Source organism: Anolis sagrei, chromosome 3 (genome assembly GCF_037176765.1).
Source record: "Anolis sagrei isolate rAnoSag1 chromosome 3, rAnoSag1.mat, whole genome shotgun sequence".
Lineage (NCBI taxonomy): Eukaryota > Metazoa > Chordata > Lepidosauria > Squamata > Dactyloidae > Anolis > Anolis sagrei.
The window spans coordinates 242485208-242557296 of NC_090023.1; the positions used below are offsets into that span (position 1 = coordinate 242485208).

Sequence of the window (72089 nt, forward strand, 5' to 3'; positions counted from 1 at the left end):
ATTCCAACTGTAAGCATAATACATAACTTCAAAAAAGCAAAATAATAAAAAAAAGCAGAGAGCAAAGGGTGAAGGGATGACTAGCAAAGGGTTGCCGCAGGCAAAGGGGTTGCCTTTCGGTCGACTGGAATTTTGATTCAATTTTAAAGTGGCATGTTACAGCATTAATGCTGGACAAATGCAATTCCCGTTCAGTGGGCATGATATTTCAGGCAAAGACATCCCCTGCAAATTGAGTAGAAATTGCACATTTATGTGCAATTGAGAACGTAAAGGAGGGTTGGCTCCAAAGAACCATGAATAGGGGGGGGAAAGTCACTATTATTGTCATTCAGTATTTATTAAACATTTTATCGCACTCTTCTGCTAGCCTTCTGGAGCTTACAATAAGTCAAAAGAGCACAGTAATATACATACCAACATAATGTCTTCAGATTGAATTTAATTTCACATACTATATGACCCCCACATCTGCAGGGCATGCATTCCCAGATGTTGCATAGATAAGTGAAATTGTGGGTATTAGCAAAATATGCACCAGCATGTTGCTTCATCCCCAAAGCTAACTTGTCCAAATGGGATGAATAGGAAAGGAATAGGATGAATAGGAAAGGAAAGTGCAGCTTGTAAAGATGGTCCTAAGTGAACAAATGAAACCATGGGAAGTGAAAACATGTTTTTCAGGCTTCACAGATACAGAGGCTATGCTGTATTTTGGGCCCCATCTGCACTGCCATAATGCAGTTTCAAACTGCATTATATGGTCAGCTTAGATTCATATAGTGCAGTTCAATGTAGTTAAACTGCATTTTATGAGTCTACACTGACCATATAATGCAGTTTGAAACTGCATTGTATGACAGTGTAGATGGGGACTTACTCAGTACTCTTCTCATGCATGACATGAAACAGACCTTCAGTGAATGTCGGAGTTCTTCTTTGTTCAACCCAACATTTCTTTCATTCACATCATTTCTTAAAAAGTAGGGTTGCAAAAAGAGATAAACCAGTGCTCTTAAACTCCCACAGTGAACATTATGCTATTATAGTCTAGATCTTGATTTAAGCTGAAGTTCAGAGGGAACCAGCCCTGACAACTATTATGAATGCCCATTGTGAAGTATACAAAGTAGTCTCTAAGTGCTGAGTCTTCTCCTCTGTTCATCACTGAAAAGAAATACCCTTATGCACTTGGGATGAGAGAGTTTTCCAGGCATTTTAAAATAAAAGAACTGCTCTTAGTGCCTGATTTGGGGACAACAAACTAAAAGGGGAAACTAGCAGCCAATACAACATTGTATAACACAGCATGCTAATTGCATGGTGTACAGAAACAGCATTTGTATCAAGTGAAAAATGCAAGATACTCCACTTACGCAGAAAAAAAATGATGCAAAGTTACAGAATGGGGAACGCGTGGCTCGAGAGCAGTACATGTGAAAAAGATCTTGGGGTCCTCGTGGAAAACAAGTCCACCAACAAGCCAACAATGTGATGCGGCAGCAAAAAAAGCCAATGGGATTTTGGCCTGCATCAATAGGAGTATAGTGTCTAGATCACTGGTTCTCAACCTGGGGTCCCCAGATGTTTTTGGCCTTCAACTCCCAGAAATCCTAACAGCTCGTAAACTGGCTGGGATTTCTGGGAGTTGTAGGCCAAAAACATCTATGGACCCCAGGTTGAGAACCACTGGTCTAGATCCATGGAAGTCATGCCACCCCCCTATTCTGCCTTGGTTAGAGCACACCTGGAATATTGTGTCCAATTCTGGGCATCACAATTGAAGAGCGATATTGACAAGTTGGAATGTGTCCAGAGGAGGGCGACTAAAATGATCAAGGGTCTGGAGAACAAACCCTATGAGAAGCAGCTTAAAGAGCTGGGCATGTTTAGCCTGAAGAAGAGAAGGCTGAGAGGAGACATGATATAGCCATGTGTAATGAATTGCCTACCTTTAGACCAGAATAAGCTCAGGAATTTTTTGGCATCCATTTTGTATGGAGCCTGGAGGCAGCCATCTTAGGTTAGTCATTTCCTAGTGGAGGCGGAGCTAAAAGCAGCCTGGGGGAAAATGTGGAGAACCCTTGTGATTGGCTGGGAGAAAGTGGGCAGAGCTTGTTTGAAGTGTATTTTTAAAAGGAGCTTGGAGCAGAGGTTTTTGAAAACTGACAGTCAGGTTCTGGGTGCTGAAGAAGTTAGTCAGAGTCTGGTGTTTGAAGGAGAGAGTTAGGGAAAAGGAAAGTGAAGTTAGTGAAGCCAAAGAAGTTAGTTAGAGAGTTCAGAGAGCTATTAGTGAAGAATAGCTAGTATAGTGATTACAAACAGATCCCAGAAAAAAGGACTGTTTTGAAGTATAAGGATTCTAGTCAGGAGGAAGTCTACTAGTTTCCTGAGGGAGTTAAGTGTTTTATTGGAAACCAAGTACTGAACTGATTTAAAGAAACCAAATAAGCTTCATCTCATTCTTGCAACTGTTACACTTGAGTGCCTGTTTTTGAAAACCACACAAATAAACATCTTTGTTCTTTGTTAATAAACATTTGCCTCGTTGTGCCTCTGTTTGAAGAAGTATCCATAACAAGTCAGGGAAACAGAGTTCCCAGATTTGTGGCAGCAACTACTTAGGAGAATCTCAATAATATCCACCTCAGTGATCTGCACCCTGAGTTCAAATTCAGCACAATCCAGCTTTCTTCCAACACACTGGTCAAATGATAGCTAAAAATCCTTTTTGTCTTTGTATTGTCGAAGGCTTTCATGGCCGGAATCACTCAGTTCTTGTGGGTTTTTTCGGGCTATATGGCCATGTTCTAGAGGCATTTCTCCTGACGTTTCGCCTGCATCTATGGCAAGCATCCTCAGAGGTCTGCTGGAGCTGGGATAAAGGGGTTTATATATCTGTGGAATGACCAGGGTGAGACAAAAGGCTTTTGTAAGTTGGGCTAGGTGTGAATCTTTCCAACTGACCACCTTGATTAGCATACAATGGGCTGACAGTGCCTGGAGCAAACTCTTCTTGAAAGGTGATTAGATGTCCCTGCCTGTTTTTCTCTCTGCTGTTTTAATTTTAGAATTTTTTAATACTGGTAGCCAGATTTTGTTCATTTTCATGGTTTCTTCCTTTCTGTTGAAATTGTCCACATGTTTGTGGATTTCAATGGCTTCTCTGTGTAGTCTGACATGGTGGTTGTGAGAGTGGTCCAGCATTTTTGTGTTCTCAAATAAAATGCTGTGTCCAGGTTGGTTCATCAGGTGCTCTGCTATGGCTGACTTCTCTGGTTGAAGTAGTCTGCAGTGCCTTTCATGTTCCTGGATTCTTGTTTGGGCGCTGCGTTTGGTGGTCCCTATGTAGACTTGTCCACAGCTGCATGGTATACGGTAGACTCCTGCAGAGGTGAGAGGATCCCTCTTGTCCTTTGCTGAACGTAGCATTTGTTGGATTTTCCTGGTGGGTTTGTAGATTGTTTGTATGTTGTGTTTCCTCATCAGCTTCCCTATGCGATCAGTGGTTCCCTTGATGTATGGCAGGAACACTTTTCCTCTGGGTGGATCTTCATCTTTACTCTTGTGGCTTGTTCTTGGTCTTGCAGCTCTTCTGATGTCTGAGGTGGAGTATCCATTGGCCTGTAGAGCCCAGTTGAGGTGGTTCAGTTCATCTTGGAGGAGGTGGGGTTCACAGATTCTTTTTGCACGGTCTGCCAAGGCTTTAATGGTGCTTCTTTTTTGACTTGGGTGATGGTTGGAGTTTTTATGTAGATATCTATCTGTGTGTGTGGGTTTTCTGTAAACGGTGTGACCCAATTGTTGATCAGGTTTGCGGATGACTAGGACATCTAGAAAAGGCAGTCTTCCTTCCTTTTCTTTTTCCATGGTGAACTGGATGTTAGGGTGGATGCTGTTAAGATGTTCCAGGAACCTGTTGAGTTCTTCATCTCCATGGCTCCAAATGGTGAAAGTGTCATCCACATATCTGAACCATATAGTGGGCTTTTTGGTTGCTGTTTCAAGAGCTTGTTTTTCAAATTGTTCCATGTAGAAGTTAGCTATGACTGGGCTGAGAGGGCTCCCCATAGCTACTCCATCTTTCTGTTCGTAGAATTCATTGTCCCACTGAAAATAGCTGGTGGTGAGGCAATGGTGAAACAGCGCCGTGATGTCTTCTGGGAACCTCTGGTTGATGAGTGCCATGGTGTCTGCAACTGGGACCATGGTAAATAGAGACACCACATCGAAGCTGATCAGTTTGTCATTTGGATTTAGCTTGAGATTGCTGATTTTTTCAATGAAGTGGGCTGAGTCCTTGATGTAGTGTGTTGTGAGCCCAATGTGGCTTTGTAACTGTGCAGCAAGAAATTTGGCTAAGTCATATGTGGGGGACCCAATGGCACTCACGATTGGTCTGAGTGGGGTGGAGTCCTTATGGATTTTGGGGAGTCCATAAAGCCTGGGTGGAAGGGCTTCCGATTTACATAGCTGCTGTCGTATGTCGAAGTTGATTGAGGAGTTTTTAATTAGTGTGGACCACTCTCACAACCACCATGTCAGACTACACAGAGAAGCCATTGAAATCCACAAACATGTGGACAATTTCAACAGAAAGGAAGAAACCATGAAAATGAACAAAATCTGGCTACCAGTATTAAAAAATTCTAAAATTAAAACAGCAGAGAGAAAAACAGGCAGGGACATCTAATCACCTTTCAAGAAGAGTTTGCTCCAGGCACTGTCAGCCCATTGTATGCTAATCAAGGTGGTCAGTTGGAAAGATTCACACCTAGCCCAACTTACAAAAGCCTTTTGTCTCACCCTGGTCATTCCACAGATATATAAACCCCTTTATCCCAGCTCCAGCAGACCTCTGAGGATGCTTGCCATAGATGCAGGCGAAACGTCAGGAGAAATGCCTCTAGAACATGGCCATATAGCCCGAAAAAACCCACAAGAACTGAGTGATTCCGGCCATGAAAGCCTTCGACAATACATTGAACATCTCTACGGGGAGAAACTGTTCCAAGACACACGGAAATTGGAGAAACTAAGGACCAGGAAAGCACATCTACTGTGCTCCCTGACTTTCCTTCTACGCTGCAGAGACACAGATACCATCCCACAATTCCTCGCAGCCAAAAGGACTTTCAAAACACCACAGGCTCACCGGATCTATAACCACCTGGAACGCAACCTCTTAAGAGAGAGAATCCACACCATCCGCAAAGAACTCGCAAACACAGACAAGGAACTGCTGCATCTCCATATCAATATCAGCCAGAAGATGAATTCCCAGGACTGGGACAAAATAGACAATCTCACTTACAGGAAAATGGAGAAAAACATGGTTGTCCACACCAACAGACAAAAACAAAAATTCCACAAACGACAAAAGCAACAGCCGAAACCAGAACTGGATACATCACGGACCATCATCAACCTGACAGACAGACAACTCTCTGAAGACCAAGTATCCATACTAGCGAAAGGAGGAAACTTTGCTGTAACCGCCACCAGGATCCCAGTAGAGAACATCATTGCCAATGTCGAATCAGCAATTTACCGCCTCCCAGAGGAGGAAGCAGAAGAAGTACGAGCGGAAGCAGCAAGGATCCTGAAAAAGGCAAAACTCCCCTCCAGTAACATTACTAGGAAGGAAAGAGAAGCCATTAGAGACCTAAATTCAGATCCTAATATCCTCATTCTGCCAGCGGACAAGGGGAATGCCACAGTCATCATGCATACAGAGCAATACAAGGAGAAGATCAGAAAACTCCTGGACCCTACTATATACAGAAAACTTAAGCAAGACCCAACCTCCAAAATAACCAGAAAAACCAACACACTAATTAAAAACTCCTCAATCAACTTCGACATACGACAGCAGCTATGTAAATCGGAAGCCCTTCCACCCAGGCTTTATGGACTCCCCAAAATCCATAAGGACTCCACCCCACTCAGACCAATCGTGAGTGCCATTGGGTCCCCCACATATGACTTAGCCAAATTTCTTGCTGCACAGTTACAAAGCCACATTGGGCTCACAACACACTACATCAAGGACTCAGCCCACTTCATTGAAAAAATCAGCAATCTCAAGCTAAATCCAAATGACAAACTGATCAGCTTCGATGTGGTGTCTCTATTTACCATGGTCCCAGTTGCAGACACCATGGCACTCATCAACCAGAGGTTCCCAGAAGACATCACGGCGCTGTTTCACCATTGCCTCACCACCAGCTATTTTCAGTGGGACAATGAATTCTACGAACAGAAAGATGGAGTAGCTATGGGGAGCCCTCTCAGCCCAGTCATAGCTAACTTCTACATGGAACAATTTGAAAAACAAGCTCTTGAAACAGCAACCAAAAAGCCCACTATATGGTTCAGATATGTGGATGACACTTTCACCATTTGGAGCCATGGAGATGAAGAACTCAACAGGTTCCTGGAACATCTTAACAGCATCCACCCTAACATCCAGTTCACCATGGAAAAAGAAAAGGAAGGAAGACTGCCTTTTCTAGATGTCCTAGTCATCCGCAAACCTGATCAACAATTGGGTCACACCGTTTACAGAAAACCCACACACACAGATAGATATCTACATAAAAACTCCAACCATCACCCAAGTCAAAAAAGAAGCACCATTAAAGCCTTGGCAGACCGTGCAAAAAGAATCTGTGAACCCCACCTCCTCCAAGATGAACTGAACCACCTCAACTGGGCTCTACAGGCCAATGGATACTCCACCTCAGACATCAGAAGAGCTGCAAGACCAAGAACAAGCCACAAGAGTAAAGATGAAGATCCACCCAGAGGAAAAGTGTTCCTGCCATACATCAAGGGAACCACTGATCGCATAGGGAAGCTGATGAGGAAACACAACATACAAACAATCTACAAACCCACCAGGAAAATCCAACAAATGCTACGTTCAGCAAAGGACAAGAGGGATCCTCTCACCTCTGCAGGAGTCTACCGTATACCATGCAGCTGTGGACAAGTCTACATAGGGACCACCAAACGCAGCGCCCAAACAAGAATCCAGGAACATGAAAGGCACTGCAGACTACTTCAACCAGAGAAGTCAGCCATAGCAGAGCACCTGATGAACCAACCTGGACACAGCATTTTATTTGAGAACACAAAAATGCTGGACCACTCTCACAACCACCATGTCAGACTACACAGAGAAGCCATTGAAATCCACAAACATGTGGACAATTTCAACAGAAAGGAAGAAACCATGAAAATGAACAAAATCTGGCTACCAGTATTAAAAAATTCTAAAATTAAAACAGCAGAGAGAAAAACAGGCAGGGACATCTAATCACCTTTCAAGAAGAGTTTGCTCCAGGCACTGTCAGCCCATTGTATGCTAATCAAGGTGGTCAGTTGGAAAGATTCACACCTAGCCCAACTTACAAAAGCCTTTTGTCTCACCCTGGTCATTCCACAGATATATAAACCCCTTTATCCCAGCTCCAGCAGACCTCTGAGGATGCTTGCCATAGATGCAGGCGAAACGTCAGGAGAAATGCCTCTAGAACATGGCCATATAGCCCGAAAAAACCCACAAGAACTTTTTGTCTTTGGTGGTAGCCTGATTCAATAGTACAAGCACATAAGAATATCATTAATAGGTGGCAGTGGCCTGAAGAATATTTTGCCTTTATCCAATCCAAGTTAATTGCCCTAAGTCTTTCCATATATTGGTGGCCAACATAGGGACTGTAAAGAAAAAAAGTCTTTACACCATGTATAAATATGTGAGAGGAAGTCATAGGGAGGAGGGAGCAAGCTTGTTTTCTGCTGCCCTGGAGACTAGGACATGGAACAGTGGCTTCAAACTACAAGAAAGGAGATTCCATCTGAACATTAGGAAGAACTTCCTGACTCTGAGAGCAGTGGCCCGGAGTGTGGTGGAGGCTCCTTCTTTGGAGGCTTTTAAACAGAGGCTGGATGGCCATCTGTCGGGGGTGCTTTGAATGCCATTTTCCTGCTTCTTGGCAAGGGGTTGGACTGGATGGCCCATGAGGTCTCTTCCAACTCTCTGATTCTATGATTCTAATAGTAATTATGAATTTGATGTGCAAAATTCAAAATCTTTATCCAAAGTAGGTCAGCTATTCCAGAACAATTTTCCCAGTATCGAGATCACAATATTTATTTTCTGGGCAAATGGGATTCTTTGTTCAGTAGTGCTGCCAATGTAATTATCACAGGCTTTGTTGATAACTTGAGCTTCATGTGTACTCAACTGCTAGTCCATGTGTCACAAGAGATCATGAAAAACCCATCTCCCATCTTCTTCTACTTGTGTCACATCTGTGAAGATGTTCAACAATCATTCTTATTTCTTCAATTCTTTGTGTCATGTGCACTGTCAAACTTTACTGCTCTCCTCTAAGCAGTAAAGAACTGATTCAGTTTGTAGCAGGCCAGATCTCCTAAGAGGCATCTGGCACAATCTTTTGCCAGTGCTCCTGCAATGACGAATTCAGGTAAAAACTCCCTCTCCATTCACACACATCACTATGTATAGGCTGTCCCCAAGTTATGAACCAGAGATGTTCTGTAAGTATTTTCTTAAATAGAATGTGTATGTAAGTTAGAACAGGTATTTTTAAGTGTAACTCCACATACACACACATGTAAGGGAGAGCCTTTGCACAATTAAGACTCATGCGCCAACTGAAGGTGGATGTGGCCAGGGTGGTCCATGCCTTGGTCACCTCCAGATTGGACTACTGTAATGCACTCTAAGTGGGGCTGCCCTTGAAAATGGCCCAGAAATTCCAATTGGTACAACGGGCGGCGGCCAGGTTGTTAACTGGTGCTCCTTACAGGGAGCGGTCAACCCTTCTCTTTAAGGAGCTCCACTGGCTGCCGTTCATTTTCTGGTCCCAATCCAAGGTGGTTCTTACCTACAAAGCCCTAAACAGTTTGGGACCCGCCTACCTGTGTGACCACATCTCTGTGTACGAACCCACACGATCTCTTCGATCATCCAGAGAGGTCCTGCTCGCACTCTCACCTCCGTTGCAGGCGTGATTGGTGGGGACGAGGTAGAGGGCTTTCTCGGTGGTGGCCCCTCAACTCTGGAACTCACTCCCCAAGGACATCAGGCATGCCCCAACTCTGGCAGTCGTTAGGAGGAGCCTGAAAACATGGTTGTTCCAGTGTGCCTTCCCGGAATCTCCCAGCAATATGTCCTTAAATGCACTTTACTAATGATCCAGGATTGTCTGCATGCCCCATCCCTCTCCAAAAACTCTATCCTAGTCATATTTCACCTGTTCATGCTCAGCATTATCTTTAAATTTTTAATTATTACATTTGGCCCAGCCATAGGTTTTTTAAATGTCGTTATGTTTTTGTTAATGTTCATTGCTTATTTTTATGAGTTTTACTTTATTGCTTTTTTATTGTTGTTATTGTTTGTATTACTGATGTATTGTGGGCTCAGCCTCATGTAAGCCACATCGAGTCCCTTGGGGAGATAGTAGCGGGGTATAAATAAGGTATTATTATTATTGTTGTTATTATTATTATTAGCTTTGGATAGCTGAGGGGAAGAGTTAACACGCTGTGAGGTTTGTTTTGCTATCTGTGCCCTTTTCAGAAAATTTCTGTTCATGTGACAATTGGATTTTGAAACATTTGGCTTATTGTGGAATCAAAGATTGGTGATAAAGCTTTAATGGAGATGCCTTTTCCCCATGATAACTCTCTCAGGAGTACGTCTCTTCCGAGAGCCAGATTTCTCTTACTTCCTGTTGTCTCACCCCTGTTCTTAACTATGAGTAATTTGTAAGTTGGAAGTTTGTAACTTGGGGACTGCCTGTACTGCCGACAGAGCTAAAATATAAATAACCTTTTCATTTCATTTCCCTTATTTTGGGTATGGAGGGATTGGTCACATATTACTGTGTGTATTGAGAACTTTGCAGATTTCAAATATGCAGAATCTAGCAAATCCATTAAAGCTCTGTAGGGTGTAGTAGGTTGGTTATGGGAATTCAAAGGCTTGTTGCCTACAATCAAATGGGAAACAATGCAAGGAGTCTCAAACATAGAATCATACTGTAGAACTAAAAGGGACCACAAAATCCAGGTGTTCATCAGGCCCCTGATTAGTTCTATGATTCCGACATACAGGAATGTACAACTAAAATACTCCCAAAATATCAAAACCCATTCAAAAGTAGGTCTACATAGAAAGAAAACCTAGGCATTTCCTAAAGCAGTTTATTCCACTGTCAAATCACAGTGACTGTCAGAACGTTCTTCCTGTAAATGGAATCTTTTGTGTGCTGGAATCTGAAACTTTCTGTAGCAGCACCTTGCACTTCTTGCATCGCCTGAATAAATGGAAGCTCTTTCTGCAGTCTATGTAACTTATTGTATATATTTTATGTTCAAATATTTTTGGGTTTGTTGTACCCCACCTTGAGTAATCAGGAGTAGCAGGTAATAAATTATTATTATTATTATTATTATTATTATTATTATTATTAACAGGAGTTTCCTATTTCTTGAAATACATAGTTTAATAATAAGTTGAAGACTGCTTTGAGATCAATTAACAATGACTTTGTTTGCAAACATTTCCTTTCATAGCTGGGGAGTCACTAAGGCATGCTACATGCCTCATTGGATAGTCTCCCCTATGGTAGGCTTCTGAGCCAAGCATAATCAAAATATAGGGTTGCTATTATCCATAGTTTAAGGTGTATATTTTTGAATTTGAAACCCCTGATATTGGGGGGGGGGGGGTTGGTGTTGCTGTATAATAAATTTAAATATTGCTGCTTGCTTATTTACTCAAAGCACTCACTTATAAGCACATGATAATAGTACCCCTGAAATTAAGTGCAAAGTGAGAGATGTAATTGTACATGTGGGTTTACAGAAAGGGGTTCTTTTGCTTGCAGAGATAAGAGCAGACTGGAGGCTCTTGAACACACTCTGTGCACCACTGATAGCCTCAAACAAAACAATAGGTGGATTTGCTAAAAATTCTTCTCCGCTTCCTCCAGAAATGCATAGTGATAAGAGGAATGCACAGGAAGAAGTAATTGTTTGTCTTTGCCTTTTGATATATAGTTGACAAGGACAACAAGATTTGGAAATGTCTGTGCCTCTGAGAGGCATAAGGTGCTAACACTCCCTTGAAATGCTTGAAAAATAAAATAAAAAGGTACTTTTTGGAGACTGCAACTGAAATAAGGAGAACAGTAGATGACTGTATTTATCTTTTACCAGATAACTATTTTTATTTTTTTATTTATAACTGACTCAGGTTCTTTTTTCCTTCATGGAGGAAAAGATTCAAACTCCTATTTCTGTTGTCAGTGGGAAGATAGTAGCTCTGAAAAGTCAGTTTTGAGTAGAAAAATAAGTGGAAGAAAATCAGCTAAGGATCTTTCTTCAAATATAGCCCATTTCATATTTCTCACAGCATTCTTATGACTGCAATATATTTACTTGCCCTGTCCTGCCAAATCAAATATTATTGGTGGAATTTTATCTACATTAATGTGTATTTGGTAACTTTGGCCTTGAACTACTTGTCATTCTAAACATTTGTCAAGAATGGTTCAGAACATGTGTTGCATTATACAGTGATACCTTGAGTTAAGAATTTAATTCATTCCATGACCAAGCTATTAACTCATATTGCTCTTATCTCAAAATAATTTTCATATTGAAATGCTAGTCATTAGGGCTGGTCAATTTGTTTCGTTAATTCGTAATTCGTTAAAAAATTCGTTATTTTTTGAATTACAAAACGATTACAAAACTTTTTTTTTAACCTGGAAGTGTTTTTAAATATCGAAACGGCAGGCGCCAAAAAATTTTGTATTTCCGTCCATTTCGGAAATACGTAAGATGGCCGCCTGCCGATGCTTGCTGGGAGCTCTCCTCTCTGAGTTGTAGGTTTTTTCAGGCTATATGGCCATGGCCTAGAGGCATTTTCTCCTGACTTTTCGCCTGCATCTATGGCGAGCGAGCGGGGCGAGCGAGAGGGGCGAGCGAGCGGCGAGCGAGAGGGGCGAGCGAGGCATTCTCTCCTGACGTTTTGCCTGCATCTATGGCAAGCATCCTCAGAGGTAGTGAGGTCTATATTTATAAGGGTTTATTTATATGTGGAATAATGACCAGGGTGGGACAAAGGACTCTTGTCTGCTGGAGTGAGGTGTGAATGTTTCAACTGACCACCTTGATTAGCATTTGATGGCCTGGCAGTGCCTGGAGCAATCTTTTGTTGAGAGGTGATTAGATGTCCCTGATTGGGTTGTTGTAGGTTTTTTCAGGCCATATGGCCATGGCCTAGAGGCATTTTCTCCTGACTTTTCGCCTGCATCTATGGCGAGTGAGAGGGGCGAGCGAGCGGCGAGCGAGAGGGGCGAGCGAGCGGCGAGCGAGAGGGGCGAGCGAGGCATTCTCTCCTGACGTTTTGCCTGCATCTATGGCAAGCATCCTCAGAGGTAGTGAGGTCTGTTGGAAGTAGGAAAAAGGGTTTATATTTATGTGGAATAATGACCAGGGTGGGACAAAGGACTCTTGTCTGCTGGAGCGAGGTGTGAATGTTTCAACTGACCACCTTGATTAGAGGGCCCGCCAGAGTGAGTGCCTGCCTTCCCTCCTTAATAATAATTTTAATTTCTCCTCCCTATTCTACTAAATTAATAATTAAATTTAAAAAATATTTTAAAAATATTGAAAAAAAGGGCGCCATCTTTACAAAATGTTTTGTAAATATTTACGAAATTTCGTAAATACCGAACTTTTTTTTTGGAAAATTTTGTAATTATTTTAAATATCGAAACAAAAAAAAAACCCCAATTACAAAACGATTTTAGAAACAAATTTTTGCGTTGTTACCCAGGCCTACTAGTCATCCATTCCACCCCTTTTGTAACATGTTTTTAAATAACAAAATGTACTTTATAAATAACAAATCATATTAAATGAACATTAACATGGAACAATAAAAAAAAACAAATCAACTTTAAAATGGTAGAAGCACAATGTTTTGGCAAGGAAGCAGAAAACACAAAATGAAGAGGCAAAGGCATCCTTTTCTTCATACTGTACTCATTTCAGTCTCCCTCCCTCTCTTGCTCTCTCTCTCTCTTCATGAAGCAAAACATATCAGAAATAAAAACCACACAAAATCTACTAACCCAAAGCTCCTCAAAGCAGACAAGAGCAAAGCATATAGCAATCTCCTAAAGCTGACAAGAGCATGAGGCACGGAGGCTGCTCCCTTGAAGCCCTAGTACTCATGTGCTAGTGCTCCCTCTGGCACTAGCGCTTTACTCAAAACTCTGTTCACATGTCAAAGAGAAACCAAGGCTGAGCAACTCAAAATGCTCTTAAGTTGGGATGCTCTTAAGTTGAGCTTCCACTGTATAAAAGTTTGTTTAAAGAATCTATAGACCACTTATATAGCATACATGAAAAAAATATGCGCTATATATTTATGACTGCAAATTAGCCTGGCCTAGAGGCAAATCTATACAGTAAAATTATTGCAGTTGGACATCATTTTGTCTCATGGGATATATAATTTTACAATGTCTTTAGCCTTCTCTTCCAAATAGTGCTGATGCTTCACCAAATTGACTCCCATGATTCAGTGGCATTAAGCCATGGCAGTGAAAGTGGTGTAAAAACTGCAATAATTCTACAGTATAGATGTACTCCATTTGTAAACTCCACAGAACTCATAAAGACTTACTTCAGAGTAGAGATGTATAGGAATAAACTAAGGGCCCTTCTACACATGCATTAAAATCCGAGAAGAAGCGGGTTAAAACGTGTGGTGGCAGCTAAATGATGTTTAGTCAAAGTGCAGGAGGAATCAGGAGAAATCGGGTTATGGGCTCGAAAACACATGTTTAAAAGGCGCCTTTTAAACCCAATTCTTCCCGAAAACACACACACCTTTCCATGCTTGTGTATTCCAGCAGTCATGGAAAACATGCCCCCCCCCCCCAATATGGACTCCTCCAGAGCACAAGCATATCTGAGAAGCCTGAAACAGCTAATCAGCTGTCAAATGGAGACACTGGTGGCTTAGGGAAGCACAGGTGGAAAGCAAATACAACTCTCTCACATTCTCTTTTACACTTTGTATTGTTAAACAGAGCTTGAATTAACAATTGGGAAAGACAGTGATTCAAGAGGGTTATATATATATATATATATATATATATATATATATATATATATATTCTGTTATGCGCTGGACCTCATATGCACATATGTGCATCTCTGGAGTGAATTTAAAAAAAACTTCTGCCTGTTCCCCCCCCCCTCCCCCCATCCACTCTCCATTCTAATCTGCTTTAAAAAAAACAGCTGTGAGGACAGTGGGGGGCTGTGCAGCATGATTGACAGGTCTGTGTTTGGACTCTCTTAGAGGTTCCATATTTTAAAAACCCACTTCTTTGTCCCATATTTTGGCGCTATCTGGAAGTGCCCTGTGAAAACATGAAAAGCAACAGAGATGAAAGTAAGACCAAAACAGTCACAATCCAAAACCGAAGCCATCACCATCTTATAACACACAGAAGATTATGATTCAGAAATATTTTAAGAGTCCTCACCTGTGGCAGACAAGCAAGAACAGATATTTTCAGTACAGGAAAACAAAACAGGAATCTCTGGACCAGATAATAAATAGTTTCTCAACATTGATTTTTTTTTCTGGGAAAGGGGAAACTGTCTGGTGTTATGTGACAGGAAATTGTGTGTGTATTACACACTGCAACACGCTTGAGTATGAACATATACACAGGTGTGGGCATATATTTAGTTGCATAGCATCATGTTCTGTGGCATTTAAAGCTCTGTGAGATGGAACAAATCTGGAGGTTTTGGTACTTCATGCTGTAGTTCCTGTAGATAGAGTTCTTTCATATAGAGGGGGGGAGGAGGAGGGAGGAGACAACATTTCTGTTGTCTTCTATTTCCCAGGAATTCCCAGCACCAGCTGTAGCATTTTATTCCAGCCTCCAGATGTCGTTTTCTCTGTTTTCAGACCTAGTGAAAAATACATTCCCCTTTCTTCCTTTCCTTTACTGTTTTTGTTATAGTGTGACATAAGCAAGGCAGTACCTTTGCATTACAACTTTGCGATATTTAAAAAAAAAAACATATGAGACCACCTCTGCCAAACATGTCCCAGATATCATTATAGAAAGACATCCAAAAAGAATGAAGTGAACGCAGAGATAAGAGCATCAAAACTGAAGAAGTTCTGTCATAAGAACTCCCACTTCTTTAGACCAATCTGGAAGAACTCATTTGGCCTTATCACAAAGGCCCATGGGTTCACCCCACATCAGGGTGAATCCTTGGGCTCCCGATGTGGGGTGAGGAAAAGCTGCAGCTCCATGCCCTGCATCGCCCATCTTACCTCCTTCTTCATCCCATGGGGAGAAGAGTCACCACCCAGCTTCCCCCCATTGAAGGCACGGCATGTTGGGAAGGCTCCCGTGTTGCTGCGCTGGGCAGGGGGCTCCGGTTCACTTTCTTTTTCAGCATGGAGCACAGCACAAAGTCCCTTTATGTAATGTGAAGGGCTCCATGCCGAAAAGGCAGGTGAACCAGCATAGAATGGAGAAAAAGCCCTGCCTGATCAAGTGGTTTGATATAAAAATAAGCAAAAATCCTGGGAATTTGACAACACTCATGCCAACATGGCGTGGTGGTCTGAATGTTGGACAAGAACACTAGGAGACCAGGGTGCTAATGTAGAGAGGTGTTCAAAGTTCTCTACCTGGTATGTATTGTCTTTTTTATGCCAACTCAACTATAGCAAAATAGCAGGCTGGTTAGATAAGGTCCCCTCCTTGTGTTAGCAAGACAATCAGATGGGTGCTGGTGCTGCTGAACTAAGTATGCTTCTTCTGCAAAATTTTACAAGCTTTGGATGCCTTCAAAAACAATAATATAAACACAACAGGCTATAATTTAGCATAAATGCAATCTTAGTTATGTTTTAAAATGGTTATACTTTGCTCTAGGAAGAGGGGCTATGCCTGAGAGACTGTAGGTAATGCCAGGCCTGCAAACTGTTATAAACCATGTTGTTAGTGTACCTTGTGACAACTGGTATGGTGGCTTTTGTAATGCAATACATAGTTTTGATGTTGAAGGTGATTGTCAAGGCAGAGCAATATAAGGGATATAATCAGTGAAGAAATTTAGAGGGAAAAAATGAGGGTGTTAATTGCAGGTGGAAAAACATGTTCCAGACTCCAGTTTATTCAGTGAGAAACATCAGAGAAGTAAAAGCTATTATAGATTTGAGAGCAGGGCTAAATATCTTCATGGACATGGTGAATGGGCCATCAGATGTAACAGAAGTGGCAGACATCATCATCATCATCATCATCATCATCATCATCATCATCATCTTGCTTATTTATTTATATCCTGCTTTTTCTCTCCATAAGGAGACTCAAATTATTATTATTATTATTATTATTATTATTATTATCTTTATTTGTACCCCGCAAACATCTCCCGAAGGACTCGATGCGGCTTACAAAGGCCAAGACCCTCAATAAAACAACAGCATAACAAATACAATTATCTAACTCAAAGCAAACCAAAAACATTAAAGAAGTAAAAGTAAAACAACAAAACAATACACCATGACCAAATGTAATGGGTACAGTTAAAAGTGCTGGACATGACAAGGTAAAATGTAAGGGTTCTAGGGTAGGTGCAATGTGCAGCCAATCTTAAATCTCTAATAAAGTGCATATGGGACATGATGCTGGGAGTTTCCTATTCTGGAAAGGCACACCGGAACAGCCAAGTCTTCAAGCTCTTCCTAAAGACCGCCAGCGTTGGGGCTTGTCTGATGTCCTTGGGGAGGGTGTTCCAGAGACGGGGGGCACCACAGAGAAGGCCCTGTCCCTCGTCCCCACCAAACGCGCTTGTGAAGCAGGTGGGATCACGAGCAGGGCCTCTCCAGATGAATGGAGGGAACGTGCGGGTTTGTATATGGAGATGCGGTCACGCAGGTAGGCAGGTCCCAAACCGTTTAGGGATTTGTAGGTAAGCACCTGCACCTTGAATTGGGACCGGAAAATGAACGGCAGCCAGTGGAGCTCCTTAAACAGGAGGGTTGACCTCTCTCTGTAAGGAGCACCAGTTAACAACCTGGCCGCCTCCCGTTGGACCAGCTGAAATTTCCGAGCCATTTTCAAGGGCAGCCCCACGTAGAGCACATTACAGTAGTCCAATCTAGAGGTGACTAAGGCATGGACCACCCCAGCCAGATCCGCCTTTATGAGGTACGGTCGCAGTTGGCACACGAGTCTTAATTGTGCAAAAGCCCTCCCGGTCACCGCCAACGCCTGAGCCTCAAGCGTAAGTGATGAATCCAAGAAGACATCCAAACTGCGGACCTGTGACTTCAGGGGGAATGTAACTCCATCCAGCACAGGTTGCCACCCTATACCCCAATCAGGTTTACAATTGACCAGGAGGACCTCTGTCTTGTCGGGATTGATCTTCAGCTTGTTCATCCTCATCCAGAGAGCCACAGTGGCCAGGCACTCATCCAGCACCCGAGGGGCTTCCTTGGAATTAGGTGGAAAGGAGTAGTAGAGTTGTGCATCATCTGCATAGAGATGGCACCCAACTCCAAAACTCAAAACGGCTAACATTTAAAACTTTACAATACACTTTAAAATATACAAATATTAAACAGTATTTATTTATTTATTTACTTATTTACTTTATTTATATTCTGCCTTTCTCTATCCCAAGGGGGACTCAAGGCAGCTTACAATTGCACCTCCATGGTGCCTTAAAACATACCACATCAGTTAAAACATAAGTTAAACATTAAAACATAATGAGCATAATAAAAATACATTTCAATGAATCATGTCATCTAGAGTCATAGTCTAAAGGTCAATCCTTAGTCAAATTGCACATATTCCATACTAACATTCCAGCACTGTTCTATTTTTCAAATGCCTGCTCCCAGAGCCAGGTTTTGGCTCTCTTTCTAAAAACTAAGAGGGGGCTGCCCTGATATCACTAGGGAGGGAATTCCACAACAGAGGGGCCACCACTGAGAAGGTCCTGTCTCTTGTCCCCACCAACCGTGCCTCAGTAGAAAGCAGGGCCTCCCCAGACAATCTTAATCTGTGAGATGGTTCATAGGGAGAGATATGTTCGGACAAGTAAGCTGGGCCGGAACTTTTTAGGGCTTTATAGGTTAAAGCCAGCAATTTGAATTGTGCCCCATAGCAGATTGGCAGCCAGTGGAGCTGATGCAACAGGGGGGGGGGGGTATGTTCCCTGTACGCCGCTCTGGTGAGCTACCTGGCTGCTGCCTGTTGGACCAATTGTAGCTTCTGAGTAGTCTTCAAAGGCAACCCCACATAGAGCATGTTGCAGTAATCTATATGGGATGTAACCAGAGCATGGACCACCGTGGCCAAGTAAGACTTCCCAAGATATGGGTGCAGCTGGCGCACAAGTTTTAATTGTGGAAAAGCTCCCCTCACCACTGCCGAGATCTGGGGTTCCAGGCTCAGTGATGAGCCCAGGATCACTCCCAAACTGCAAACCTGTGCCTTTAGGGGGAGTGTAACCCCATACAGCACAGTCTGTAACCCTATACCCTGTTCAGCCTTTTGACTGACCAGGAGGACCTCTGTCTTGTCTGGAATCAATTTCAATTTGTTCACTCTCATCCAGACCATCACAGATGTCAAGCACCAGTTCAGGACCTGAAAAGCCTCCTTAGTAGCAGGTGGGAATGAGTAATAGAGTCAAACATCATCTGCGTACAGGTGACATCAAACTCCAAAACTCCAAATGATCTCCCCAATGGCTTCAAGTAGATGTTAAACAACATGGGAGACAGTATTGAGCCCTGAGGGACCGCATAAAGTAATGGCTGTGGGGCCAAGCAGGAGTCTTCTGAGAACAACCCTCTAGGAATAACTAAAGCCACTGCAGAACAGTATCTCCTAGGCCCATCCCTGTGAGGTGCCCCAGAAGGATACCGTGCTCTACAGTATCGAAGGCCGATGAAAAGTATAGCAGAACCAACAGGGACACACTTCCCCTGTCCAGTTCCTGGCGTAGATCATCCACTAAGGCGACCAGTGCTGCTTTGGTTCAGTGTCCCGGCCTAAAGCCAGACTGTACCAGATCTAGATAATCTGTGTCTTCCAAGATTTTGTACAAAAATCAGCATGTCGTTTTGTTGTGGAAAATGACTGTTTTCTGTGCAAGATATTTGTTGTACAAGATTCTGTTTCTTGTGTATAGAAAACAGCAATCTTTTTCCAAAAAGCACACATGTCTAACCTGGCAACACTGGGTTTTTTTTCTCATAAGCTCATGCAAACCAGTATGCATTTCTGCACAACACAATTTCCTAAAACATTGAGTGGAAACTGCCCAATAGTAGATGAGAACTGCACCTTTTTTTTCTGCAACAAGGAGAAACTGAAAATTACTCAACTTCATTTTCAAGAAAGAAACAGTTTAAAGTTAGCCTCCTTATTACATTGATCATTGACATTCAGAGACAGGAAATTCCAGAGTATAGTAGCTTCCCACTCCTCTTTTCTCCCACACTGATCACTTCATACAAGCCTCAATACTTCTTCACTTCCATAAGCCCACCCATAGAAAAATATCAGTGGACGCATTTCAACTTTGCATGGCTTATCAGAAAAATTGTCCTCAGGTTCTATTATCTTCATCTAAAAAACATACTGTAGTGACTAGCACAGGAATTTACAGAGAGTGCCTTTGGTAGGTGGAAAAGAAATGGATATGTCAGGTCTACAGTTCTAGATGAATCAGAACGTACATTATCTAATAATGCGTTACTCGCATTTTGAACTGTGAAAATATTCCTTTGGAGGTGAACATTTTACAACTCATTTCATATTTCTAATAGTGTCAAAGAACAGATCTACTAATTTTAGTAATTTAGTGACAAGATCTGGATATCAAGCCTACCACTACTAATGCCGCAATCCCTTAATACAATTCCTCATGTTGTGGTGATCCTTAACCATAAAATTATTTTTGTTGCTATTTCATAACTGTAATGCAAGATGTATTTGCACTCAATGGACCACATTTGGCACAAATACCCGATACACCCAAATTTGGATACTGGAGGAGTTGGGGGAGGGGATTGATTTTGTCATTAGGGAGTTGTAGTTGCCGGGATTTATACTTAGTCTACACTTAAAGAGCACTCTGAATTCCATCAATAATGAAATTGAACCAAACTTGGCACAGAGAACTCCCATGACCAACAGAAAATATAAGAAGGGTTTGGTGGGCATTGACCTTGAGTTTTGGAGTTGTAGTTCACCTACATCTACTGACGACTCAAACAATGATGGATCTGGACCAAACTTGGCACAAATACTCAATTTGCCAAAATTTGAACACTGATAGAATTTGGGGAAAATAGACCTTGACATTTGGGGGTTGTAGTTGCTGGGATTGATAGTTCACCTACAATCAAAGAGCATTCTGAACCCCACCAATAATAGAACTGGGCCAAACTTTCCACACAGAACCCCCATGGCCAACAAAAAATATTGTATTTTCTGATGGTCTTTGGCAACTCCTCTGACACCCCCTCAACCCGACCCCCAGGTTGCAAAATGCTGATCTAAACAACCCAGATTAGGTTCTGCCAGGTAATATCATAATTTCACATTATCCTAGGACTATACCTATGACTGCCAGCATTTTTTAAAATGGTTCATCTTTTGCTTTTGACAACATACAATCGAAATCATTCCCATCTTTAAATGAACTTGATATGCTTGTTGGGTGTTTTATAAAGGCCTGCAGCATCTACAGCAATTATTGCCAGTAAGTAATGGAGACAACCAGTAACTTAAAAATGATTCACTTTTAAATAGCTTTGCAGAGAATCAAGCTGTTATGTGGAACTGATCAGTTTCTATGCTTCATGCAAATAATTCTAAATTGGTAAGAATGATCTTTTTCTTTTTAGCTGTGGCCACCTGGTTCTTCATCTCCCCTCCTTGCTGTCACAAGGCCTATGTATGAGATCCTTTTTAAACCAGAATTTCAGCCCTGGCCCATAAAAGTTTTCCTACCACATCACAGAAGCTCCATGTCCCAATTTGTTCTTGTGTAGAGTGTTTCAGAAAGTTCAATGCTTTCCACCATACGGTTGTGTCATTTGACAGTGTTAAATTTTGTCTCAACAAAAACCAAATTATATTCCTCCCACTGTACTCATCATGAATAGTTGTGGGCCTCCTAAACCATCAGTTTGGCACATACACATGCACACCCCAATGTTGAAAAATAGTGAATAACTTGTGGCTTCAGGCTGATTTTAATAACAAGTGAAAGGTTTGGTTTGACAGGCATAGTTAAAATTAGCTCAAACTAAATAGAACTCACATAAATTTCTTCCCACATCAAAATATACCCATTCTTTTTGTCTTTTCAGTAGCAATCACATGCCAATAATCTGAGAGGTGCATGGGACTTGTGGGCTGCAACAGAGATGTTTGGGGAACAAAAGAAACTCCTATCTTCCTATTTGTGTTCTTCTCTCAGATGTAATGTTTTTATATAAACTGAGCTTGCTCAATATTCTGTTGCTTGAGGCATAGGGCAAGTTGGAATTGCCATTCCACCCCATGTCCAGAAACCAAACTGGTCTGACAGAATATTTATCTATTTTGTATACTCTTAGCTGATTCATATTTTCAGTCATTTCAACACAAGATCATCTGATATACCCAAGGGCAGAAATACAAGTCAAGCCTCAAAGAGAGGGAAATGGTTCAAGAGGGAAAAGTGGCTGCCCCTCAATATTTTCTGCCTGATATGACTGCTTCACTTTGCCTAATGTGCTCTCACCACGGTACTACCTTTCCATAGTGGTGGGACTATGTGCTTCTATGAGACAAGAGGCTATGGTGATGGTAGCAGTACTACTGGATGGGTCTCCCATGTCAGACAGCCTTTTACTGAAGTGACAGAATAAGTCCCCATCAACACTGACTATTTAGAGCAGTTCAAAGCTTACTTTAAACAGCAGTAGCCAGACAAAACTTTCCTGTAAAAGTGTGTGAAAGAAGTCCTTAATGTGCACCAGTACTCGATGGTTTTAATCACTTTCTGGGCTTCAAACTAGTTTAGGATTTCCTATGTAATCACTGTGAAATCACTTTTTTTAATACTGGTTTGAAACAGCATTAAATGGTCAGTGTAGATGGGACCTTAATGTGGCAAACAGCTACTGAGCAAGAGCAACAGTGGGGGAGTTGCACTGGATTGAAATCAGGGGGGGATGCAAAACACAAACAAAAAAGAAAGAGAAGACTCAGTGTTTGACAAGATGAAATTTTGAATATAGTTATGGATAGATGAGAAGCAAAAGTAAAAGGGATCAAAAATTAAGGTCAGAATCCTGGATGCAAGTTTAGCAACATGTATGTGCTAGGACAAAGATAACTATAATAATCAATGTAAACAAAGAACAAGATGTCTCTTCCACATGAACCAAAAAACAAAAGGGGAATTTAGTGGGGACACTAAACATATTAAATGACCAAGCAGAAATAAAAGGACTAGATGGAGACTGTCTTACATTGGACATAGCATGAGAAGACATGACTCACTAGAAAAGACAACAATGATTAGTAAAGTAGAAGACAGTGGGAAATGAAGAATGTATTATGGATGGATGTACTCAGTCAAGGAAACTACATGTCCCAGCTCACTCCTGGACAACTCACAGCCTCATCAGACAGAGCAATTTCTTCCCTTTCCTCAAGGAGCCCATTACACGGTGCATATCTACTTCCAGTGGTGGTCTGTGGTGAAAGGGCAGAGCAAGCAACGTATGCCACTGTAGTGCCAACACAGGGAGCTTTCCATGTTGCTTTTGAAACAATGGGGGAAAGCTGGGCAGGGGGCACTTCCACCCATGGTGTGAAGGCAGTTGTAAGTTGGGCAATGTGGGGCATGGGGTGATGGATTCTCCATGTCCCCATTGAGATCCCACAAATTTTCCACAATGTGTGGTGAATCCATATGCCAATGTTATAGTGCCTTTAGACAAGGATAGAATCATAGAGTTGGAAAAGACCTCAGGCCATCCAGTCCAACCTACTATACCTTTGCAGGAGCAAAGAAGCAGAAAAATTGCATTCCAAATGCTCCCAACAGATAGCCACCCAGCCATTGTTTAAAAGCCTCCAAAGAAGGAGCCTCCACCACAGGAGGCTGATTGTCAAAAAGCTGCAAGCCACAAGAGTGAAACTTTCTCTGAATCTGATGATATGGAGACAACGGGATACTTTGCTCTTCAGTAGGAGCTGGCAAAGGCTGCAGGTGCTGAAGACAACAAGCCCTCATCCTTCATTGAGCAGAGGAGGGAGAAATGCCAGTCCAGCTCTATTTAAATAATAGATGCAGAGCTAACAATTAGCACCTATGACCTTTATGGAGCTGCACATAAATATCCCAGCAGTTCTCTTGCAGCCAGCCCGAGTGTTGATAACTGTCCTTATTTAGTTGCTTGGTGGTACTTTCTCTTGGTGATTTCTTCTTGACCTTGGACTGGCTATCCTTCTTCCTCATGCACCTTTTAATCTTAACCACCACTGTGCTTCTCCCTGCATTTTGCTCAGATAATCCATGACAGGCCTGGACTGGACTGATTATTCTCCTGCTACTAAACACCAATCATCTCCTTTCTTGGGCACTTGTTGACTCATGTTGAAGACACCACTTCCTGATAAGGAAACTTGTAGATATTTGCTGAGTCATCATAAATTGAAATTAATTTGATGGCATTAAACATCAAGTGTCAGGTCTACCTGTAAAGGAACAGTCACCCAAAGAACAGGATGCCATCTGAAGCTAATGGTGTAGGTTTGCCACAGCACAGAGAGCTCAAGTTCTGGAATGGTCAGATTACTAGAAATGATGATGTTATTTGCCCTTGAGCTTCCCTTTTCCTTCTGAGTTTACTTGTAATCTTCACATCTTCATAGTAGTTTTTAGCAGAAATATATTTTCATAGTCAGAATACAATGAATTTCCAGTGGTTTAAAAATGAAATTCAAATAGTTTGAACTCTACAAATTGTATTTTAAAAAATAACATTTATAGTTATAATTGGTGTTTTTGTATCGTTTTATTTGTACTGCTTTTAATAATCAACAAAACCCACTATGTTCCATTATTGAGTAGAAAGGCAAGATATAAATGAATAAAATAATAACAGTTGTAATAGCTATGGTCAGATTTCAGAATCAAATGTACAGGTACATAACCTAGAGTTATACTAGCATAGCAAATCTGTATTCACATAGTCACAAGTGTAGTACGACAGACTGGGTATTCCTTATTCAAAATATCAAAATACTCCAGAATCCAAAATTATTTGCATGGTTGGCTGAGATGGTGACAACTTTGCTTTCCAATGGTTCAGTGTACACAAATTTTGTTTCATGCATAAAACTATTTAAGTTATTGTTATAATATTATCGTTAGTCTATGTGTGTAAGGTGTATATGAAATACAAATGAATTTCCTGTTTAGATTTGGGTCCTGTCTCCAAGATGTCCCATTTTTATATGCAATCATTCCAAAATCAGGGAGGGGAGTGATGTCCCAAATATTAAATATCCTGGAACAAGTTCCCATCAGATACCAAAGGATAAGATCAGCCTCCTCACTGATGGTATTCCGAAAAAGACTAAAAACTTGGATGTTCAAGCAGGCATTTGGTTAATTCGGTGCAATGAATGTGTCGACTACGGATTGGTAATATGGATGATGCAATTGGACCACGATTTTAGTTAGGAGATGTATTGGATTGTGATTTATGTGAAATATTGTGTATTATGTTTTTACGGTTTTAATTGTATACTGTGTACTGTATATTCTGTTGTAAACCGCGTTGAGTCGCCAGTTAGGCTGAGAAACGGCGGTATACAAGGACAGTAAATAAAATAAAATAAATAAATAAATATAGATAAAGGTATAGATATATAGACCTGTACAGCTGCCTACATTTTAGCTTTCACGTACTGGTGCTTCAGATACTGTCATTATACGGGATTGCATTTCAAAATTTATCACTATACCACTGGGGCTAATGAGCTGTTTCAGCTTAACTCCATAGCTCCCCTTTAGTCCTGGTGCTGCTTTGATTTCTTTGAGCCAAGGAAGGATTTTAACCAGGAATGATTTCAGGTAATACAATAAGACCAGTGCTTTAGTCATTAAACTGCACCAGCTTCCAAGACACTGCATACCAGTGATATGGCAGACAAACAGGCTTGCTTTCAGTAGATTGTAGGAGGGACTGTAGCTCAGCGACAGAAGATGTGCCTTGCATGCAGAAGGTCTCGGATTCAATGCCTGGCATCTTTTGGCTCTTGGAGAACAAGAACAACAAAACATCATAGAGGAAACACCATTAGAACATAAAAGAGACTCAAGAACACAAAGCTGTTATAAAAAATAAGACAGCTTCATATGTCAATAATTTTCATAATTCATTTTTTTAAAAATTCCAGAAGCCTTTGAGAAATGAAAAATTGGAACATGACAGTATTCAATCAGTGTAGTCACGGTTTAACCATACAATCAGTAGTAAGTTTTAATTGCTTGACAAATGTGAAACTTCTGATAGTTTTATGACTTCCCCTGTTTTTAATCTGTTTTCCAGAGTTCTGTAATCTGTTTGTAATGGTGTTAGGTTCCCAAAGCTTTGTTTTCCAGTAAAGTTGATAAAGAAATGTAATAAATCAGGCATTTCTAGTTATTCAAACAATAACAACAACACCCAACAGCAGCAAAACAAATAGCAGACTAAGTCAGCGTTTCTCAACCTGGGGGTTGGGATCCCTGGGAGAGTTGTGAGGGGGTGTCAGAGGGGTCACCAAGGACCACCTGAAAACACAATATTTTCTGTTGGTCATGAGGTTTCTGTATGGGAAGTTTGGCCCAATTCTATCATTTGTGGGGTTCAGAATGCTCTTTTGTAGTGAACTATCAATCCCAGTAATTACAACTCCAAAATGTCAAGATCTATTTTCCTCAAACTTTACCGGTGCTCACATTTGGGCATATTGAGTGTTTCTCCAAGTTTGGTCCAGATCCATCATTGTTTGAGTCCACAATGGATGTAGGTGAACCATAACTCCAAAACTCAAGGTCAATGTCCATCGGACCCTTCCTGTATTTTCTGTTGGTCATGGGAGATCTGTGTGCCAAGATGGGATCAATTCCATCATTGGTGGAGTTCAGAATGCTCTTTGATTGTAGGTTAACTATAAATGACAGCAACTACAACTCCCAAATGACAAAATCAATCCCCCACTTCAACCCCACCAGTATTCAAATTTGGGTGTATTGGGTATTTGTGCCAAATTTGGTCCAGTGAATGAAAATACATCATGTATATCAGATATTTACATTACGATTCATAACAGTAGCAACATTACAGTTAGGAAGTAGCAACAAAAATAATTTTATGGTTGGGTGTGAACACAACATGAGGAACTATATTACAGGGTCACAGCATTAGAAAGGTTGAGAACTGGACTAATCCATATCTAGGTAAAAACTCTATTAAGGACAATGGGACATTTGCCTAACTAAGCAAACATATTTTTTCAGCAATTTGAAAAGTTTGTTTCTTGAATTATTTTGTATATCAAAACATATTTCTAAAATACATTCTTCTCCAATCACAGTGCTAACCAGGCTTCTCCAGCTACAATGCTGAATGCCATGTCCTTACAAAACAAAATATATGCAGAATGCTTGTTGTTTTTGCTATGTGCATTCCAGTCATATGCAACCTGAAGGCAAGCTTATCCAAGCATTTCTAGCATTTTTTAAAGACTATGTTTTTAAAATTCCATAGTTTTGATGTATGAAAAGCATATATAAAGAAGTCTGATTTCTCTTAATGCAGACAACACGAAAATATATTTCAAGATATGAAGTGTCTACAGTCTGCTATCTTCCACATTGCTGACTGTATAGGCACCAGAGCAAGGCTAGGGAAAAGGCCGCCTGTAGCAACTAGTTGCACTTGTGGCTGTTCTTCACAATAAAAACAGCCAATTTTTGGGTATTCTTGTGTGGTTTACATCCTTTGTTGTTTGGTCCCAAACAGTGCAGAACACCGAGGTTCTCTGCATACAATTTTAAAATGCCTATACTTTTAAAGATAGTTTTCTTTTTGATGCTAGTTTCAGGGTTGTTTACATTCGCACAGCCAAGAACAAAAGAAAAGCCATGCTGATTCAGCCGAAAGTCTACCACTCTATTCACAGCATGGCCAAGCAGGTGCCAGTGGTAAGCCCACCGGCATGACCTGAATACAATAACTCCATCTGGCATTCCCCAGCATCTGCCTCTAAGCAAATCTATTCATGAGTCATCATGATGCCACCAGTATGTCCTCCATGAACACCCCCGTCTATGTTTCTGCCTTTAAGTTCCCTGTCGGCTTATGGTGACCACATGAATTTCATGGGATTTTCTTGGACAAGGATTACTTTGAGGTAGTTTTGCCAGTTCTTTCTTCTGAAATGTAGCTTACAGTCCCTGGTCCCCCAAACAAGTACCAATGAGGGCTGATCCTGTTTAGTTTCCAAGATAAGACAGGATTTGGTTTCTTGGGGGTATTTAAAGCCATCCAGGTTGGCAGCCATCATTACAGTGAATTACATGACTGAAGGATGCCTATAAAGAAACACTTTCATTTATTTGTCGCCATTCAGTTTCAAAGGAGAAAGGCAGGTTCTAGCATCCATTATTCTGAAATCCAAAATGCTCCAAAATCCAAAACTCTCTACATGGATCACTGAGATAGTGACATCTTTGTTTTCTGATGGTTGAATATATACAAACTTTGCTTCATATGTAATATTATTAACAATACTGTGTATAAAATGACCTCAAGTTTATGTGTGTATGGTATCTGAGAAACATAAATGAAATCAAGAATGGTATTGACAAGCTGGGATGTGTACAGATAAGAGTGACTAAAATTGTCAAAGGTATGGAAGGAGCTGCTTAGAATATGTTCAGCTTGGAGAAGGCTGAGCAGGGATATTTTTTTCGTGTCAGGAGTGATTTGAGAAACTGCAAGTTGCTTCTGGTGTGAGAGAATTGGCTGCCTGCAAGGACGTTGCCTAGGAGATGCTGGGATGTTTTGATGTTTTACCATCCTTGTGGGAGGCTTCTCTCATGCCCCCGCATAGAGAGCCGGAGCTGACAGAGGGAGCTCATCCACACTCTCCCCAGATTCGAACATGCAACCTGTTGGTTTTCAGTCCTGCCGGCACAAGGGTTTAACCCACTGCAGGGGCTCCACATAGAGGGGACATGATAGGCATGGTTGAATGTCTGAAGGAGTCTCACACTGAGGAGTGGGCAAGGTTGTTTTCTATTAGAGAGGAGAACATGTAGCAACAGAATCAAATTGCTGGAAAAGAGATTCCACCTAAACATTAGGAAGAACTTCCCGGTAGTTAAACAGTGGAATGTGCTGTTCTAGGAGTGTGTTGGAGTCTCTTTCTCCCAGGCTTTTAAACAGAGGCCATGTGTCCCTGCTTGGTAGAATGGGGTTAGATTAGATGGCGCTTGGGATCTCCTCCAACTCTAGGATTCCATGATTCAATGAAGTCCTTGTTTAGACATGGACTCTATCCCCAAGATATCTCATGCTCTATATGCAAGTCTTCCAAAAGGCAAAAAGAATTTGAATTAAGGAATGTTTTTGTTCCCAAAAATTTTGGACCAACATCTATTAGTAGAAGCAGAAAAAAAGAGATGCTTTTCCTTATCGCCTTTCTCCAGACCATGCATAAGCCTATGTATCCTTGTCTGAGCTCTCCTTATCCCTCTTTCCCCCCTAAGCCAAACAACAGCGGAGGTGCAGCTTCATCAGGTTGGCTACACTCTCTCCCTCCCTCTCTTTCTCTCTCTCTCTCTCCACACACACACACACATGCTCATGCACACACACACATTCCCATAGAGTGCTGCTTTCAGTTCTCTCATTATTTGCAGTGATCCTTCCTCACTGTGGTTATCTTCTCTTGCCCTCTCTCTTTCTGTCTGTTTCTTCTATCTATCTTGGTCACATTGGTTAGCTCCTTTCTCTCTCTTCCCCCTTCTCTCTCCCCCAACCCTCTTTCTAAATCTCTCATATACATACTCTCATATACTCTCATATACACAGAGTGCTGCCTTCTGATCTCTCTCTCTTTTTTTTTTCTTTTTTGCCTTTGCCCCTGAACTAAAAAATGGAGATGTTCCTTGGTCACATTGGTTAGTTTCTTTCTCTCTCTCTTTCCTTCTCACTCTCCTCCCTTCTTTCTCTCTTAATCTTTCTCTCTCACACACATACACATTCCTGCAGTTTTGCCTTCAGTACTCTCCTTATTCCTTCCTTTAAGGCAGTTCAAAACAACAGTGGAAGTGGGTTGCTGTGAGTATTCCAGGTTGTACGGCCATGTTCCAGAAGCATTCTCTCCTGACGTTTTGCCCACATCTATGACAGGCATCCTCAGGGGTTGACCATAGATGTGGGCAAAATGTCAGGAGAGAATGCCTCTGGGACATAGTCATACAGCCAGGAAAATTCACAGCAACCCATTGATTCCAGCCATGAGAGCCTTCAAGAAAACAGTAGAAGTGTTCCTTGGTCAACTGGTTACCTTCTCCCTTTCCATCTCTCTCTCTCTTTCACACAGACACACATACCTTCCCTCAGAGTTCTGCCTTCAGGTCTTTCCTTACTACCTTCCACTCCTTAAAGTAAATCAAGTCTCCTTGGTCAGGTTGGTTACCTTCTCCCTCCCCTTCTTTCTATCTCTTTCTTTCTTTTACTTTTTTCTATCTCCCTCTCTTGATTCCCCCTTCTCCTCCTTTCTCTGTTTTCTCCCTTCTCTCTTCCCCCACCCTCTTTCTAAATCTTTCATATACACATATTCCCACAGAGTGATGCCTTCAGGTCTCTCTTTCTTTTCCTTTGCCCCCTGAGCTAAACAATGGTCACATTGGTTAGCTTCTTTTTCTCTTTTCTTTCCTTCTCTCTTAATCTTTCTTTCACACACACACATTCCTACAGAGTGCTGCCTTCAGGTCTCTCCCTATTCACCTTTCCTTCCTATAAGGCAGCTCAAAACAATAGTCGAGGTGTTCCTTGGTCAACTAATTACTTTCTCCCTTTCCATCTCTCTCTCTCTCTCTCACACACACACACACAATCCCTCAGACTGCTGCCTTCACCTTTTCTTATTCACCTTATTCTCCTTATTCACCTTTTCTTCCTTTAAGGCAGCTCAAAGCAACAGTGGAAGTGTTACTTGGTCAACTAGTGACCTCCCCTTCCATTTGTCTTTCTCTCTCTCTCTCTCTCTCTCTCTCTCACACACACACACACACACACACACACACACACATTCCCTCAGAGTGCTGCCTTCAGGTCTCCTTATTCACCTTTTCTTCCTTTAAGGCAGCTCAAAGCAACAGTGGAAGTGTTACTTGGTCAACTAGTGACCTTCTCCCTTTCCATCTCTCTCTCACACACACACAAACATTCCCTCAGAGTGCTGCCTTCAAGTCTCCTTATTCACCTTTCCTTCCTTAAGGCAGCTCCAAACAACAGTGGAAGTTTTCCTTGGTCAGTTGGTGACCCTTTCCATCTCTCTCTCTCTCTCACCCACTCACACACACACACACACACACATTCCCTCAGAGTGCTACCTCCAGGTCTTTCCTTACTCGCCTTTCCCTCCCTAAAGTAAAACAAGACTTCTTGGTAGCGTTGGTTACCTTCTCCCTTCCTCTCCTTCCTCGCCTTCCTTCCTTCCTTCCTTTTCTTCCCCCCTTCCTCCTTCTTCCATCCTCTCTCTCCTTCCTTTTCTTCCTTCCTGCTTCCTTCCTTCCTCCTCCTTCCTTTTCTTCTTCCTTCCTCTCCTTCCTTTTCTTCCTTCCTCCTCCTTCCTTCCTCACCTTCCTTTTCTTTCTTCCTTCCTCCATCTACTTCCATCCTCCTTTTCTTTCCTTCCTTCCTCCTCCCTTCCTTCCTTCCTTTCCTCCGTCTCCTTTCCTTCCTTCCTCCTTCTTCCTCCCTCCCTCTCCTTCCTTTTCTTCCCCCTTCCTCCTTCTTCCATCCTCTCTCTCCTTCCTTTTCTTCCTTCCTGCTTCCTTGCTTCCTCCTCCTTCCTTTTCTTCCTTCTTTCCTCCTCCTTCTTTCCTCACCTTCCTTTTCTTCCTTCCTCCATCTCCTTCCATCCTCCTTTTCTTTCCTTCCTTCCTCCTCCCTTCCTTCCTTCCTTTCCTCCGTCTCCTTTCCTTCCTTCCTTCCTTCCTTCCTTCCTTCCTTCCTTCCTTCCTTCCTTCCTTCCTCTGCCTCTCTCCTTCTCCTTTTTCTATCTCCCTCTCTCTATTCCCCTTTTCTCTTCCCTTGTCTCTCCCCCCCCCCCCCCTCTCTCAGAGACACTTCCACAGGAACACGCGCGCCTTCCCTCCAGCCAACTTTGCCCTCCCTCCGACCAATCCCAAGGCGCAGAGCCACAGGCACCGCACGGGTCCGGACTCGCGCGCCTTGACCGGCTGCCTTGAGCCGGGTTTGGAGGGCTTTGGAGGGGCGGGCGCGAGGGGAGAGGCTTCTTTCCTCGGGGAGGCTGTTGCTTCGCCTCCCCAGTCAACCCCGCCTCCTCCTCCTCCTCCTCCCCCTTGCCGTCCTTCCCTCTCTCTCTCTCTCAGTCTCTCCCTCTCGCCTCACTTGCACTTCCCCGTCCGCCCTCCTCCTCCGCCGCCGCCGCTGCTGCTGGAGGTGTTGTCGGTGGTGTTGAAGCGTGCGAGGGGCCCCGGGCGGCTTGGATGGGCCCCTGCGCGGCGCTCCCCGCTCCGCCCGTGTCTCCAAGCGCCGGGCCCCGAAGAGGAAGAGCCCCGCGAGCGAGCGAGCGAGCCAGGCGGCATGGAGGCGGGGCAGGGCCACGGGGCGCCGCGGGTGGGCTCGCTCTCCCCGGGCCAGCTGAGGGGCCAAGGTAAGACGGAACCCTCCTCTCGCCACTCGGGAGTGGATGCCACGGATTGCACGCCTTGCTCTTCAGGGGCGTCTGGACTGAAGCTTGGGTGCAGCCCGACCCCGCTTGAACTGCCCGGCTTCCTTTGGTAGAGGATAAGGCTGAAGACCCTGTCCGAGCACAACTCCCGCGATTTATTTATTTATCTGCCTCAGTCCTACAGTGTAGATGCGAGGGAAGACTTCTCTAGAGCGTGACCACGAGCCTGTGGCTGCCTCTCTAAATGTAGCATTCAGTCAGACACTGCTTGAACTGCCCTGGCTCAATGCTATGGAGGATCCCCGAGCATGTGGGTACTTCTCTGAGGAGCCAGCACTGAAACCTGAACATCTTGTGAAACTCCGACTCCTAGGGTTCCATAGCATTGAGCCGTGGCAATCCAAGGAGTTGGGAATGCAATTGCCCCCTGGGCCGCCTTCTCTCTCTGTAGCCCCAAACAAGGGTCATCTGTACACTGGAGGACGAATGGAGTTTGTCACCACTTTAGTGTCAAAGTGTTCTTGGATCTATGTATCCATAGATCACTGGGATGTTGTGAGTTTTTCAGGGGTGTATGACCATGTTCCAGAAGCATTCTCTCCTGACGTTTCACTTGCATCTATGGCAGGCATCCTCAGAGGTTGTGAGGTCTGTTGGAAAATAGGCAAGTGGGGTTTATATATCTGTGGAATGTCCAGGGTGAGAGAAAGAGCTGGTAGCCAGTAAGAAGTCAGACCTTGAAGCTGCAAGACCATTCAAGGTGGCCAATTGCAAGTGGGTATCCTAAGGAGGAAAGTTCTGAGAGTGCCTTGGACTGCGAGAAGATCCAACCAGTCCATCCTCCAGGAAATCAAGCCGGACTGCTCACTGGAGGGAAGGATACTAGAGACAAAGTTGAAGTACTTTGGCCACATCATGAGGAGACAGCAAAGCCTAGAGAAGACAATTATGGTGGGGAAAGTGGAAGGCAAAAGGAAGAGGGGCCGACCAAGGGCAAGATGGATGGATGGCATCCTTGAAGTGACTGGACTGACCTTGAGGGAGCTGGGGGTGGTGACGGCCGACAGGGAGCTCTGGCATGGGCTGGTCCATGAGGTCACGAAGAGTCAGAGACGACTGAATGAATGAACAACAACAACATCCTAATCCTCCAATGCTATTCTATGTTATGCTTATGGCCCAAGCATACAATAGAATAGCACTGGATGACCAAGAGAAGCTCATAAATGGAAGCATTTGTGGGCCTCTCTCAATCCTTCTGTGCTTTTATTTGGTATGCTTCTGACTCAAGTTTAGGGTTTCCAAATATGTCATTTCAGGTAACCACAAGGTGTCCATGTCTTTTCAGCTTCAAGGTCTGGCTTCAAGTATTAATACTGGCCACCAGTATTTAAAAACTCCGAAAATCCTAACAGTAAATAAAGAACAAGACTCAAAAATGGGAATTTCAGACAAGAAACAATCAAAGGATTACCCCAGGCAGGAAGCAGCCAGACCTTGAAGTTGCAAGGCCATTCAATGCTAATCAAGGTGGCCAATTGCAACATTCACACTTGCCTCGAACAGACAAGAGTTCTTTCTCTCACCCTGGACATTCCACAGATATATAAACCCAACTTGCCTAGTGTCCAACAGTCTCACAACCTCTGAGGATGCTTGCCATAGATTCAGGCGAAACGTCAGGAGAGAATGCTTCTGGAACATGGCCATACAGTCCGGAAAACTCACAACGACCCTGTTTATTGGATCCTGGCTGTTGTTGGGGTTTGGACAGGTCTTGAGTGCGGATGTCGCACCTCATTCCGACTCCCAGGATTCCGGAGCATGGAGCCAGGGCAGTTCAAGTGGAATCGATCCGCATTCTTTCTCTCTCTGTGTTGACATTCTTCCCAGTGAGAAGGCATTGATCTCTGTCTTCCCTCCAGTAATAGACGGGGTGAGTGGGGAGAAGGAAGACGCACCCCCAAATACCAAGGCGGGGACTTGTGGTGGCCAAAAAGACCGGGAGAATGCGTGTAGCATGACACCACGCATGACACCACGAAGTGCCCTGGCTGCATGGTGTGGCATCCTAGGAGTTGTAGTTTGGCGAGGCACCAGCACGGGAAGCTTATAAAACGTCCTGCCATGATTCCCTAGCCCAGAGGCATGGCAGGGAAAGGGATGTCAACCTGCCTTAGTTCTACACAGCGTGGATGCACCCCAGGTGGGTCTAATCCTTTTTTAACGCGCACTCGTCCTTTCTTGTTCGGGAGCTTGCCCAGACGAGTGCCTGGCACAAGGGGGGGGGGGGAGTTCGCCAAACGTGGCTGGGAAGAAAGGAAGAGAGCATCGGGGGGGGGGTGCTGAGTGCCTATGGATCAGGGAAGCACTCTGTGCGTGCCTCGAGGCACTGGGGCCACTTGCCGCTGACTTAGGGTCGGACCAAGAGGGTGTGGGGGAGCCGGTTCGAGGCCATGAACTCTGGCTCCAGTTCAGAGGGCTTCCGTGTTGCACGCATGTTCTGGGGGTGGAGGGCGGGAGGAGCGCCCTGGGCAAGCCTGCCAGCCTTGGGCATTTCTTTTGTGTTGGCTTTTGAACCGGTGTGTTGAAGGTGGTTTCATGGGGTGTTGCGGGAGGAGAGGCTAGTCCAGTCAAGTCAGGTTTATTTATACACTCCTTTTCTGCAAGGGCTGCACTTGCACTCTTGTTAACAGCAGATAAAAATGGCAAGAGTCAAGGAGCACTGTTGGAGTTTCATTTCCTAGGCGGGGATAATCTGCCCAACATTGGCAACACTCTTGAAAGAATATGCAGGAAAGCAGAAGTGTGTAGTTTGTTGTTTTCCTCCTCTTGTTGAGCAGCATTCAGGCTTAATAATAATAATAATAATAATAATAATAATAATAATAATGGGTTGTTGTAGGTTTTTTTGGGCTATATGGCCATGTTCTAGAGGCATTCTCTCCTGACGTTTCGCCTGCATCTATGGCAAGCATCCTCAGAGGTAGTGAGGATGCTTGCCATAAATGCAGGCGAAACGTCAGGAGAGAATGCCTCTAGAACATGGCCATATAGCCCGAAAAAACCTACAACAACCCAGTGATTCTGGCCATGAAAGCCTTTGACAATAATAATAATAATAATAACAAGAAGAAGAAGAAGAAGAAGAAGTGTTCGACTTGTGATTTTGTGATACGAAATCCAGCATATAGATCTTGTTTGCTGTGCTTTTGTGTTAATAGTAATAATAATACTAATAATAATAATAATAATTTGAAACACAACAGCAAACAACTGGCTGTTGTATGCTGGCTGTTGTATTGGTTCACAGGTTGGACACTTCCCAGGTGTATTATTATTATTGGGCCTGAATTATTATATTTTATTATTATTATTATTATTATTATTATATTTTTCATTATTATTATTATGAGACGAGTCCACAGCAGACAAGATCACTCTGCTGGCTGTTGTATTGGATCACATGTCCGACACTTCCCAAGTGTCTAGGACTGTGTGATGTATCAGCGAATAATGCAGATCCCAGTAAGGTGGCCTTTTGCAGCTGGTAGATGGTAATTTTGTCAGTGCTGATTGTGTTTAAGTGCAGGCCAAGGTCTATAGGCACTGCACCCAGTGTGCTGATTACCACTGGGACTACCTTTACTGGCTTGTGCCAGAGTTTTTGCAGTTCGATCTTGAAATCCTCATATCATATCAGCTTTTCCAGTTGTTTCTCTTCAGTCCTTCTGTCACCTGGAATTGCAACATCGACAATCCATTATTATTATTATTATTATTATTATTATTATTATTTGAAACACAACAAGATTAGTATACAGCAAACAAGATAACTATGCTGGCTGTTGTATTGGATCACACATTGGACACTTCCCAAGTGTATTATTAATATTATTAGGCCTGAATTATTATTATTATTATTATTATTATTATTAAACTTTATTTATACCCCGCCACCATCTCTCCAATGAGGACTCGGAGCAGCTTACATGAGGCCAAGCCCAAATAACAATTACAATAAAGAAAAACCAAAACACAAACCAAAAATGCAAACAATAAACAATAACATAGTTACATAAAACATATGAATACATAACAATGTGAAAAATTGCAGTAAACACCAGCACAGTGCTGACAAAATTACCATCTATTATCTGCAAAAGGCCACCCTACTCAGATCTACACGCACTATTCACCAGTACATCACACAGTCCTAGACACTTGGGAAGTGTACGATGTGTGATCGAATACAAAAACCAGCATAATGATCTTGTTTACTGTGTACAAATCTTGTTATGTATCTAATAATAATAATAATAATAATAATAAACGTTACCCACCTTTTTTCAAGGTGGGTTACAACACAGTTACAATATATAGGTAAAAGCAAGACCATTAAAACATATATGTTAAAATACAGGCGATTCAACACATTAAAACCACTTTTTCATTTTCTTCCTCTCCTACACTTTCTTGTCGCCTTATCTTTGACTTATTGCTGCCTCCTAATCGGATTGTGGTGGAGGCTCCTTCTTTGGAGGTTTTTAAACAGAGGCTGGATGGCCATCTGTCAGGGGTGCTTTGAATGTGATTTTCCTGCTTCTTGGCAGGGAGATGGACTGGATGGCCCACGAGGTCTCTTCCAACTCTATGATTCCATGATTCTTATATCCAGCTACCTGCTTTCCCAATAACCAGGTGGATAAGATTTTAAAAAGCACTTTTTCATGGGGAAATAGCAGGGAGGAAGGTTTTCAGACCAATTTCTGAAAATGTCCCCTCAGCCTGTGTAATTTAATGTCATAGTTTAATATGCTGCATAATATCTCCACCTCCCAAAAAAAAAAAAATGGTCCAAAGAAGATGAACTCAAATTTCTTGATTAGGATAATTCTACGCATTATTAATTTGAGGTAATTGCTGCCAGAGTATGCGTCAGTGGCTTCCATCTCAGATTATTCTGAATTAGACTAATCCATCATTTTAAAATCTGTTAATATCTATGAGTACGGCTATTTTTGACCTCTGGATTCAGAGAGTGTCATGTTTCTGAATCCTGGTTGCTGATGTATGATGTACAAGAGAGAAATAATACCTCTCCTATCTGTTTATCATCATTGGTTTGATCTAATAAAGATGCTTTTCCATCCTAAAGAATATTAATATCACAGTTTAGGATGAGCTGGGGTTTATATTTAAGTAAATCGAAACCTTTACATTGAAAGTATATTTATTGGAGTGCTTGTAAATGTCTTAAAACATGGTAACATTGTCATCACATGCTTCTTTTCTTTTTCAGTCTTTTATTTTCCTTCAAAACATAGGCACTGAAAACCAAACCTACTAAATTTAGCAGTATATTTAATGTACATCTTGGAATGGTCACCTTGGCGGAGTGAACTATACCTTTAAAAGTGCCCAGGTTCACTCATGTCACCTCCAATCCACGAGGCCACAAATTCATTTTACAAAACATACCATTCTTAGACATGGAAATATTTCTGCAGGATAAAGATAGCAGGCTGTATTAAAGAGGCAGTTCTAATCCATATATATCACTTGAAGTTTTTACACTATTTTTTTGTAAAGTAAAGGTTGCCGTCTCCTTTCAGGTTTAATAAATTGAGAACATCTTCTCTCTCCAGTCTTTTCTATTTTCCATCACTTGACTTTCAAACCCCATTCAGACTTTGCTGCCACTTCCTTATGATAGCAAACCAAACTGGGAGGTGAAATATCCAAAGTGCAAGAAGAGCTGGCTGGGGAAGTGAATCTTCCTGGTTCCTTGAAGTTGTTTCACATGGCTTAGTGTCAAACCCTGCAGGTTAAGCTTATAATTTTCCATCTGCCTACCTGATGTGTAAGATTCCAGCTGGGGACGCAGATTGCTTTGACAAAAATAAGATTCCTATTTGACTGGCTTGAAAGATTAATAGAAATGACTAATGCCCTTTGCGAAATTAGATTGTATTGTCAGTATGTTTACGTGCATGTGTGAAAGAGAGACAAGGAAGAGTTGATCAAAGATGCATAAAATGGTCCTCCTTCCCATTATGGGATCAGAAATAATAGCAGTGGAAGACATTTACCAAAGACTCCAGAACATGTCTGATTCTGAAAGTTAAGCAAAGCCATCCCATGGTGCGGAAGGCTATATTTTAGACGTGGCAAATCACCTCTGAAGTTGAAATTGAAGGCACACACACACATAAAAGTAGCTGCAGTATTTATTGATTTCAGCCTAGTTTTTGTTGTTGCCTAGAGGCATGAGCCAGTCATCAGCCAGCCCACTTCTTGGCTGACATACCGCAACAGCCTGGATGCTGGTGACAAACTGGCATGGTGGGTGGTGGCATAATACAGGGGCCATCCAGGTTTGATTGTATAGGTCCTTTCTGCAGCTTTGGAATGAGGCAGGCATGCAAGTCCAAGCCCATGCAGATGCCTAGAGGTACCACTCTCAAGATCCCTTGTGGTGATGTTCTACCACCAATCATTGGGGAAACAGATCAAATATCGTCTGATGGCTTACAATGATGCTGTTATAAGTAAACAATACAATACTCCTTATCTGCCCTTACCTGATAGCCACAGTTTCATTTACTGATGCTCCAAAAAGAAATTTCAGAAGTGTTTGTGAGCATCCTAATCCTCCAATCCTATTCTATGTTATGTTTATGGCCCAAGCATACCATAGAAGAGCACTGGATGACCAAGAGAAGTTCATAAATGGAAGCAATTGTGGGCATTTCTCAATTCTTCTGTGCTATTATTTGGTATGCTTCTGACGCAAGTGTAGGGTTTCCAAATGTGTCATTTCAGGTAACCACAAGGTGTCCATGTCCTGGACCATATTCCACTACAGTGGGGGGGGGGGGGGTGGCATCACCATGTATATGGAATACAGGCCACCCACTACACAAATTCCTAAGGGAAGTCAGGAGAGATCCAGGTCACATTGTGTGCCCATTGGAAGACCAAAAAGTAGGCTAGAGAGCAGACTAAACTTTTATGGCAACTGGGCCTTGATTCCTCCTAATTGAGGCAACTGGCAGACCCAAGAGGAGCACACTTTATGTGGGTAGTGTGACACCACCTTGTGACATGATGCCAGGAAACAGGAGGCTGAGATGCCTTCGTCTTCACCCTCGGTGATGATGCAAAGGGTGGTGTTGCAAGTTGTACATAAAGTCCTGTTTCCACAATAGTAAAAATGAAAAAAATGAAGCCATATTTGGTATAATCTACAAGAACTTTCAGTTTTCTTGAAAGTAAAATCATAGTAGATTTCTTGTTTAATCACCATTGGGGGAAAAATGGTTGTGTGGACATGCTGTAAATGATAAGATTAAATGAAAGCTAGGCCTTTATTCTGTCTTTTCTGGTTTTTATTGTTTTAGTTGAGCTCCTTCTTTGTTTTTCCAGAGACACTTGCTGATACCTCTAGATCCATGTAAGCAACTTTTTGGGAGTAACCATGACTGAAGTCCTTCTGTCTGCTGTCCTGAACATGACTGAAACTCACCCGCTGGCTAGCAATGTCTCCAATGTCACCAACAAATGTTCACTGACCAAAACTGGCTTTCAGTTCTATTACCTGCCTGCTGTCTACATTGTAGTCTTCATCACTGGATTCCTGGGCAACAGTGTGGCAATTTGGATGTTTATCTTTCACATGAGGCCCTGGAGTGGCATATCTGTTTACATGTTCAATCTGGCACTAGCTGACTTCTTGTATGTCCTGACTCTTCCTGTGCTCATCTTCTACTACTTCAATCAAACCGACTGGATCTTTGGAGACTTCATGTGTAAGCTGCAGAGGTTCATTTTTCACGTCAATCTGTATGGAAGCATTTTGTTCCTCACTTGCATCAGTGTGCACAGATACACAGGTGTTGTGTATCCCTTGAAATCCTTGGGGAGGCTGAAAAAAAAGAACGCAGTATATATCAGTGCCCTGGTCTGGGGAGTTGTGGTTGTTGCCATTTCACCCATCTTCTTCTATTCTGGGACTGAGGTAAGGAAAATCAAAACCATGGCTTGCTATGATACAACGGTAGATAACTATCTGAGAAGCTACTTCATTTACAGCATGTGCACCACAGTCTTTTTATTCTGCATCCCATTCATACTGATTCTTGGTTGCTATGGATTGATAGTAAAAGCACTGATTTACAAAGATCTAGACAATTCTCCACTTAGAAGAAAATCAATTTACTTGGTGATAATCGTGTTGGCAGTATTTGCTGTCTCTTATCTTCCTTTTCATGTGATGAAAAACTTGAATCTACGAGCTAGGCTGGACTTTCAGACTCCAGAAATGTGTGCCTTTAACAACAGGGTTTATGCCACTTACCAAGTAACTCGGGGTCTAGCGAGTCTCAACAGCTGTGTGGATCCTATTCTGTATTTTTTGGCAGGCGATACATTTCGAAGAAGGCTCTCGAGAGCAACCAGAAAAGCTTCAAGACGAAGTGAGCTCAATGTGCAATCCAAAAGTGAGGATATGACTCTCAGTATTTTATCTGAGTGCAAACAGAATGGAGACACAAGCTTGTGAATTGTTATTAAAATTTTTTGCAAGCAAACGCTTTGCTCTGCTTTTCCTCATCTTCGCATATTGTTTTTAACCCATATAGCACCCTTGTTTCATGCATTTTCAAGAAGACGTAACAACTGGACAACATATGTTTGTGTATGTGTTTTTTTAAAAAACGTAAAAATTTTGAAACGCTCTGTGAGCCAAGGAAGAAAGTTAATGTACAGTTTAAGCAGAAACCGTATGGATGGCGTCTGAAACATTAATTTATCTGATAGACCAGTGATGCATAAAAACAGCTTAATTTCTAGTTTGAAATCTATGAAAAGTAAACCTTGCCCAATTTCTTGTTTCAAATCTCTCTTGTTTCTGCATTGTTTTGGCCAGAATGGGAGGGTCTATGGGGTACAGCCCCAATCAGGGATATTGTAGACCCCTCCTTGAAATTTCCAGTTTGAATTGGGAAAAAACAAAACTTTTTCATCCTCATCTTCATTATCAACAACAAAAAAGCATCTAGTCCTTTCATTTAAAGAGTTTTCAAGATGCTGGCAGTATTTTACCCATCCAATCAATAAGAAGTAAGCCTGCTCTAACTTTGGTACATATTAAAGTAGAATTTTCTTTAATGATTAAATAACGTGAAGCATATTAGATGACTTGAAATTTTTGTTTGGCATTGCCTTTGGGCACCTCTCTCCCTTACCCAATGTACTTGTGAGCTCTAACAGCTCTTCTCTTTTTCTCAAATTGATTTTTGTTTCTTGTCTTTTTCTCATTTTTGAAAGCCCATTGAAACAATGGCCAAGATACACTAATGTTTTTTTGGCAGTTATTTCATGTCTCCAGAAAGTTAACCTATTAGAGTGGGTGCTATCTACCCCCTTAAATATGAGTTTATATAGAGAGGCATTTAGCCATGTGGTGTTCTGAGGAAAAGGATGGGTTGAGTCACACTAAACTTGTGATCATATGGCTGTAATGAGCATCCATTGCTACATTCAGGATACTGTTTCCAGATAGTCTAATGAATCATGAGAAATCAGTACTTCCTAACTATATGGTGAACCCTCAGCCTGACATACACAAGTCTGCTCGGTAACACCTAAGACTGGCATATGGAAGCATCTGATGAAATTTTCCATGATCTCCATGTGCTTGAATGTTATTCCAATAGTCCCTTGTTGGTTCTTCTCACAGATTGCTCATTTATATGGTTTTAAGCCTCTTACTGCCCAAGTAGTAGTAGTACTGTCTGAGGTAATGGCAAAAGATGGATTTTTTAAAAAACAAAATAGTACTGTGCTATTTTCAAGGGATTCTGACTCTGTTTTTTTCTTTGAACATAGCTAAACAGAAAACATGTATCCTATATCTATATGCTTTGGCAGCAATTCCAGTTCCCAGTCAACTGTTTGATGTCCTGCTTAAGATCAGTTATCTAGTTTCTGGGCCATTGTAATTTTTTGAATTTGTAAAACCTCTCCGATTGGCAATACTTTGTGATTTTTCCCACCAAAAGAAGAGCATTTGATTTATTTTTAGACTTAATTTTGATTTCATTTTGTTGAATGCAGCACTTTGCATGACAATGGCTGTTTTCCAAGCAAATTGTTACTTCTCAAGTGGATCCCCCCTCCACCACCTCCTTCTCCCTCTCTGAGAAGAGGAAAAAGAAGCTGCTATTAATTTTCACTGTGGGAAAAATCATAAACATAAAAGATTCACATAAGAATAAGAAATGCCTTGTGAGATGAAACTGTCTTTTTCCTTCTTTTCATGTCAAGCATTTAGTGATTGATGGAATTATTGGTGAGGAGGATGTGCTCTTCTCAGAGGCGAAAGGCCTGGGGCAAGGACCTATTCTGCAAGTACAGGGAACTAGCAGTCAAGTTTTTAAACTGTGTGGAGACCTGAGTGACCTGTGTAGAACAGTCTTTCAATTTCCAAATGTGCAGAAAGTGGCAAGCTTGCCTGTCAGGAATGTACCAAAGAGGATAGAGCTAGGGAGCCGTCAAGCAGAAAAGATAGGGAAGGAGGATTGAACTCCCAAATAGGGCTCCCTTTGTGGCCACCTGTGCATAGAATATTTCAATTCTTCATGTTTGAATCTTCATTATCAGTCCATATCTGAGATCTTCAGGAAGTGACCTATGAGCATTTTTGGCAGACTGATAATAATCACCACAAACGAGAGCTTTTTGCAGTGTCGAATGCCTGGAACTTTCTCCTTGGGGAGGGCTTCCCTTAAACCTTCCTAGGCTCTCAGATGTCTATGTGACTGGTTTTCTAAAGTTCAAATTAGTTTTATCTTTTAAAACTCACTCTTGATTGTAATCCGCTCTTTGCTTTTTGTTTGTTGTTCTGGAGTGGTATTTAGACTTTACTGTGTTGTTGCATATTGTTGTCATCTGCCCTGACCACTTGATGTGGAAAGGTGAAAGGTATATTCAAAAAGTAAACAAAATAGATCAGATTCCTACATGTAAAAATCTAAATTATATAAGATCAAATTGCACTGTAGACTTCCCACTGTTTGTGTTTGGTTGTGTGATGGAGAATCAGGCATGCAGTTTGGTTGCATGTATACAATTCAGTATACATGCAACCAAACTGTTTAGAAGTCATTTCACACAGAGAGTGTCAGAGTGGGAAAAAAATCAGCCAGATGGATCAGAGATGCATAATTTTGGATAAGGAAAAGATAGGAAGAGTTTAATTTGAATTTGGCCAGAATAATGTAAGCTACCGACTGCACTGACTGCACAAGCATATTGTTCTAGAATTTTTTTTTAAACTGGACTAAAAAGAAAACCTTGCTTACTTCACTTAATATTCCAAAGCATATCTGAAAAAGATGTTCTAGAAAGCTGTGCTTCAAATCATTATACATTCCTTGTATACAAAATGAAGAGGATACATAATCCTTTCAATGGCTTTAGGAAATCCTTACAAAAGCCCATGCTTTACTGGAGGGATAAAAATAAACTGTTTACATCTTGCTTATTAATTTCCAAGGGCTGAATATGAGTGGAAAGAGAATAGTTCTGAATATCTCTTGGCAAAACTGCAAATCAGCTTAAAATTCATAAATGAAAAATGTATTGAACCTGCAGAATATATTTAACTTTTTAATGGGATGAGGCAATGACCAGTGAACTGTGCTATATTATGTATTCATAATGCTTCCTGATCCTACATGTAACTATGAATTGGATAGTATTGTGCGACGGCGGTTTCCAGGCCCTCTTTAATGCTCTGTAAAACTGAGCATCTTAATTTTCACAAAATGTATTGGAAGCACCTTCTCCACTTACTATAACTATTGAGGACATCAGATTCAGCAGATCCAGTGAATCTTACTTCTGAATAAGTAGGCATAGGATTATACATGAAATGCTGCCGTTCAGACATTTTTTTAACCCATATGACAAGCACACAAGGCCATTGCGCAAAATATTCTTTTACTTGCAGTTTTAGGAAAATGGAAAAAGTCAAGAAAATTTAGATCCTAGATTAGAAAGGAACATTCCTCTCATAAATGAACCCCTCATGATTTACCATTTATGCTAAGACTCTGTGAGAATGCCAGAGGTATGAAACAGTCTTCCCGTACCACTAAACACTTCTCTGAAACCAAATTTAACTGAGACATGCCTTACTGAGCACAGCAACTGAATTAAGGGCAGAATGGTGGAATTGATTTTCTTAACCTTTTCATCTAGGATAACTTTCTTTTCCTACATGCTCACATTCAGCCAACTTACACATACTTCCATATCTTCTATTTTCCTTCATGCTCCATGTAATTAATTTTCATCAGGGTGTAACCACCTTTAAAGTAGGTTATAATCTGATAATAATTTCCTACCACAAACTCCCATCAAACTCTATATGCTTGTTAAGCCCTCTTATTCCCAACTGAAGATGCTTCCTTAATAAACTTGAGTCCTGATCCAACAAGAATGATTCTCAAACAGAAGCAATTTCCCATTTCTGTATTTCATTTATTTATCGAATTTATACCCCACCTGTCTCCTAGGATGGGATCCAAGGCAGTGTGGGTGTTCTTTTAAATTAGCTTGTCCATGAGCCACATATGTTGTGCGGATGTTTCCAAGGTGCTTAATTGTAACATTCAGGTACTCCCTCCATCCATAATACTAATTACCAGTTTAGGGAACTGAATCTTGGCCCTCCTTTTTTGTAAGCCATTAGAATTAAACCATTGAATCCAGTGTCTGCAGAGAAATAATGCTCATCAGTGTAATGTGGCAGCTGATGATCTTTCTATCAAGGACATTATCCTTAAAATTCTTGAGTTTGTATCAGAAGTCTCCAAACTGCAGTCTTCCATGTGTTTTGGACTTCAACTCTCTAAAGCAGTGGTTCTCAACCTGTGGGTCCCTAGGTGTTTTGGCCTACAACTCCCAGAAATCTTGGCCAGTTTACCAGCTGTTAGGATTTCTGGGAGTTGAAGGCCAAAACATCTGGGGACCCACAGATTGAGAACCACTGCTCTAAAGCCTCAGATGCTTTGACCAATGAAATCCAAAACACCTGGAAGACCAGAGTTTGAGAAGCACCAGTCTACACTGTGTCGTGATAACAAAGCTCAGTCTTATATGTGTTTTATCATACAGAACTCTCTGAGAAAGGTATTGTTTTCCTGGTGAAAGTATGATAGCTGGGATCCAGTGCTGGTAGTGCTACTCTGGTTGTGTAACACAGCTGTGAATTAGAGAAGAGAACAGTGCATGAGGCACAGTACCACATGCACAAGAGAGTGGATTCTGCAACAGAGTCGACAAGGTAGTTCGGTAGAAAGGTGGAGGGGTAACAGGCAAGCATAGTGATGTAGGCTATCTGGAGATCCTGTGTAAACACATTCAAAAATGTAGTTGGATTGGAAGGAAGGATAAAAAGGGAGAAATGCAAGCAGTGGTGAAAAAATAATCTAATCCAGTTACTGTTACATTACTTCACTGTTATCCTGTCCCACCTGTGTTACGTTACTTCACTGGTATCCTCCTGCAGCTGCATCTCTTACTTGATGTACTGTCTCACTACCAGCACTGGGTCCCAGCTATCATACTTCTACCATTTTCCTTTTATAGTGTAAGTTAAAGAAGTCATCCTAGAAATATCTGCATGTGTTGTAGGCTTTTTCTATTGCCTTGATTTTGAAGAGCACCTTTCACCTGTGCCAAAATAGAATTTGATTTCTAAAATCCCAGTGAGTTTTAGAGAAGAGAGTCTTATACAATACAGGTCAACAACAACAAAAGCAAAATCTCTACTGTGCACATATGAATGCATCCTACATTTAACAGTTTGTCAAAGCTTCAGATATTACTAAGTGATTCTGCAGAAGTGGAATTTCTGTGTATGTGTGTGTGTGTGCACACATCAGAATAAAAACTTCACATTTTCTCCCTTGAAGAGGGAGAAAATACTTCAGATTCAATAGTGTTGATGTTTTCTTTTTAGATAGGCTTTAAAAATATATAAAAGTCACTTTCCATATTGGAAACAACTATCTCTCTCTCTCTCTCTCTCTCTCTCTCTCTCTCTCTCTCTCTCTCTCTATCTATCTATCTATCTCTCTATATTCCAAAATAGAAAGTGACTTTTTCCATATAGGTTAGGTTGAAAAAAATATGCTACTGGAAAAGGATGCATAATCACATCCACACCAAAAATTCAAAGCAGGATGAAAGGAGGTATTTGGTTCCTGTCTTCTTTGTCACCTTTTCATGTTACTAGTTTTAACTTGCAGCTTTAACTTTAATGAAGGTTATGTTTTTGGGTCAGGCTATGATTTAAGCTTACCCCAAAAAGGCAGAGGGAGGCCCTCTCAGTTCAAGTTATGCCTAACATATAATCACAGTCAGTTATAAGCATACAGCATTTAAATGATTTAATTTTTAATAAAATTTCATGGTCCATCTGACACTCTAATGGTAGGATTCCCTAGGCCTTCTCAGATGGAAGTTTGCCCTATTTCTTCCAAAATTCCAAAACTTCCTTTCCATAATACTATGTAACAATTATTTTTTAAAAAAATCTGTTCCTGGAAAAGTGTTATTCCCTGTTTAATTGTGTGGTACATACTCCGAAAGTAGTTCTTATACTCCAGAAAATTTATTTTTGTGGCTGCCGCAAAATATGTTGAATTGGTTGAGACTCTGTGAGATATTCATTGAAAAACTATAGCAAAATGTGCTGCAGGATGTCCCACAAAAGCCAAGTTTTTGCAGTTTAATAAACTTTTCCCATTTTTTTAAATTACAGAATCAATTTGGAAATGACATTTATAACCCAGGAACAAAAATTTTGTTGCATAGTGTCATATTTTGACTTTTAGCAATGCTTCTTAATAATCCAGCATGAGAATAAAAAGACATTCCACTGAAATGTTTGGATATTTGTTTAGATTTATATATTTATCTATGCATGTGTGGAACCCCAATCTTCTATCTGTTTTGGGTTCATTAGGATTATTTCTTAAACATGATCACACCTTCTTTCTTCTGCTCCTGCAATCCTATCTAAGATGTAAACATCCAGAGGTAATAATTAGCCCATCTTATTTAATTACTACCTTTACATTCTCCATTTACTTTATAAAGATGAGGATGGTTCTTCCCCCTATATTTTAAGCTCAAAAAACCCTGAGTGGTTGGTTAAACAGGGAAATAGTGCTTGCCGCAAGCTTTTCTGGTGAGCTTTGTAACTCAGAATAGAGTTGAACCTGAGTTTTTTCTAGTGCTGGCCTGACATTCTAACTTGTATACCTCACAATGTGACACTTCTGCATGCACTTTATTGATGAATGAGTCTTTTATATTTATGGTCAGTAACATAGAAGAAGATAAGAAAATACCCATTGGATGGGAAGTTAGCATAAAAATCATCAAATCTTAGCCAGAACATGATGTACTAGTGAACAAACAGCACTTTATGTATTGTGCCATCACCTTGAGAAGAGATCTGGCCAAGTAGTGACAAGTCTGGATATCATTGAGCAAAAGTATTGACAGCTTTTATTAGGCTACAAATTACTTGATTAGGCTACAAATTACCTGAAGAGCACAGATATAGGAAATAAAGTTGTGTATGCATATGCTCATACAGGTACACTTTTGATGGTCAGTGTTATCAGAACATATTTTAAGTCTGGTAAATGTTGTGTAGCTGAAATGCCCGCTATAGCCTCGGAAGAGCAATTGGGCAGAATGCCTTCACTAGGATCCCTTCACTGCTGCACAATGTCTTACCTTCTCCCTCAGGTCCAATGTGTACCACTGCCCAGAGGGAAAGGTAAGCAATTGCAGCTGCTCTTTTTCTTGCAGCTGTCACTGTTCATTTATCAGAAATGTCAGATGAGCAGGCGGAGGCAGTAGCAGCAAGGAAGGGAAACTGCAGAGTCGGAAGGCTCTGAAGTAAGGGTGGATGACATATGGCTCTCCAGATGGTGTTGGACTGCAATTCCCATCAGTCCTAGCCACCTAAGCCAATTGCAAGGATTGATGGGCACTGCAGTCAGACACCATTTGGAGAGCCACTTGGTTCACAGCCCTGTTCTATAGGGCTGTGGACCTGGAATATGAACCTTGGCAGGTGCCTACTTACATTACATAATGTTTCTCTCTAAGCCAACAATCTCAAAACAAAACTATAGAAACACCTGCATCAGGGTGAGGAAAGGTGGGCCTTTCTATAAGATGCACTAAAGAATCAATGCAAACAGTAATTTCCAAACTTGGTTCCCTAGATGCACTAGAACAATAAACAATATACAACAGACCTCAGACCATGGACATTTTAGAGATTTTTAGTTTAATAACACCTGGCAATCTTTGCTTCATAAAAATAAAGTGTATGAAGAAGCATTTTCCTAATTTTGTATAACATACATACTCATGCGTGTGTAATATTAATTGCCAATCTCCAGGCAATTGTAACTGTTCAAAGAGTTCAAGGAGCATTCACTGGAGAGCTAGAAGAGTTCACATACTACATTAGAGAGTTCTCAGTGCGTGCATGCCTACCTTCAAATCACTTGACATTTTATGGCATGAATTACATAGGGCTTTCTTAGACAAGGAGTACTCAGAAGTGATTTTGCCAATTCCTTCCTCTGAAATAGTATCCAATTGTTAAAATAACTTGCAAAGTTATTTTGGAATTATTGTGGTTCAGAAATGCCCTTAGCTGAAATATTTGATTTTGTAGACTCCATTCTGAGAAATCATTCTGTTTTCATCACTGCCGAAACATCAGTAAGAGATCAACATTCGTAAAATACAAATTGAACAATAATGGTAAATATGAACAAAATCCAAACATCTTAAGAATTCGTTGGGCATCCACAGTGCCCTGGGAGAGAGTAACACAAAAAAAGCTAGGTATGGCTGCAATGGTGCTTATTTGAGTTAGTCCAATAATTTATGATGCTCTCTTTCACATTTAAAAAGAATTAATTGGCATCAAAATCACAGTGAGAGAATACATGGTGCACTTCAACATTTGCAAATGTTGTGGGTGAGTGTGGTTTCCAACTGATAAAATAAATGAACTTTTAGATTTACTCTGAATATGTGTAGCATTGTACTTCTCAAGTTGCTAATCTCACAGATTTAACAATTAGATTAGAGTCCACAAATTGAAAAACAATTTCAGTACCAAAAACAATATTGTCACAGTTAACATCTAATTCTCAGGATTGGATTCAGGGTCTTCCTACTATCAGCAGAAGGGCTTTGTTTATGGAAGATGTCTCAATTTGGTGTTTTTAGGATTACCCAATCCCATCCTAATACAAAGGCAACTACATTCAGCAAATTGTCCTGATCTTCTCATGCATTTTTTTAGATGGTTGGAAGGACTGTCACAGGGAGAAGGGGGTGCAGAAGTTCATTTTTGTCAGCTTCGTTATACTCATGGACATGACCCATACTCTGGACATGACCCATAGTCTCGTACCATTGAACCAGACAAACTAGATTAACCTTTCTGCTCTGATTTAGATGAAACCCTCACTTCCTGTATTCAATAAGGAGTAATTCATTTCAGAATTGATATCTCAGATTTTAGTCTATGAGAAGATTGAGCAGCTATGTTAAATTTAAAATTGTAAGCAATGACATTTCAGATTTTGTTGTTTCAAATTCAGACATGTCACTTCTGGTTTGAAAGGGAGAATATTCAATTTATTTATTTTTGTCATTCCTTCTGATTCACTGAATATTGAGAATAATCTAATGAACTGTTTAGTTGTGAAGACTTAAAGGTTTCTTTACCATACTTAAAAGAGTTGGAAATACTATGTAATATTAGTTGGGATTAATGTTAATGTATCCCTTCACGTGATAGGTTGTAAAGAGGCATTTTCTCTGGAGAAGATATAGGAAAAGTTACTTTTTAAAATTCTGCAAATCCCCAAACTTCCCAGACAGCATGCTCTGCGTTATACTGGCTGGGTGACTGTAGTCTTCCAAATTGGATTTTTACAAGCTTTGCTGTAGAGGTGGTAGATGTTTATGTGATTTTGCTAGGTATAGCCAGCTCTCTCTATTGGATAGCTTTAGAAGTGCAGGACTCCCACCAAAATGAACAAAATACAAATACAAAACTATTTTTATCTGTGATAACACCTCTGTAGGAACCTCAAGGTTTTCCAGCACAACCCTATCATCAACATCTGGTGGAAGTTGCATTGAGATCCTAGAGCAGTGATGGGCAACCTTTTGAGCTTGGTGTGTCAAAATTTGCCAAAAACCTGAGCATAACTTAGGTAGGGTGTCAACTTCGAGAAAAACAAACAAGCATAATTTTGCAATATTTATAGTTTTAAAAAATGTATATTCCATGCTGAGTTATGGAGTGAACAATGCTCAAACGTACAGATATTAAATTTGTAGAGCATTTTACAAATTTAAGGATGGAATTAGATTGGCTCTTATAAGGTGTATTTCTCTGTATGCGGCTGCATGTGGCCGCGTGTCATCAAAAATAGCCATGCATGTCAGTGCTGACACGCGTGTCATAGGTTCACCTTCATGGTCCTAGAGAGACCATAGTAATCAGATCCACAAAAAGTTAAACCCACAAGTGTGGAGGGCTGATTGTAAAATTGATGTGAAAGGAATCTGATTCTGCAGGATTCCATTAGATCATATTGATTTCAATGTGGCAAAAGTCTTCAGTGCTGCTTTTTCTGACTATGGTGCCTTCTGCTGAATGCAGAAAGAAGACCTAAGATCCAGTCCCTGCTCAGTCACATGATGCTCCTGCCCTTTTCAAGCTTGTTGTATGGATGAAACTTCCAGAAAGTGATTGTAAAGTACATCACTTTCTCGAAGAATAATAGTTGCTGCTTAATGTCCCCTGAAGCAACAAAATACAAATTTAATCTACTGTCATTGGTTTTGTATCTTATTAGTGCCTTGAGTTTTGAACTAAATTCTGCCTTCCAGTATCTTGGTATGGAAATATTTTATCCTTTTATTCCAAATTGGAGAGCAAAGTATCTGAAACCTTATTTGTTTGTTTGCCCTTCCCTACTCTCAGAGATATAGAATATAGCTGTAGTAGTAGGAATCCTTGACTTTCACAGAACATCGCTGACCTTTTTGAGCTGGACTATGTCTGTTTTCAAATGGTTCCTAATACCTTTTCATTCAGAGCTTGTATATTGTGATATTAGAACTCAGCACACTGGATTGTTGGCCATACTTGGCTTATAACTCAAGTTTTAGGTCTCCATACTTTTATTTGGACAAAAACAGGGCAGATGATCAGGCTTGGACATCACAATAAACAAGTCAAAAGTGGTGGGTTTAGTGATTTGTAAGCCACTTTCACTTGTAGTAGGAGTGATTGGACAGCATGCACAAGCATGTTGCCTCATTCCTAATAAACTAGAATGTTAAAGAATCCCTACTCACTGAATGTGCCTAGTATCATCTTGTTTGTTACTCAGATTAGAAGCTGAAGTAAAGTGAAATTGCCCAGGGAAGTTGGGTTAGGTAGCAGTAAATATACTGTTGCTCAATCCTTAAGAACATGCTGCCTCTTGTACAAACTCATTTGGAGGAGTTTCCAATGTATATTTGGTAAAAGACGAACACAATTTAACTGTCCAAACAAAGGTGTATAGAAGACATTAACAAGCCCTCAGCTGCAACCCAGCTAAAATGTTGCATTCGTCTTACCCTTGCTGTGTTGAATTTTAACTCACTGTAATTATGTAATGAGAGGTTTTACATCTTAAATGACTTCCTTCTCATCATTGGTTTCAGAACTCACAGGCTGTTTGTTCCAGGAACGCCACCTGGACATTTTTTTTTAAAATTGCTTCTCAGATTGTATTTGTTAAGAGGAATAATATCTGGGTTGAATTCTTTTTTTATTTATCAGCATCATAATTCATCATTTCAAACTAATATGAAGGAATAAAAAGTGTGATCTATGTGCTAAATGTTTTGCAAATTTGGATTTTATAGTGTGTTTCGAGTGCAAATGTGAAAATGTTTTATTTTTCTACCATTCTGTAATATTGTTGAGTAACTCGAGATTTATTTGTGGATAACAGTGCCATTTGAGTTGATTTGCCTAAAGAGACAGTGTTACTTGATATTTAAGCTTCTCAGGTTCTGTTGTGGAATGAAATTAGTAGTTATTTAGGGAGTAAAAAACTAACTGTGCATAACTCTCATGAGTAAAAAAAGATTAACCATTTTTGTATAAAATGCTGTGTTGGTTGCATGCAGTTTTTTTTTTTTTTTGTATAAGGCATGCCATCTTGTAACTTTTTAGTGACAGTAAAACTGCACTGCTTCCACAGAGTTACTAGCATTGTACTGAGCTACTTAAAGAGTAAACAAGATCTTAATAAAGCGATGGAACACTGATTTAATGGTTGATGTATTCTTTGTCACTGTAAATTTTATATCCACTTATTTGTCTTGAGACAGAAATGTATGTATTACAATTTTTTGTTAGAAAATATGGAAGAAAAAAAATCCAAAGCTTTTGAACAGTACTGATTTGAAAGCCTTTATCTTGAGACAAGCGAATCAGTCACAAGGCAAGACTATCAATTATGTCATTTAACTCGGTTGCTACAGATCTGACCTATTTCTCTGTGGTGGGGGAAGGAAAAGGCTATCTATAGCAGACAACATTCTACATTTCAAGTTGTGTCTAGTATTGACTTTGCCTTGGCAGGTAGTGCTTCCTCTTAAACAAGTCAGGACATTTAATTTTCATTAATTCCCCCTACTTAGTGAAAAAGCTGCTTCGGATAGTTGGAAGCCATCTGGAACAGAATGGGATAGGGTTTGGAGGGCTGCAGCGTGTAGAGGGAATATGTGCAAATTGAACGTTCTAATTTAAGTGAGAAGCAATGATTTCTACTCAGCCAAAGCTGTGATCATCATGCTATCAATATTTCCCTGGGAAGAAGTTCCAGTGAAGTAATGTGCACATAATTATGGGATAATCCTGTAAAAAGGCTTGTAATTCTTGATAGAGGATGCTATACACATGGATGTACTATAGTACGACATAAGAAAAAATATATATGCAACTCAGTCCCTGCACTCTATACAATTGAATTTACACATTCAGAAACTGCAAGTACCCTTATATTAAAGTATTATTTTGTAGCATACATGAAAGAGAAGTGAACTCATTAGCATTTGTTTACTTGCTTTAATAGTTTAACGAGTAACAAAAACTAAAATTGTTGCTTTTGAAAACTGTTTTACATTGGAGATCTTGTTTTGCAATGAAAAAATAAATTCAGACATAATATTCAGAAATATTATTGAAAACTATGGTATAAATTGTAAATCCCAATGAGAGTAAATCCACTCAATCAATGGCATTTACTAACTGTCAGTTTACTGTTCTGCAATTGATTCTGTAGGGTTATTCTAAATGGACTAGCAATCGGATTTAAGTCCAAGCACAATTCACAAAAAGGTCCTTGGGAAAAGAAAAGAAAAGTAAAGTACAACTGACAGAATGGAAGGTACTATTTATTTTAAATAAAACTAAGGCTGGATTTACACCTACAAATTAACCAGTCATTACTTTGATCCCAGTGCTGTTGAAACACACAGTGTCCTTCATGTTCCAAAGTGAAAAAGTGCTTTTTAAAGGTTGTTGTTGTTCATTCGTTCAATCGTCTCCGACTCTTCGTGACCTCATGGACCAGCCTACGCCAGAGCTCCCTGTCGGCCGTTACCACCCCCAGCTCCCTCAAGGTCAGTCCAGTCACTTCAAGGATGCCATCCATCCATCTTGCCCTTGGTCGGCCCCTCTTCCTTTTGCCTTCCACTTTCCCCAGCATAATTGTCTTCTCTAGGCTTTCCTGTCTCCTCATGATGTGGCCAAAGTACTTCAACTTTGTCTCTAGTATCTTTCCCTCCAGTGAGCAGTCGGGCTTTATTTCCTGGAGGATGGACTGGTTGGATCTTCTCGCAGTCCAAGGCACTCTCAGCACTTTCCTCCAACACCACAGCTCAAAAGCATCGATCTTCCTTCGCTCAGCCTTCCCTAAGGTCCAGCTCTCACATCCGTTTTTTAAAGGTATTCATCCCATTTTCAAGACTTTTTTTCACTCTGCAGTTTCTAGAGAAATTTCTTTTTGATTTGTCTCAAATTGGGATTCAGGTGGAATTTGCAATCAGGATGATTTGGAGGGCAGGACAGGTTGGTTAATAGTTACCTAGGTCTGGCAGGTGTGGTTTTTTAAAAATAAAACAAAACAAAAACAAAACCCCAAGGTCTTAGATTCTTTATTTACAAAGGGTGTTCCATTTCATAGAATATTTATTATTTTGTTACATTTTATTAACCATAGACACTCCTCCACTGTGCTGTCACACCCAGACACTATAAAGTTAAAACTAAGATGTGCTTCTCTCTTTATCCGGGTGAAGTGCGGGTGCCTTACTTAGAAGCTCAAGATTCTCAGCAACCGAGGCCAGTCCAGATTTGAACATCAAACAGAACATTTATTTCTCAAAGTCCTTGACAGACTTGGCACAGCTTGATGAAGTTACAAACACAAACAGTCAACTTGTGAAACCATATAGATGTTCTTTCCTTCCCTTTTCCTTCAGCTGCTGAGTTAACTTTCCCCAACGGTAAAAAAATCCTGGGATCTTTTACCCTAACCCTGAGCTGCTATCTTTTAGAAAGAGCAGGTCTCCCCCTATCCAAGCTCAAGGTTAGTTTGGGGATGAAGTAATGGAGCCTCTCCCAATGGCAGAGAAATCCTGAGATATTCTCTGCCCCAGAGCTGAGCTGCTATCTTTTAGAAAGAGCAGGTCTTCCCCTATCTGAGCTCAGCACCAGTTTCAAAGGCAAGAGGGTAACCGTACTCACGATGGCCTGTCCAAGCTGCCTAGCTTGACCACAAACACATCTGAGGCTTTTTCTATAATGAAGAAGGCAGGAGAGCTTCTGCAAAATGGAGATCTCATCCCCAGGAAAAAGGGCGGTCTCTGGACCAAAGAGATACTTTTTTAAGCCAATAGCTGCAAAAGGCTTGCAGGCTGGCTTCCAGCCTTTGTTAATGTTTGACTATTAGGGTGCTGCTAAGACTGTAGGAACCCTGGGGAAAATGCAAAGGGATGCTATTTCAAGCAAGGGGCAATGCAAACCAAGCTCCTGGAAGATGGAACATCAACTTTTACACATCTGAGTAATGCCAGATCACTCACTGGCGCAAGCAGGGAGAAGAGGATTGGTGGGGTAAGTGGGAAGAGGGAGGGCATGGTCACTCAGTCTTTCACTTATTGGAACAGGTGGATTTGGGGATCACTCTTCCCCTATCAGTCACTCATTTGTTGGGGAGGGTGAGTGGGAAGAGGATCAGATGGGCAGGGGATTGATGGCACATATTATATGAATGACTCGGACAAACAGGGGATAGGACAGGGGAGGGAAGGGAAGGAGGGGAGAACCACTAAAGGCCCTCCCTCCCTGCTGCCCTTGGCCCATTGACCCACACACCATTCACCCTTGATCCTGTGCAAGCGTATGTGTTCCTATTAGGAGAATTAAAGTCATTTCATTCATCTTGGGCCATGGCATTGCAAGTTCCTGTGCTCACTTACTATTGGATGAGGGGATTGGATGGAGGAATAATCCAATGGTAGTTCAGGTGGATTGACAGGAAAACAAGAATGGCTATTGGTTGACAGGGTTATGCATCCTGGGGAAAAATCTACAGTGACTATGGACGTGTAATCTAAAATAATTCTGGAGATATCAAAAAATGTCCTGTTATACTAAGGTGGCTTCTGGAAGTTGGAATTGTGTGACATTCAAGTCCACTTTGAGTTTGAATTTAAACAGGTGAGTATGCCATTAGCAAGATCAAACCAGGATAATGCTTACTGCTGGGTTACAGTCCTTGTGTGGATTCATTTTAGGTTGTCTTTGTGCACCATTTCTAATTGTCTATAAAATGGGAATTATTTGTCCTTTCTATCTGAAACATGGTACATCTGATGCTTGGGGAAGCTGTGATAGAAAGTCTATAACATATATATCAAATATGTAGAGGTTATAAGCATAATCAATGTAACCATGGCTTCTGCTGATGGGAATATTATTGAAGTTAACCTCTTTCTAAATAAGCATTCTTCTTCCTCTCATTTAAGTATTTCAAGTGTAACCTGAAAGGTAGAATGATGTCAACAAAATTCTTCTCATTTGGATGGAAAACAGCAAACTTTCAAGCAATAACAAGAACAAAAAAAACCCCAAGTCGTCTGCTAAAACCAGTGGGTAAACAAAATGAAATGAATTATGTAATGAAAATTAATATAGAATATTAAACTGTTTCCCCCCCTGAACACTTCCCTTTTTAGCTGCAATTCAACTAAAGAATGTTATGTGAATGAAAAGTAGCCCAACAACTTGACATTATGCAGATTTAATCATGGTGTGAACAGATGCAAATACAATTGTATAACTGACCAACAAATCTTCAATGAAAGTGAAGATCATTTGATGGTGAAAAATCTCTGTATTGGCAACCCCAATTTTTTTCAACAGCAAGCAATAGACCAGCAATTTCAGTGGCACTGATGTTGTTGACAGTAGAGCTGCAATATCCACATAGTGGCTCATAAGATCCTGTTGCAAATTGGCTCTTGACGCTTTGAGAACAAGTATAGCCACCCACCCACCATCTGATCACAGTCTTTTTCTATATTCAGTGATTCACATTTGGTACAGAGAGAAAGGGAGGGGGGAAGCAGCCACGTAATCCTATTGCAGAGAAATGATACATCAGTTCCACTTGTGGATTTGACAAGCCCTCCAGTGGCCATCTCACTCTAGGCAGATCTGTTATTAAATCAATTATGACCAGGCTAATATTGGGACAGAAGTCTATATATATATATATATATATATATATATATATATATATATATATTTTCTCCTTGGCTATGTGTCCAGGGGTGTATATGGCCCTATCTCAAAGACATCTCATTATATACATATATGCAAATAGATATATGCATGCACATTGAAGTTTGCATACACTGAACCATCAGAAAGCAAAGATGTCACTCTCCCAACCAACCATGAAGACAATTTTGGATTTTGGAATATTTTGGATTTTGAAACTCAAGATAAGGGATGCATAACCTATGGAGAAAACAGTGAAGCTGGCAGAGTTCTTTAAAGATAAAGTATCCAGCTCTTGCTAATAAATAACATAGAATAAAGGAAACCTTTTATTATATATCACTATACTACTTTTGTGGAATTTATCATTGTGGACTACTAGGATAGGAACTTGTTATGTGAATGGAAAAACATCAATTGAGATCGCCATTCACAGAGGTCACTAGGTGGCCTTTATTCTGTTGTCCATGTCATCTGTAATGTGGATACAGTCATACAGATACAGACGATGACTGTAAAGAGACAAATCTGTCTGTTTTACAGTCAGTCCTCTACATTTGCTGGGAGTTAGTGGGGCAGGATCCTTCAAAAGTGGAAAAATTGAAATAAAAAGGCACTTTTTAATCTGAGAGAACACTTATCTAGGGATCTGCATCAAAAGTTTGCCATAGAAGGACCTAAAGATTCCCAGATGGACCATTTGAATAAAACGTATAAATGATCAAATAGTTAAACCCATAAATATAGAAGGCAAATTGTATAAAGTTTTACAAAAACATGATTTCCCCTCCCATAGTAAATTGGATTTGACAGCAGATTTTTTGGAAGGAAGCAGTTTTTTTATGAATCATACTATGGGCACCATACTTGATGTTGTGTACCTGGGACCTGAAGTACTTCCATTAAGCATCACTGTGGATAAAAGGACATGATCTCCTGCTCAGGCAAAGAAAACCAACAAGTGTGTATTCTGATCTTGTGATGCCTCAATCTGTGAGCATTTGCTTATGGGTCACAGCTTGGTAGGAAACAAGAAAAAAAGGATACATCATACTGGGCCAATGTAAAATCCTATATATTTACTACAGCACTGTCTTACTCATGTTCTGTTGCAATTGGTATTCAGAGGTGTTTTATTCTCTAATGCTATAACTACTTGAGAGTGAGCACCATTAAATGCAGTCAGGTTAACACTACATATCTAAGTAAATATGTAGTGTTAACCACCACGCCACACACATTATGACTGAAAATCAATGTGGAACAGCTCTTCTGTGTTCGCTGTAATTGAAATGCTTTCCTGGGTAAGCATATAGGCTGGCCTCCACACACACACAATGAATGAAACAGACTCATGCATTGGGTGAAAACAAGATCTTCCTACAACCCATTTGAAAAGAACATTATAATAACAAATTTTCCTAAATCTAGAGATACATTAGAAATCATAACCACTTTTTTCTTTGTCCCACTTAGTTTACACAGCTCAACAAAATATTTGTTTTCTTGGTGTCTTGGTTTTTAGGCCAGTTTCTGAGGTTTTTTTTTTTTTTTTTTTTTGAGGCTTTGATTCAGAAAATTACATTGGATAGATTGCATCAACTCTAGTTTCTTATACAGTATATGGTAATCATGATTTTCCGTCAGCAAGCAGATATGGCTTATGTTCTGTATCTCAAAAGCAAGAGATGATATGGGAAAACTGGTACTATTTTTGGAGTAAACAGGTCAGACATACTCAGAAACAGGTCGAACATTCGAGGCATCAAAATGTATGTTGGTTAGTATTATAAGTGGAAGGGGAGGAAAGAAATTCAATGAAATACAATCAATGATAAGGTAAAAATAACCACAACTCTTCCCATCCCTTCTGCTGTGAAGCATGAAATGGAATCTACTCCACAAGGTACCATAGGTCCTCCTAATCTCAGGCATATATGTGGTTGAATGCCCACAACATCTTAGGTGCTTAAGTTGTTGGGACAGAGATAAAACAGTGACAACCAAATAAATTGTTATGAGGGGTGTGAAAATTCCATAAGTGTAATCTTTGGGTAAACCTCCTCTTCACCTCTGGTAACCAGCAGCTAACAAGTCCATAGCAATTCCTCAAACCAAAACATTAGTGTGGTTGACCCAAGATGACATCTAGCCCACGCCTCACAGGAAAGCCTGGGGTTTGGGTTGGGAGTTGGAACTAGAACCTGAGAGGAAGCAGGTTATTTTAACCTGTTTCCTCTCAGGTTTTAGGTTAGTGTAGAAGCCCCCTTAGAGCCAGTCAGCATTGCCAATGGACTGACATGATCTAGGTTTCCCAGCAATTTATCTGATTTCATCATACACTGGGAACACCCACAACAGAACTGACATGTTCCCTCCTCTCTATGTTGAGCAAAATACAGAAGCCCAAGAAAATATGGACCCCTGTCTGTTGCATTTTGTAGTCCTTAGAACAGGTTTGAAGTAATCTGGAGTATTATTAACATCTAAATGAATGAGTACTAACAGCTCCTCAGAATGGCTTCTCCCAGCTGTTCAGATCTGCTGAACAATAGCTCTCACAATCCTTAGTTAAGCTGAGGATGACGAGAGCTGTCATCTTAAACATCTGGAGGGAAATTAACTAGGGAAGTTTTCATTTGAGACAGACTACCAGCATCCTGAAACGTAGTGTTATAGTAATAAAAGGTTTAGAAGAAAATATATTAGTGTACATGGTCTATATTCAGGCGTAACATTGCTTTTTGCTAGGCAGGTGTGGACCTGGTTGGTTTTTTGGACTAGAAATATTTGAAACTCCTTGTTAAAGCCAAAATATAGATCTGAGTCTATAGATATTGATATTTTCCATATAGGCACCTTCATTGTATCTATGAGATTCCCCACCACCACCCTGAAGATGAATGAGCCCTGAAAAGAAGTATTACTATTTAAATGAGCCCTGAAAAGAAAATTTTAAAATCATCTACAGCTAGATTATTGAATGAAATTATATCTTTTTTTAATCCTGGTTTTGAAATAAATCTTCAGACCGAGGTAAACAAAAGGAACAACTAGATGCAGTGTACAAAGAACATGGGCAACCAAATCCAGCATTCCACAAATCATTCATTGCAGTACAGTACATTGCTGTGTAATAAAATAAAACCTTCCCCAAAATGTTATTGCCCAAAGCCTGGACCCTAGTTTTCACATAGTGTAGTTCTCATGTATATTAATGTGAAATTATCCATAGGGAATTCAAGTGACATTGATGGAGACTTGGCACTATTAAAATGTACCCTTAATTTTCATGGCTGAAATAGAATTGCTCTATGCAGGAAGAAGATTGGTAATATGAAGCACATTTGAATTCTGCAAATGCTACAGCCAGAGGCTACTCTAGTAGTCATGAGGAGAAATGCACACATTGCCTCTGACACTGTGTATAGCTGGAAATAAAGGTGATCGTATGGAAGTTCATTATCTGAGCAGCTCTTCAACCTTGCACACTATTCCCATGTACTTCTTCACATTATGGGTAGTTGAAATGGTAAAGTGGAACCAGCTAGGCCAGGCATGGGCAAACTTTTTTGCCTTGGGGTTGCATTATGGGCCTGGCCAGAAGGGCTGGGCCAGGAAGAAGGGTGGCTGGGTACATGCTGGTTGGGGAGGGCCCAGGAAAGGATGGGGCCAGGAGGGGCCAGGACAGGGACCGGGTCATCCTCTGGTTGTCATCCCAGCATAAGGACGGGGCTGCTTGTCCCGTCCTTACATTGGGAGGAAGATGGGATATGCAGCAACTGCCCCAATCCTTTTTCCCATCCTCCTCCCCACTCCTCAGGCTGTCCTCTTGGCATTATTCTGGAAGGAGGGTAAGACAGATGGTTGCTGAATGTGCTCTGAAGGTCTCCCAGCTGCTGTGTGCCTTCTTTGAGCCATCCTCCTGGCATAAGGATGGGGTCACTTGCATTGTCCTTATGCCAAAAGAAGGGTGACACACATGATGGCTGAGAGCTCTCCAAAGGGCTTTCAGCTACCACGTACTTTCCTCCCCCATCTTTTTGGTCTAAAGACATGGTAGGCCTCTATGTCCTTATGCCAAGAGGACAGGGAAAATGAGGAGGGCCTGAGGTAAGCACCCAGGGGGCTGCACTTGGCCTCCTGGCCTTAATTTGCCCAATCCTGAGCTAGGATAACCCAGGACTTGGGAAAGATCCTTTTGGAATACGACACTCAGAATCCTCTATCCAGTCTATGCTGATTCGATTTCTGAATCATATTTCTCTCCTCTAAAAAGGGTAACTTCCCTAAGCTCTTGTGTCCAGCCACCTCCTTCTTTTAGCTTTGAGAAATGTAAACAATAAATAAAATGTTAACTGAGACTGAAGGGGAGGAAAGCATTAGTCCTGGCATGTCATAAGATGGTGATGGATCTGACAGGGGCAGGCCTTTGTAAGTGGAGAAGACACTTTAGATATCAAGGAAATGGGAAACTATTTGCTATTGAGTCAAACAAATGGTTCATCAACCCAATTTTGTCTATTCTGACTTCAGATTTCAAAGAGGCAGACCTTAGATGGAAACCTTTCCAGGGCCAATCTGGAGATGACAGGTGCTTTAAATTGCACTTAGAAATGAATCAGCCACCAAAACACTTGTCCTGAAGTCCTTTTACTGCATCATTATAGCAGCATGATTGAACTTTAAGTGCCATACTTCCTTCCTTTGTAATCGTGGAATTTGCCTAAGACTGACTTCCCAAGGGGAAAGAACCTTGCCAAATCTGCTAGATTTTCTATTTGTTGGTTTTCTTTTAATAGTTTATATTTTAAATGGTTTTGATTTTTAAAATACATTTAATTAATTTCTAACTTTTGTATTCTATGAATTTTAGCTATGTTTGTTCTAACTGTACCATTTGAAACCACACTCAAAAAGCAGGTTATAGAGGAAGAGGAGGTGACAATAATGATATTTAGAATTCCCCTTCTACGCTGCCCTATTTCCCAGGATCTGATCCCAGATTATCTGCTTTAATATAGATTATAGGAGTCTCCACTGCCACATAATCTGGGATGAGAAGATAACCTGGGATTGGATCCTGGGACATAGGGCCAGAGTAGAAGGGGGCCTAACAGCCCTTCTACGTTGCCATATAATCCAGATTTTCAAATCAAATGATCCAGATTATCTGCTTTGAACTAGATTATATGAGTCTACACTACCACATAATCTGGGATAAGAAGATAACCTGGGTTCGGATCCTGGAACATAGGGACAGAATAGAAGGGGGCCTAACAGCCCTTCTACACTCCCATACAATCCAGATTTTCAAATCAAATGATCCATATTATCTGCTTTGAACTGGATTATATGAGTCTACACTACCATATACTCCAAAGCAGATAATCTGGATTTAAAATGGCAGTGTAGAAGGGGTCTAAGATTACACAGGACACAGTCACTGTAGTTAAAGTAGAATCAAAATGCTGCTGGTGTTTGGTGTGAAAAGACCAAGAATTGAATAACAAATTGCCTAAAAGTGGATCGGGCCACTCCTTTCAGCCTCAACCCCTCTTGTTCCCTGAATCACTTACATAGGGCATTTCCAGACAGTGACAAAATACAGATTTTAAAAGTGGGTTTAAAAATCTCAGAACCTGACAGCAAGTCCAGAAGCAGACCTGTCAGGCCTGGGAAATGGACCCCTGCTGTCCTCATACTTTCCTTTGAAGTGGATTTTACAAATCCAGTGGATTTTTTTTTTTTTAAAAAACTCTTTGAGATGTGCTGGACCTTATATGTGCTCATGCAGAGATCTAAATCTACACAGAAGCAGATTTCATATTCTCTCTCCTCACCCAACTGTAAATTCAAGCTGTTTGATATTATAAAGATCAGAACAAATGAATAGTTGCAGAGAGTTCTTATTGCTTTTCCAACTGTGCTTAGACTGAGCCACCTGTGTGTCCGTGACACCATTTTTTAACAGCTTGATCAGCTGTTTCTGGCTTTGCAAATGTGATTTTAACACATTTAACCTCAGTAAGGACTTAATCACATAAGACAGGCATTGCAGTCCTGTCACAGACCTCACCTGGAATATTGTGTCCAATTCTGAGTGCCACAATTTACGAGAGACTTTGACAAACTGGAGTGAGTCCAGAGGAGCATGACAAACATAATCAAAAGTTTGGAGGTCATGCCCTATGAGGAGCAGCTTAAAAAGCTGGGGATGTTTTGCCTGCAGAAGAGAAGATTGAGTGGTGATACGATTGACAACTCCCAGAAATCCCAGCCAGTTTATCAGTTGTTAGGATTTCTGGGAGTTGAAAGCCAAAACTCCTGGGGACCCACAGGTTGCGAACTGCAGGTGTATGTGTGTGTGTGTGTGTGTGTATGTGTGTATATATATATATATATATATATATATATATATATATATATTTGAATTATTTGTTCATAATACTAAAATATCATAGTTGCACTAAAATAATAATAATAATCATCATCATCATCTTTATTTATACCCCGCCACCATCTCCCCAACGGGGACTTGCGGCGGATTACATGAGGCCAAGCCCAATCAACAAATTACAGCAAAATAAAAGCAAAAACACGTGCAACAATCAACAACATCATAATTGCATAAAACATATGAATGCATTAATGATATAAGATTACAATAAACACAATCACAGTGACAATGGGTGGCTACATGTGCAAGAAAATGATTAAAAAACTGATTAAAAACACGGGTGAGATAAGAGGAGAAGCAGGTTATTTGTGGAGGGGGGCTCATTAAAACGAGGATTGTGGAATCGAGCTTTCCCATGAGGGGGGACAGGACGGGACATATACTCTAATGATAAAATAATAATAATAATAATAATAATAATAATAATAATAATAATAAAAAGAAATCTCATATGTGCTAGAAAACAGGATTATGAGACTGTGCAGAAATATGATCATGGGAGCATGGAATGGTTAATCACTGCCATTACATTACTGAAGATAAGTATAATATCAAAGGTGCTCAACTTGGTAAGTATCCAGTATATATGCTAAAGAAACTATAGTAGACTTGCTGGTTGTTGTGATAAAGTCTCATAAAATTATTTTTTTATGCTCCTTGTTTGTTGTGAAAGAATTTTGCAACCCAGGAGTGCTGGTTTGCAGAAGTGGCAAACTCTACAAAAAACAAAACAAAACAAAAATAAACCCTTTTGCTTTTACATACTGTTCTTGTGACTTGTGATATTTTTAGCTTGCATTTAAGGGAATGTGCTCTTCTAGTCAATGAAATAACTGTGCCACTCTTAACCTGTGCTGAACCCTTAGCTTATGTGATTTGGCAAGTCATGAACAATAGTATGTCAGATAGATGGTAGGAAGAAGAAATTAGATGATCTGAAACTGAAGCAGCAGCAGGGGATAAAAGATGGACAGGTTTTTTCTTCTTCATCATCATCTTCAAATAATATTTTCCTGTAAAATGTGCAGACACGGGCCAGTTAACTCAGAAATAGGCATCTGAAACATTGCCACAAGAAGGCTGCTAAGAAGCAAGATGGGTTTGACATGCTTAGGGAAGTCTGTGATTTGCAAAAATAAATAAATAAATAGCAAAAATTCTTTTTAAGTCCTCACTCCCAAATAAAGTGAAGCAGAATATGTTCTGTAGCCATAGACTGTTGAAGATTAGTTTGGAAAAGAAAATAGAAAATGGGTGCTGGGAATGAAATGGAATATCCTTGGATTCGTGGCCCAAATTCTAAATAGAACCACTGCTGCTTGAAAGACATGTTATTTTTGCAAGTCAAATGATCCTTCTTTCTTTCTTTCATCTGGTTCAAGCGAACTGCATTGCTTAACATATCTGCAAAAGGTTAAACCAATCTTTCTCCTTACAAGTAAAAACAGCATTCACTGCTGTGTAGGGAGGTGGTTTCCCCTTCATTTTAAAAGACAGATAATGAGCATTTTATCCAAGTGTACATCTGCAGCCTTCAGTTATCGAATTAACTTCAAAGAATTCGTAAGCCCTATGCACAGAACTTAGTCTCAGTGTTCAAAGCTCCATCTTCTCTGGATGGAAAGAAAATTAAGAAGATTTCCATTCTGTTTTTTAATTTAAAAAATGAAATGAGTAAAGGCACAATACAGTTTGACTTCTCTCCATGTTCATTTTCCTTCCTTAGATATCTTTAAACCTCCTAATCATTCAATAACCCAAGTATCTCCTTAGGGGGTTTGCTGCTTCTGACATATTTAAAGATTCCAGGACTGTTGCTGGTCTTACTGTTATTAACATTATTTCCCCAACCTAGTTTTATTTAACCCTCTGTACATTTAGATCAGTGGCTCTCAACCTTCCTAATGCCTCAAGCCCTTAATACAGTTCCTCATGTTGTGGTGACCCCCAAACATAACATTCTTTTTGCTACTTCATAACTGTAATTTTGCTGCTACTATGAATCATCATGTAAATAGCTGATGTGCAGGGTGTATTTTCATTCATTTAATCAAATTTGGCACAAATACCTGATACGCCCAAATTTGAATAATGGTGGGGTGGGGAGGATTGATTTTGTCATTTGGGAGTTGTAGTCACTGGGATTGATAGTTCAAAGAGCATTGCGAACTCCACCATCAATGGAATTGAATCAACCTTGGCACGCAGTACTCCCAGGATCAACAGAAAATACTGAAAGGGTTTGGTGTGCATTGACCATGAGTTTTGAAGTTGTAGTTCACCTACATCCAGAGAGCACTGTGGACTCAAACAATGATGGATCTGGACCAAACTTGGCATGAAAACTCAATATGCCCAAGTGTGAACACTGGTGGAGTTTGGGGGAAAAACAGACCTTGACATTTGGGAGTTGTAGTTGCTGGGATTTATAGTTCACCTGCAATCAAAGAGCATTCTGAACCCCACCAACAATAGAATTGGGCCAAACTTCCCACACAGAACCCCCAAGACCAACATAAAATACTGTGTTTCCTGATGGTGTTTGGCAATCCATCTGGTACCCCCTCATGACCCCCACCCCGGGGTCCCAACCCTCAGGTTGAGAAATGCTGTTCTAGATCAATACATTCCTCTTGTTTTTATTTCTTAAATTCTCCTGTCAGGTATGCTAAGGCCAGCTTCCATTTTTTTTTTCAGAAACTTAATGACTTTCATATTTCATATTACTAGAAATCTTGGCCATCTGTGTATAACCCCACAATTTCTCTTTCCAGTTTTTGATACTTAATATTTTGTCACCTTTCCAGTCACTGAAAATTGTAATGTGTGCAGCCACAAAACTGTACAGGAAAATTTCTCTTTCTGGCTGAACCCTAATTAATACATCTCTGTTTTTTTTTAACTTTGTTGAGGATCATTGTATTTGTTTCTTTTATGATTCTTTTCCAATAGACCTGCACCAATTTACAAGACCACCATACGTGGAAAAAGGCCCCTTTTTTTATTTTATGCCTCCAACAGCATCCTAATTGTGATTTATCTGTTTTGGCAAGGAGAGCCGGGGTTGTGTAACATCTGTAGAATTTTGTATATAAATTGTCTCTAATTGAAGCTGCTACTGTAAATTTGAAGCCTTTGTTCCACAGGCTTTCCCAATTATCAAAGTCTATGTTTCTCCCTAGATTTTTTGCCCATTAAACCATTGAGGTTTTTACTTGATTGTCTTCCAGGTTGTAACCTAGAATATATTTATACAGTCTGGCTATTAAACCCTTTTTACTTTGTCTAATATAGTTTTCAGTTCTGATTTTTTGAGGCAAATCCCCTTTTTCCATCCATTTAAAATCTTTTATATAATTGTCCTTAACTTGTTTTCACTTAAATTACAATTTTCTGAAAGAAAACACTGTCATCCTCTTCATTTTAAAGGAAAATGGGGTATTGGCTTATTTTTCCCCACTAAAATCAATTGTATTCCTTTCTTTGGAAGAGAAGCACAGGCTTTCAGTTTTTTTTTTTTAATAGTAGTGTATAAAAGTCTGTAAAAATTGTCAGTGGAGGGAAACAGATGCAACACGATTAAGGTTACTGTCAGTACTTTAATTTTGAGATGTAACAAGGGTATACCAGAATTATGTTTCAGTAGTAGCACTGTGAGTAGGAATGAAACTAGCTATAATGGCATATAGTGGTGAATACTGGGGTTTCGTTCCAAGACCCCCAAAATCCAAAATCCATGGATGCTGAACTCCCATTATATGTATAATGGTGTAATAAAATGCTGTCCCTTTTATAAAATGGTAAAATAAAACACTTGCTATTTGGAATTTTTTGGAGTATTTTCAAGCTTTTCATGATGGAATCCATGGATACAAAATCCATGGATACGGTGGGCTGGCTGTAATTAGGAACATACAAGGTTTTTGGTTATTTTTTTAAAAAAACAAAAACAAAACTTTGAATTTAGATATTTTAGAGGGATATTTATGCCCATGATGCTTAAGCAAACCATGGTGTTTTTAAGGGTGGAGGAACAGCATCCTTGTTTCCATGAGTTAAAAGAAAAGATACAGCAGATCAGTAGCAAAAATCAGTTGCTCAAGTTGTGAGATATCATGGTTTAGGAAGAACAGTCCCGACTTGACAATATCCAGTTCTATCATAACAATACTGTATTGCACTTTAAACTTTTCTTACCATGCATCAGTGAAAAGAAGATGAGATTTTTACAGTTGCCTAAATCTGGACAGCAGCTTTTCACTTGGGTGCACATCATTTCTCAGGCACCTTATTTGTGAGCTTCCATTTCTGCAGTTTTGCCTATCCCTCCTGGTTGTAGATTTTTCAACAGGGCTTTCTGAGGAGATTGAATTGTTTGTGGATAGACCCCCAACTGCCACTTTGGACACTGGGAGAAGGGGAATGGATGAATAATACCATATTAGTTTGAGACAGAAAAATTAAAGTACAATGAAACCTTGACTTCTAATTGAACCAACTTATGAGTTTTTTGAGATATGAGCCACCTCTTGGTTGATTTTTTTGCTTTGACATGTGAGCGTGAGATTTGAGTTATGACCTAGCATGAGAGCAAAAGTATGCCACCTGCCATCTTAAGCAGAGTTTTAAGGGAGCAGCCAGGAAGGCTCCTTGCTATTGTCCTTGCTGTTATTTCTGCCATCTCAGGGCTTTGGAAGATTTTCAGAAAGCTGAGGAGTCTATCATCAGTGAACTTCTATTTTGATTAAAATAGGCACATTACACAGATACCTGTCATTCTAATTGATAAAGTTTCCTACTCGTAGCAGGAAAAGGAAACTTATGCTATTGGCTTATAACTTTTCAATCCTGTCCCCTCCTCCAATATTGAGAGAGCTTCCCTTCCCTTTCCAGCACTTACTTCACTCATTTTAGAAACATTTTGAAAGGGAGGAAGAAACAAAACTCCTTGTATAGGTTTTTATTGAACCTCTCTGCAAGTGAAAGCGAGGAAAATGTGGCGAAAAAGGCAGGTGTTAGTGAAGGAAAAAAAAGATTAAGTGAGGTCTGATCTTGAAGGAAAATACATACTCTACACTTACTAAATCCAGTTTATTACTTTACATTCTCTTTTATTGTGTAATTTAATACATTATTCATTATTTATAAAATACATTTTTCTTATTTAAAAACACGTAACAAAAATTGATATGATTTTTGAGTGGCTGGAACAGATTAATAGCATTTCAGTTCATTTCCATGAGGAAATTTGATTTGATGTAAGTGCAATTTGACATTAAGAGCTCAGCCACATAATGAATTAAACACCAAGTCAAGATATTACTGTAATAAATAATAAAATATTTTTACACTAAATATCACAATAATAATAAAAAAACACTGACTTGCCCTTTGCCCAAAATAACTACTACAGTGGGCTCGCCCAGGCTGCATCACAAAAGAGCCAAGCCAGGGGTGATACCTTTCTGGGGGTGGATGATACAGCAGGGCTGGGTAACAATGTAGGGCCAGGAGGTAATTTTGCACTGTAGACTTCCCCTTCAAGGCAATACACATACCTCCAGCAAACCTCAAGGCAGTACACATACCTGCAGCAAACCCAGATATCTGTTTTCCTCTGCAGTCTCTTATGTCACAAGGAGTGACATCATATACTTTCCTGCGGATATTTTCAAAGGGACTGCAGAGGAAAATAGGTGTATCAGTTGGTAGTATGGAAAAATGTCTGTGTTAGGATGAATGGAGCTGTTTTCATAGAGTTGGAGAAATTTGCCCCAAAATTACATTGACTTTTAAAATGAATTGAGGTGGAGAACTTTTGCAGATAAGTGATGAACTTCAGGATCCATGGAAATGGGGTCCAAAAGTCCATTTTTTCTCACCCAAGTATATTTCAAGCAATTAATGGGGGTTACTCTATAATTAATATTCTTGCTGACCTAACATCACTTCATTTTCTGCCTTTCTTTTCAGTCATCAATTAGATACTTCAAAGCTTCCTCAAATTATCTCATAATAATTACTGGCACAATGTGAAATAACCACTCTGTTAACATGCCCAGAAAACCATTTAGCTCTCTGTGAAAGAAAAAAAATATCTCAATTTAGTCTAGAAAGAATGGGGAAATTGAAGTTGTTGATTTAAATAATTAACAATATTTTTAATTGTCTTTACATTTTTTATATCAATACCCACACATTGCCAAAAATCCTCTCCAGGCAAAGATAAATAAATAAATCTTAAGAAGCATTGCACGTCATTGCAATGAAGCAGAGATATAAAGGTCTGTACCTTGTTTTGTTCATTCTTGATACTGCTTTGCTGAAGCTCCATCAGTTCAGGGTGTCTAGAATGTCAAAGTTTTATTATATCACCAGAAGAATGCCACTTGCATAACAGATGCATAGGCAGAATTTATCCATCCTTAATGGATGGGACGGGTAAGAAAGAACAGAGAAAAGTCACTTTCCTGATAATAAAAATCATATCCAGGTGTGTAACTGGGAGGAGAGTTATGAAGGCACTGACTTCCCAAATAAAAATTCTGTGCTCCAAATTAAACATTTCTTTTTCAAATTTCTAGCTTTGCAAGAAAAAGACATTGATCATGAATAGAATACTTACATTTGATGTCTTCATGTTTCCTTAGTAACTTTTCATAATCTTTCTCTTTGATTCTTAACCATATTTCAAAATGCTTGACTGTTAGGAATTTGGTGACTGAAGGTAAATTGGCCGTAGTTACTTCCCTGATTCTTTCTAGGTCAGCATTCTAAATATCTCCTTAAACTGCAGTCCCAGGATTTATAAGAATGGAGCCACAACAACTAAAGCAGAAAGCAACTACTATACTGGGGCACCTTCATCAAACAACTGTCTTCCAACTGTGTCCACATCGACTATCTCTAAATTGTCTTCCTTACTGTCCCACTTATTGTCCTTTCACTTCCAAATGTATGGTCCTGTGCCACTCAGTGATATTGTGATTGACTTTCTAACTTCTAATCTAATTCCTCAACAGCTATCTAGCCTCAATACAACTTCTTCTCCACTCTCAACCATTTTGAAATCATTAGTTTGAAGCATCTTTTCCATAGCAACCACAACCAAATGTCTACAGTCAGTATCTTATGTTTGCCACATAGTAGCAAAGCCAAGCTTCTGACCCACTTGATTACATTGTATCTTGACTTGGAGGTCATTGACAGAATATCCAGAACACATAAACAAATTAAAATTGGTGTTCCTTCATAAAATCAAATACACTTCAATCTCACAAGGGGTAATCTGACAATAGGAAATTATTGAGAAAATTATTAAGGACACTGCACACAAAAATCCCTGGTTTCATAACATGCATAGGACTCAGTGAAGATCCTAACACCTTGCATTGGCATTTTAGATACAAACAGCCAACACCAAGTTCTACTGTAATGACTGGGAAGCAAGGACAGCCTGCTCCACTCAGGTAAGGAAAGTGCAGCATATGGTTTGAATGAAGTTTTCTTGCAATTGTTTCCCATCCCATTCTTTTCCAATATGTTAATACCACGTCTTGTCTGAACTGATATCAGGGTGCAGTGTCCTCTGCAAAGGGAACACATTGGTTACCATGTACAGGTAAGTTGCTTGTAGGCAAAGACTAGTTATGTGTTGTCAAAAGCTTTCATGGCCCAATGTTTCACCAGCCACAGATGTAGGTGAAACATCAGAAGAGAATGCTGCTAAAACATGGCCATGCACCCCAAAAAACTCAACCCAAAGACTAGATAACTCATTGACACTGCTGGTGAAATACCCATGAACATTTTTGCCTTGCATGATCATAACCTGAATGGACAGGAAGCAAGCAGCCATTGTACCAAACCTTGGAAATAACAACTCAAAAGGACACTTCTCATCTCATGCTTCCCAACCCCCTGGCATTGTGTTGGTATAGAGTATCTGAACATCAGTGTAATGATACATTTACACTCTAATACCATATTTCTAATGTGGACACATTTCCCATTTAAACATTCATAGAGAAGAAAAATTGCCCTTCATACTCTGGGCCGGGGGGGGGGGGGCACGAGGAGATGTCAGAGGGGTCACTAAAGACAATAAGAAAATACAGTATTTTCTGTTGGTCATGGGGGTTCTCTGTGGGAAGTGTGGCCCAATTCTATCATTGGTGGGATTCAGAATGCTCTCTGAATGTAGGTGAACTATAAATCCCAGCAACTACAACTCCAAATGTCAAGATCTATTTTTCCCAAACTCCATCAGTGTTCACATTTGGGCATATTGAGTTTTTGTGTCAAGTTTGGTCCAGATCTATAATTACATCCAGTGCTCTCTGGATGTAAGTGAACTGCAACTCCACAACTCAAGGTCAATGCCCACCAAATCCTTCCAGTATTTTCTGTTGGTCATGGGAGTTCTGTGTGCCAAGTTTGGCTCAATTCCATTGTTGGTGGCATTTGGAATTCTCTTTGATTTTAGGTTAACTATAAATCCCAGCAACTACAACTCCCAAATGAA

General features: G+C 40.5%; 1 protein-coding gene across 2 annotated transcripts; it reads left to right on the forward strand.

Annotated features, from left to right (window-relative positions):
- Window positions 1-31532: 31532 nt before the first annotated feature.
- Window positions 31533-52580, forward strand: P2RY1 (purinergic receptor P2Y1). 2 transcript variants are annotated; one of them, XM_060767682.2, is made up of 2 exons: window positions 31533-32102; window positions 39549-52580. In XM_060767682.2, the coding sequence occupies exon 2, from the start codon at window positions 39601-39603 to the stop codon at window positions 40681-40683; it is 1083 nt and encodes a 360-aa protein (XP_060623665.1). In that variant the 5' UTR covers window positions 31533-32102; window positions 39549-39600; the 3' UTR covers window positions 40684-52580. The 2 variants fall into 2 exon arrangements, with proteins under 2 accessions (XP_060623665.1, XP_060623666.1); XM_060767683.2 differs by lacking the exon at window positions 31533-32102 and adding an exon at window positions 33895-34326.
- The last annotated feature ends 19509 nt before the right edge of the window (window positions 52581-72089 follow it).

What these genes read in the sequence shown, in the direction of transcription:
- P2RY1 (XM_060767682.2), top strand. Translation starts at nt 39,601, where the DNA reads ATGACTGAAGTCCTTCTGTCTGCTGTCCTGAACATGACTGAAACTCAC.